Here is a 72,089-nt window from a genome sequence, read left to right as displayed (position 1 = left end):
AATATACCACTTTTGGATGCAATTAAGCAAGTTCCAAGGTATGCCAAGTTTTTAAAAGAACTTTGCACTACTAGGAAGAGAATTTCGAACAACGAGGTTGTAAAGGTAAGTGAAAATGTCTCAACCATCTTGCAACGTAAATTGCCCCCTAAATGCAAAGATCCGGGTAGTTTTACAATTCCTTGTGTTATTGGCAATAATCGTATTGAACATGCCATGCTAGACTTAGGTGCATCAATTAATGTCATGCCTTACTCAATTTATGCATCTATGAACCTAAGTGAGTTAAAAAATGATGGTGTGATTATTCAATTGGCCGATAGATCTAATGCCTATCCAAAGCGTGTTTTGGAAGATGTTTTAGTGCAGGTCAATCATTTAATCTTTCCGGCTGATTTTTATGTACTTGAAATGGAAGACTCGATTCATTCTCCACCCTTGCCACTCCTACTTGGAAGACCATTCATGAAAACAGCTCAAACAAAGATTGATGTGGCCAAGGGAGTATTAACAATGGAGTTTGGTGGTGATATAATTAAATTCAATGTTTATGACTCTATTAAGAAGCCTAATGATCTTCGTTCTTGTTTTGCCATTGATGTGCATAAGGATATAGGGCAGGAACAATCCACACCTATCAAGAAGGATGCATCAAGAACCACCATTGAAGAGGGAATTGGAGTGGTTGCCCTAAAACCACCCAATCTAGCGGAGAGTAGCCATAGTGACATTGTTGATAGGGCTGCCACTTTTGAGCCTCCATCACAATATGTTTGTAAGTCTCCAACCCCAATTCCAATTCCCATTTCAACTAATAGGTTGTTACCTTCTTTGGTGCAGGTACCCAATCGATTTCAAGATGGTGGGAGCATTTACATGGACTTTAGGAACCAAAACACCACAATCAGGGAGGATCACTATCCCCACCCATTCATGGAGCCATACTATGAGCACTTTGAGAAGCATGCCGTGGAGGACATACCCCTCCATGCCGTGAGCCTTATTGAAGATTAAACGGAGGTATCGTCTGGCTGGAAGACGTTAAAGCAAGCGCTTCGTGGGAGGCAACCCATGTAGTCGACAAGGAGAAGATGGAACTTCCACTCCAAACCCAGATTTGCGTTTCTAAACCCTTCTCCTTGCTGTTTTATTTTATGATGCTTATGGTGCGAGAATTATACGCACACAAATTAAACCCTCTTTTTATCAATTGTAGTATAAGTATAAGTAGGGATCGTTCTGGACCGGGGATTAGGAGGGATTGTTAATCACTTGGATTTGACACAAAAACGTAAGAACACAATATAAAACACTATACTAGACTCAAAGAATGCAAAACTAAACTTTAAAACACTAAAACAAACCAAAAGACTCAAAACAACACAAACACACTCAAATCTGCCTAAAAACCACTTTCTGGGCAGATTTGAGTAAAAACACAACTTTGGACGAAATTAAGTTGTAACTTGACTCAAGACTCTTAAAAACACAAACTAAATGTATTTCTAACTAATCTAACACTTTAAAATAAATGGGAGATTGGTTTTGACGAATTTAAAATTAAAACAGAAACTTGGAATTAAAACAGATTCTAAAAACGAAATTGATGAAAAAGAATGATGATAAACTAGTTAGAGGGTTCCTTATCCACACATGAACATATGCATATAATTTGATTCCCAGTTATGACTTCAACAAACGATGAATGACAATGCTCCAAGTTAATTAGGTTCGCTTAAACTAACTTTCAGATTTCCCTAGATTCATTGGATTGAATGGGATACGCATTACAACCAAATTATTCCTAATCAAAGTCCCTAACCATGGAATACGCATGATAGAGACATTCAACAAAGATCATTAAGTTCAACGGAAATCATAAACATCGACTAGGCATTCATAACTATGGAATACGCATGTTAATCCAGCCTAGGGTTTACTAAACACAATCGTGACTAGCGATCTTTACTACTCATGAATATAAGTTCATAACGATTAGGTGAAATTTCCTTATATCCTAGCATCAAGTTTAGGCATGCAAATTAAGTGTCGACCCTTAACCCACATACATAAACAAGTTCTTAATCAAAACAGAAAAGTAAACTACATTTAAAGTTCATGAATCCATAACTGGAGTAAATCAAATCATAACCAACATATGTCCATGGCTTCAAATTCGCCTCTAACTAAAAAGAAATTAGTTCCACATGTTTAACATAATTGAACAACAAGTTAAATTAAACATGAAAACAGAAACTAGAAAAGAAAGAACAAATGGATGGAATTGAATGGATGGAAAGTTAGCTACGGGGTTCATCTCCACATATGTTATACTTGCATAATAAAACGATTTCCAATTGCATTTCAACAAATCATTAATTCTCAACGCTCCAAGTTAATTAGGTCCGCTTAAATTAACCTTCAAATCTTCCTAACGTTATTGAATTGGATGATTGCATACGACAATCCAAAACATTCCCCACAAGTCCCCTACATGATTGCATAATAGAGATACAAGCAAGAATCATTACGCTCTATGAAAATTATAAGTATTGACGAGGCATTCGTTACTATGATTGCATGAAACATATGCCAAGAATTCGTTTAACGCGATTGTTTATAAGCAACCTCCACTACTTGTGAATATAAGTTCATAACGATTAGGTGAAACTCACTTATATTCTAGCGTCATATTCATGCATGAAAATTAAGCGCGCATTCTCAATAAACATACATAAAAAAGTTATCAATCAAACGGTTAAACAAATTGAATCCACAACTTATGAAACGCAATTAGAAGTAATCAAATCAAAATGCAAGCATAAACATATATTCAAATCACCCCCTAGCTAAAGGGGATTTAGTTCCTCATGGTACAAAACAAAGAGAATCAAAGAAACACCTAAACATTCCAACAACTCAAACTTGAATTGTATGAACGTTTAGGCCCTCTTCTCTTCCATTCCTCATTCGTACAAAACAAAGAGTATTGAAATTAAACATTGAAATCAAAGAAACACCTAAACATTCCAACAACTCATACTTGAATTGTATGAACGTTTAGGCACTCTTCTCTTCCTCTTCGTTGTGGCACAAGGTCTAAGGTGAGGTTTGGTGGTGTGAATGGTTTGGGGAATGGTGTTTGGATTAATAGGGAAACTCACGGCACAAAGGGGGAAGTGTTTGTGGTATGTACAATGGATGAATTTCTGAAATGGAAGAGTGAATGAGAATGAAATGTGTATGAATGAGTTGTTGCTTGAATGAATGAATGCAAGGGTATTTATAGGAGTAGTGGAGGGAACATATGGCTGTTTGTTTAAGCATACATATGCTGGAATGTGGTGGAAAATAGCTAGGAAAGCTGGAAAGCACAAGGATCCCACGGCAATGACAGTTTTTGATGTTGGATTTGCATGTGTGTGCTGGAAATGGTGTGTGTATGCATGTGTTTGGGAAGCTTTCTTGCTCATTTTCTGGATGCAATGATGAAGAGTTTAATAATTAATGCATGTAGGTGGCTGAAATGATGAAGAATGAGTGGTGGAAATGAAAGGGAAAGCTAGAAAGACATGTGAAGATGCTGGAATTGTGAGTAGGCCACGGCAATGTGTTTTCAGGATGGTTCTTTGTGGTTGTGATGCATGTGATTGCATGTGTTGATTGCTAAGGTGTGTGATGATGAGTGTAAGTGGAATAAAGAATGAATGAAGGCATGTGAATTAGGTGGAATGCTGGAATGATGAAGGGGATACACGGCACAAGGTTTGGAATGTGGAGAAAGGGGTGTGAATGATTATGGGATGCTGGAAATCTGGAAAGGCACGGCAATGATGCTTGTTGTTGGTGAAAATGTGGCTGAATGTTTGAATGATTAAATGTGCATGTGGGTTGAAATGTAAAGGGAATGCAAGGTGAATGAATAATGAATGCATGTGTTAATGAAGTTGCATTTGGAAGGGTTGGAAAGTGGAAGGGAAAGGCACGGCAAAGAAGAATGTTTGGTGCTTGAAATGCATGTGAATGCATGTGAGTGCATGTGTGTGTATGCATGTGGAATAAAGAAGAGTATGGAAGTGAATAAATCATAATATGGCTAGTTTAAAGGGCTAGGGTTTAAGTACATAGAATGGGCCTAAAATAGGTTGGTTTGCATGGCATAGAATGTTTGATTTGGGCTAGAGGTTTTCCATGGCTCAAAGGATTTGTTTGATTGGGCTAGGCACTTTGTTTTATGTCCCCAAAGAGCATACAAGGCTTCAATTTCGTCCATCCTCTTTGCTCGATAATTAAGCTATCCAATCCATGCCCAAAAGTGCCCCAAATAGCCTCAAAATGCACTTTCTTGCTCCCTAAGCCCTTAGAACCTGAAAACACACAAAAGAAGCATAAAGGACTAAAATAACTAGAGAAACATAACGTAAATGCACGAGAACAAGCCATTTAAGTCGCATGAATATGCTCCTATCAGCTTAGTTTTTTGTTATTTGGTTGCTTTGGTGTGAGTCTTTGTGTGAAACATTGAGGACAATGTTTGATTTAAGTGTGTGTGTGTGGGGGGGGGGGGGGGGTAAACAAAGTGTTTTTCTTGCAAATTCGTGGGATTTTATCACCCATCATTTCTAAAGTTGTTATTCACTGTTTTCAAGTGTTTTTAGTGTGTTTTGAAGTGTTTTTATGTGTCTTAAACAGAAAATCCGAAAATTTGAAAAAAAAAATCGAAAAAGAGTGTTTTAAAAACCCAAAAAGAGTTGTTTTTAGAGTTGTTTTTGTTTTTAGGTTTGTTTGTGTCTTAGGATACCATCCAACACAGTGATGAGGATTTGGTTTTTAATGCATGACTGTTAAAGAGAGTTACAAACAATGATGGAAGTTTGATTTGCTCCTTGGTTCATGCTTGGTTGTAGTTATAGTTTACGAATTCACATGTAATCACAAAGGATAAAATCAGTTTTTGTAACATGCTTGAAGGAAAGAACTCAAACAATCGCTACATCCCTGAGAGACTTGAGCCTAAACGTTTATTTGGAGAGTTATTAATCTGTGCATTCTTGTTTTCTAAAGTCGTTGCATGATCTCATTATTCTTTGCTTGGTTGCTACTTAGAATGCATTTCATCACTATAGTTCCAAATACTAGAACTCATACCCGTTTCATTCAAAGCATGAAATTGATTAGCATAACAAATAACAAGATGAAGTTGTGTAGTAGTCACCACCATAGCCAAATAGCCGAATCCACCCTTGACATTTGTATTGTAGGTTTAAAGCCCTTTGAGCCTTACTTAGCCCATTTTCTTGTTAACCACATCATCCTTACCTAGCCTAGAATAGGACTTTCCATACCCTTGTTCTTGAAGTATAGTGGAGCATAACTTAGAAGGAATTCCTTTTGAGTGACATTTGTGCAGAAAACAAGTGTGGGGGAAGGGATTTTGTGAGTGTGTGTGTGCCAACATCTTAAAAGAGGCACGAGAAAAAGAAAAAAAAAAGAAGAAAAAAAAATTGTGAAAAAGAAGATGAAAAGAAAGAAAAGGAGTGAAAATAAGTGAGAATGAACTCACAAGTGTTGGTTGTTTAAGAAATGGTCCAAAAAGTTTGAATATGGCCGTAAGTTTTGTGTGACTTCCCCTTGGGTGTTCAAAGTGGACTTCTGCGTTCTAAAGGGAATTCTAAGTGCCTAATTCAATACTTTGCTCACTATTGCTTTAAGAATGTTTGTTTATCCTTTACCTTTCGTTGTTAGCCAATACCCTAGCCCCGTTACAACCCTTTGACTTCTATCTTGATTGTTATGTGTTTCAATATGTGGAGTTTAAAATGCGTTCGAGCATATGGTATCCCTGGTTCTCGCGTCTAAGTAGTGGCATTCCATTCATGAGATCATATATATATACCTGGTAATAATTCCAGAAAATGCTTTCCTTGTTATAACATATGTGAGTGTTCGTCTACATGTTTACATCAATCTTCTCACATATACCTAGTGTAGGGAGTGTAGTCAGAAAATCTGTGTGAAAATTGAGAGTACATCAAGTAAGGAATTGAGAGAATTCACTAAGGCATGTTACTACATTCAAAATGTTGTTTTAATTGATTAAATGCGAGCTAGTTAATGGTGACTATGATTAAGTGTGCTCGAGGGTAAGGATTGCTTAAATCTATGTGAGTAGTGATCTTTGACATGTTATGTTTCATTGGAAATCCCTGAGGCAAACGTTGGAAGGTTTAGATTGATTGTTTTGTTACTTTTTGTTTGTTTATTTTGCTCGAGGACTAGCAAAAGATAAGTGTGGGGGAATTTGATAGGAGCATATTTAGGCGACTTAACTAGCTTATTCTCGTGCATTCGTGCTATTATTTCTTAGTTAATGTCGTATTACAACTCAATTTCGTGTGTTTGTAGGTCCTATGGGTTACAGTACCAAGGAAGTGCATTTTGGGGCAATTTGGAGCAATTTTGGACACTATGCGGATAGCTTGCATATGGGCCAACATGGATGGACGAATTTGGACTTCAAGAGGCTAGAAATGTGATAAGAAGAGGAAGGAACTAAGCTAAGGGCACAGTGGATAAGGAAGTAGCTCAAAGAGGAAACCCTATCCAAAACCTTATCTAAAACCTTATCCAACATTATCCAAAATATTATCCAAACCTTATCTCATCTTATCCTATCCACACCTTATCATGTCTTAATCCTAATTTCAAGGGAACCTAAATAGATAATTCTAGAACCTATTTCTAGAAGCATCCTATTCTAGAAGGCCCAAATCAGCCACAAAACCCATTCTTTCTAGAAACCCTACAAAAGTGGCGCACCAAACCTTTCTAGAAGGCCTTGCCTTGCCTTGCAAGCCAAGCCACCCTTTCCCTCACTTGTGCCGCACCTTCCTAGGCCTAAATCCCTTTGGATTCTGATTTCTAGGGCCTAATCCCTTTTGGATTTGGGTTACATAAGCCTATTATGAAACTAAGTGGGCCAAACCCCCTCCTAGGTGGATTTGATCACCTATGGCCGAATTCTAGGGCCCTAGTCCATAAAATCTGTTAAGCCTAACCCTAATCTACTTAACCCTAGGACTATATAAACATAAAATCAGCCAAAAATTCGTACCACCCCTTATGCTATTCAGAAATCTATTGCCGCAACACCTTAGCCTCCATTCTCAACCTCCATACACCTCCATACACCTCCATACATCTCCATACACATCTGCCGCACCCTTACCACCATAATCAGCCATCCTCCATCCCTCTAAACAAGAAAACAACATCCAAAACCCCCAATTCCACCACACACACCTTGTGCCGCAGCAAGGAAGAGGAAGAGGAGCCAAGCCGTGCATCAAATCCATCTTGGAATTGCTGAAACGTTTAGGTGTAATGTTTCTTATGATTTCAATGTTTAAATTAATAATTTTTGTTGTGTAAGCATGAGGAAATAATCCCCCTGTGGCTAGGGGGAATTTCGAAACCATGGGTATATTTGCATGATGATTTGATTACTTTCAATTGTGATTTTATGAATGATGAATTCAATTTACTTATCTGTTTTAATTAAAACTTGTTTATGTATATGAATTGGGAGTGCACACTTAATTTGCATGCATAAATATGATGCTAGGGTATAAGGGAACTTCACCTAATCGTTGGGAACTTATATTCATGAGTAGTTAAGATTGTTGGTCACAATTATGTTAAGTAAATTGTTGGCGTAAGTATCATGCGCTTTCATAGTTACAAATGCCTCGTCAACACCTATGATTTCCATAGAACCTAATGATCTTTGATTGTCTTTCTATTATGCGCTTTCATATAGAAAACTTTTAAGGAATAATTTGATTGCAATGCGCTAATTCCATTCAATTGAATGCCCTAAGGGAAATCTGAGAGTTAATTTAAGCGTACCTAATTAACTTGGGGTGTTGAGGTTCATAATTCATTGAATAAGCAACTGAAGATTGTGTTGTATGCAAGTATGCCATGTGTGGAGAAAAACCTCCTAGCCATCTCACCATCCACTTAATTCTATCAATTTCACCTAAATCTGCCTAGTTTACATTATTGTTTTGTTTGTTTGATTTTCGTCCAAAACCAAATCCCCAATTGTCTTAGAGTGTCTAATTGGTCCAAATACGTTTTAGATTGTGTTTTTAAGAGTTTTGAGTCAAGTTAGAACCAATTTTCGTCCAAGTTTGTGTTTAGGCTCAAAACTGCCTAGATTGTGTTTTTAAGGCAGTTTTGAGTGTTTTTAGCCTATTTTGAGTCTTGTGAACGTGTTTGAGTCTTTTTAAGTGAGTTTAAGTGTTTTAAAGGTCAATTTTATTTATTTGAGTCAGTTTACAGTGTTTAGCAATCCCTCCTAATCCCCGGTGTAAGAACGAACCTTACTTATTTATATGCTACAATTGTCAAAAGAGGGTTAATTTGTGTGTTAAGTTAATTTTCGCATCAATTGGGAATTACCTTTTGAGATTATGTGTGATGCAAGTGACTACGCTATTGGAGCAGTTTTCGATCAGCGAAGAGACAAGCTCCTGCATGTGATTTATTATGCTACTCGAACTCTCAATGACGCACAACTGAATTATGCCATTACCGAGAAAGAGCTTCTAGTCGTTGTCTTTGCTTTGGACAAATTCGGTTCGTATCTCATTGGTTCAAAGGTAATTGTCTACGCTGATGATTTAGCTTTGAAGTATTTATTATCCAAGAAAGATGCACAGCCTTGGCTGATTCGATAGGTGTCACATCCCGGCCCGGAGTGGATCACTTCCCGGGCCCGCTCCACCACCATAGCACGATATTGTCCGTTTTGGGCTTACCATTCCCTCACGGTTTTGTTTTTGGGAACTCACGAGCAACTTCCCAGTGGGTCACCCATCATGGGATTGCTCTAGCCCCCTTCTCGCTTAACTTCGGAGTTCCTATGGAACCCGAAGCCAGTGAGCTCCCAAAAAGCCTCGTGCTAGGTAGGGATGGGAATATACATTTAAGGATCACTCCCCTAGGCGAAGTGGGATGTCACAATCCACCACCCTTAGGGGCCCGACGTCCTCGTCGGCACACCATGACCAGGGTTAGGCTCTGATACCAAATGTCACATCCCGGCTCGAAATGGATCACTTCCCAGGCCCGCTCCACCACCGTAGCACAATATTGTCTGCTTTGAGCTTACCATTCCCTCACGGTTTTGTTTTTGGGAACTCACGAGCAACTTCCTGATAGGAGCATATTTATGCTACTTAGTTATGTTATTTCCTTGCATTTAGTGAGTTAATTACTATTTATTTCAATCTTTTAAGTTATTTTCGTATGTTTTTAGGTCCTAATGGCAAAAGGAGCAAGAAAGTGCATTTTGAGGCTATTTGGAGCATTTTTGGGCATGGATTGGATAGCTTAACCATGGAGTAAAGAGGATGGACGAAATTGAAGTCAAGAAGGGCTAGGAAAGGCTACAAATCTGGTAGAAGAAGTCCTAATGCAATGAAGATAAGGAAGAAGCAAGAAACAACGAACCTTATCCAACCTTATCTTATCCTATCCTAGAAACCTTATCCTATCCTAACTCTAACATTATCCTATTCTATCCTATCCAAATCAGGTTAGGACTTAAACCTAGCTAATTAGAGGGAATTAATTACACATTTAAACACCTAATTCAGTTTCTAGAAGCTTTATCCACTCAAATGCTGCAAGAATACCATTCCTTGTAGGTTTAGGAATTGCAATCCTTCTCCTACACAAATATCATGTATCCTTGGCCCTTTAGGTTTAGGAATCTTCCCTAAACCATCCCTTCTAGAAACCTTATCACATCCCTATAAACATGTCGCACCAAAACCTTCTAGAATCCCTAAATCCTAGCCGAACTCCCTATTCCAATTCCCATTTGATTTCTGCCTTGAATTAACCCTTTTTCAATGGGATTGTGCAATCCTTTTCCTTCACTAAGTGTGCCTAATTAAGTCTATATAAACAGCCCTATGCCGCACCATTTAATCCATCCACTCACTCATTCATTCATTCATACTTTCATCCATCAAACACCACAATCCATTCTACACCACCCTAGTGCCGCAAGCAAGGAAGCAAGGAGAGGAGGACTTGTGCAATTTGCCATCCAAGGAGGGTTCGAAATCTGCCATTGGAGTGTGGAGAGTTTCTAGGTGTATTCTATCCTTAGTCTTAGTTCAATGTTTAAATTTAATTATCTTTGTTTTGCGAACATGAGGAACTAACTTCTTTTTAGTTAGAGGAGAATTTGAAGCCATGATTATATGTTTTATATAAATTGATTACGTCCGGTTATTATTTCTTAAGGCATGAATGTGATTTGCTTATCTAAGTTATTAAAACTGGTTTATGTATGTGGGTTGGGGGTTAACACTTAATTTGCATGCATAAACTTGATGCTAGAGTATAGGGGGGTTTCACGTAATTGTTATTCACTTATATTCAAAAGTAATGGAGGTTGCTAGTCACAATCGCGTTAAGTAAATCCTTGGTATGAGTCTCATGAGTTTCATAGTGATGAATGCCTTGTCAACGCTTATAGTTTTCACAAAACTTAATGACTTTTGATATGTATCTTTGTTATGCATCTCATATAAAGAACTTGAAAAAGATAATTTGGTTGTAATGCGTTTTCATTCAATTCAATGAAATAAGGAAAATTTGAGGGTTAGTTGTGCGATGCAACTAATTTGGGGCGTTGTCATTCATAGTCTAAAGGAGTAATAACTGGACATTGGTTCGTATGCATATATCATGTGTGGAGAAGGACCCTCTAACTAGCCTTTTACCCATTTATTTTACCTAAATTCGTTTTTCAAAAGTGTTTTCTACTAAGTTTTTGTTTTGAGTCTAAAATTCGTCAAAAACAATCCCCATGTTATTTAGTCTTCATATTTGAGTCAAAACTTGTTTTCCTTGAGTCTTTTGAGTCAAGTCAAGTCCTATTTTCGTCCAAAACCTTTACTGAGTCTAAAAGTGAGTCTTTTTGAGTATTGGTTGCTGTTTTAAGTGTCTAAAGTTAGTTTTGAGTCCATAGAGTCTAGTTTAGTGTTTTTGAGTCTTATTTACATAGATTAGCATCCCTAGTTAATCCCTGGTCTAGAACGATCCCTACTTACATATCTACTACAATTGTCACAAATAGGGTTTAATTTGTGTGTCAAGTAATTTTCACATCACTTCCCAGTGGGTCACCCATCATGGGATTGCTCTAGCCCCCTTCTCGCTTAACTTCGGAGTTCCTATGGAACCCGAAGCCAGTGAGCTCCCAAAAGGCCTTGTGCTAGGTAGGGATGAGAATATACATTTAAGGATCACTCCCTTGGGCGATGTGGGATGTCACAATAGGTGTTGTTACTACATGAGTTTGATTTAGAGATACGGGATAAAAATAAAAAATAAAAAAAAAGGTCTGAAAATGTGGTGGTATATCATCTTTCTTGAACTGTACATCATGAACGTGACAACGACTTAGTTCCTATTTCCGAAACATTCCCTAATGAGCAACTCTTTACCGTTAATTTTTAGTCACTCCTTAGTATGCAGATTATGTCAATTATTTAGTTAGTGATATCATGCCTCTTGATTTGACTTGGCAACAGAAGAAAAGATTCACTTATTTAGTCAGACATTACTATTGGGATAAGCCGTATTTGTGGAAGCATTGTCCAGACCAATGTATAAGACGGTGTGTCCCGAATTACGAGATGGAGGAAATCTTGCGACATTGCCATTCTCTAGCATGTAGTGGTCATTTTGGAGCTACAAAGACTGCTGCCAAGGTACTACAATCTGGTTTTTGGTGGCCTACATTGTTTAAGGATGCCCATACTTTTGTTTCTGCAACAAATATCTCAAGTACCAACGTGTTGGAAATATCTCAAGTAGACAACAAATGCCGTTGAATAATATTCTAGAAGTCGAACTTTTTGATGTATGGGGTATTGACTTCATGGGACCATTTCCATCGTTTTATGGCAATCAATACATCTTCTTAGCTATGGATTATGTTTCAAAATAGGTTGAAGCAATCGCTTTACCCACTAATGATGCTAAGATTGTTGTTCATTTTCTCTGGAAGCATATTTTCACTCGTTTTGGCACTCCCTGCGCCATTATTAGTGATGGAGGCAAGCACTTTTGTAATCGTCACTTTAATGCTCTCTTAGCAAAATATGGAACCATGCATAAGGTTGCTACACCTTATCATCTACAAACTAGTGGGCAGGTTGAGATTTCCAATCGAGAAATCAAGTAGATTTTAGAGAAGAATGTGGGACTTTCACACAAAGATTGGGCTGCAAAGTTGGATGATGCGTTGTGGGCATATCAGACTACATTCAAGACTTCAATTGGCATGTCTCCGTATCGATTGGTGTTTGGAAAAGCGTGTCATTTACCTGTGGAATTGGAGCATAAAGCTTTATGGGTAGTGAAGAAGCTTAATTTTGAGATGGATGCAGCGAGAGAAAAGAGAGCTCTTCAATTGAACGAGATGGAAGAATTTCATAATGATGCATATGGAAATGCTAAAATCTACAAGGAACGTACCAAAAAGTGGCATAATCAACACATTCTTTGTCGTGAGTTCTATATTGGTCAGCAAGTTCTTTTGTTTAATTCTCGGTTGAAACTCTTCCCTGGGAAGTTGTGAACACGATGGTCTGGTCCTTTTATAGTTGTTCAGGTTTTTCCGTATGGAACAATTGAAATTCGTGATCATACAACGGATACTACTTTCAAAGTTAATGGACAACGGTTGAAGCCGTATCTTTCTGCCAATTTTGAGCAAAACATGAATGTTGTGACCCTTGCTTTTCACGAGTGATTGCCATGCCAAGTCGGGCCAAGGACTCAAAACTAAGTGCTTGTTAGGAGGCAACCCAACTAGGTCAGTCTTTCTTTTCCTTGTTAATTAGTTTTGCATTTTCTTCTTTCTTGCCCATACTACTCATTGTGCATCTTTTTGTTGTGATTTTACATTGAGGACAATGTTTAATTTAGGTTTAGGGGGAGAGACTAGTTTTTTTTGTTAGTTTGGTTGATTCATTTGAATTTTTGTTTTTAAGGTCAACAGTTAAGGTTTTTGTGTTCCAAGTTTAATAATATTGATTTCTTTACCCACGTGATGATTTAAATATGTTTGGTTTGTCATTTCGAATGTGTTTAGAGTGGTTTTGTTGTTATATGCCAAAGAAATTACAAAATTGCACTTTGAGTTCATATTTTTGTCATAATCAACTTAGGTACCTAAATTAATTTTGGATATTTTTCAAGTTAATTTGATGATGCCAACATGTTTAGAATATTTCATATGATGTTTTGAATTAGGTTTGGGGGAGAAATTCGACCTACATTGTGAATTGGGGTGTAACATCCGACATCGACCAACGAAGAGGGGGTGATGTGCCTTATATGTACATGCCCACCTCCATATAGCACGAGGCCTTTTGGGAACTCACTGGCTTCAGATTGCATCAAAACTCCGAAGTTAAGCGAGTTCGGGCGAGAACAATCCTAGGATGGGTGACCCACTGAGAAGTTCTCGTGTGAGTTCCCAGAAATAAAACCGTGAGGGCGTGGTCAGGGCCCAAAGCGAACAATACCGTGCTACGGTAGAGTCGAGCTCGGGATGTGACATGGGAGGTTTAGAAGGTCAAAAAGTGAAAATAAACATATTTTTATCCTATGATGAAGGCAACAATTTTGGCTCGGAATTCATTATTTTTAAAGTCATTCCTTCTTCCATGATGCCCAAAAATAGGTGTAATCTCTTCCCTTATCTCATTTTCTTCCATGCTTTTATGTACACATCTTTATGTGGTGAATTGTGTTTTAAAATTTAAAGGATGAGTAGGAATTAAAATTTTGGGATTGGGTGTTAGAATTTGTTGGAAACAATAAGAGCTTGGAAACATAAGTTGTTAAGGTTATCACTTTAATCTATTAATGGCGATGTATATGTCTTGCTAATTTTTTTCTTCCTTTGCTAAAGGGTTCCCTAGAAGGTTTTTGCATCACATTCTTTTTGCCATTCATTTTGCCATGTCTCAAGTATTTTGGTGGACAAACTATCCATATTTGGATGATGTAGATAAATAGTGGAGACTACCCATGTGAGTTGTTGAGCCTATGCTTTTCTTGAGGGTTTATTTGTTTCTACTCTCAAACACTTTTCAATTTCCTTCTTTAAATTTTATGATCTCATTAACATTATTTTGCATTGGGTACTAAAGAACTTCAATATATTGATAGGAGCATATTTATGCGACTTAGTTTGCTTGTTTTCTTGCATTTACATAGTTAGTTTCCATTTATTATAGTGTTTTAAGCTATTTTCGTGTGTTTGCAGGTTCTAATGGCAAAAGAGGCAAGAATGTGCATTTTGGAGCTATTTGGAGCAGTTTTGGGCTTGGAATGGATAGCTTGCATATGGAGCAAGGTGGATGGACGAATTTGAAGTCAAAAGAGGCTAGGAACATGCTACAAATCTAAAGAAACAAGTTTAAGACAAAGAAGATAAGGAAATAGTAAGAAACATGGAACATTATCCAAACAACCTTATCTTATCCAAACCTTATCTTATCTTATCCTAACCTAATCTTGTTCCACCTTAATTCCGGCTGCAAAGAGGACTCCTTTTCACATTAAATCACCTAAATATCTGGTCCTAGAAGCCTTATTTTCGTGCCCTAAGTTTGTGCCACATATCTTATCCCTTGTCCTTCTAGAAACCTGTCACAATACCCTATTCTAGAAGCCCTAAGGATCTGCCGCACCCACTCCTTATTCTCCTTGGTTTCTGCCATGTAACTAATCCTTTTTCCAATACAAATCTGCCATGAAACCCTAGCCCTATATATACACATATATGCCGCACCACATAAGGGGGACTTTTAGAAAGAAATCAGAAAATTCAAAGGTGTGCCGCAGCAAGGAGAAGGAAGGAGGGGAGAAGCCTTTGTGCCGTGCCTATGCCCAAGCTTTTGGGAGCATTGGAACATCTCAGGGATGTCTTCTATCCCTGTTTTAGTTTTACAATTATGTTGATTTTGTTGTTAATTTCTATAATTATGTGGAACTAATTTCTTTATAGTTGGAGGTGAATTCGAAGCCATGATTATATGTTTTATATGAATTGATTACATCCAGTTAATTGATTACAATTAGGGAGTTTCACCTAATTGTTATGAACTTATATTCACAAGTAGTGGAAGTCATTAGTCATGATTGTGTTAAGTAAATCCTTGGTATGAGTATCATGCTTTTCATAGTTACAAATGCCTCGTCAATGCTTATGGTTTTCAAAGAACTTAATGACCTTTGATATGTCTTTCTATCATGCTTTTCATAGTTAGGGAACTTGATAAGGATAATTTGGTTGTGATGCGTATCCTGTCCAATTCAATGAGTTAAGGAAAACCTGAAAGTTAATTTGTATTTTTCACAATTAAATTGGGGAATTGTCATTCATAGTCTAAAGCAATAATAACTGGAAATTGGTTTGTATGCATATATCATGTGTGGAGAAGGACCCTCTAACTAGCCTTTCACCCTTTTCAATTCACCAAATTCGTTTTTATAAAAGTGTTTTATGCAAAGTTTCTGTTTGAAGTTTTAAATTCGTCAAAAACATTCCCCTTTTCATTGAGTCTTGTTATTTGAGTCAAAATCTGTTTTCTCTTAGTCTCTTGAGTCAAGTTAATTCTTATTTTCGTCAAAATCACTTGTTAGGTCTAGAATTGAGTCTTTTTTATTGTTTGTTGTTGTTTTGAGAGTTTTGAGTCAGTTTTGAGTCTATAGAGTCTAATTTATTGTTTTTAAGTCTTATTTGTGTTGATTAGCATCCCTAGTTAATCCTCGGTCTAGAACGATCCCTACTTACATATATACTACAATTGTCAACAATAGGGTTTAATTTGTGTGTCAAATAAATTTTCACATCAAATTTTGGCGCCGCTGCCGGGGATTAATAAAATTGCTAATCCCTCTGTTTTTTTATTTTACTTTTGATATTTGATTTTGTTTTCTTTCTTTGATTTTAGGTACTAGAGAAGCAAGACATGGCAATTGCTAGTGTTCAAGCTCAAATTGTGAATCTTACTTCTCAGTTGTCATAGTATATCGAAAGGACCACAATGCAAATTGTCCCTACATTTGGTGTGTCCTATAGGGAAGGATATCAAACTAATCAACGTCCTCAATTAACTGAGAATGGAGGTGCTTGGGGTTATCAAGGCCATAATCAATCAAGGAACAACTTGTTTTCCAACACTTAATATTCAGATTGGAGAGATTGTACAAATTTTATGTGGAGGAAACCTCAACAAGTTCAACAAGAAGGATATTGGCAGCCATTTGAGGAGTTTTATTCAAGACCTATGCAGCCACCACAGCCTCCCCCACAACAATCTGCCCAACCAAAAACAGGTTCGTCCATGGATAATGATCAAATTGTTCAATTATTAACCACTTTGGCGCAGGGAGTCCAAAATCAAACCCAAGCAATGCAAAATCAAGCCAAAAAGGTGGATGAATTGGAGAAGCAAATGGGGCAGATTTCAGAGTTCCTTGGGCAGTTTCGAGAACAAGGCAAACTTCCTAGTTCAACCGTTGTGAATCCAAAGGGGGGCTTTGAAACCGCCAAGGCCATTATGTTGAGAAGTGGCAAGGAGCTTGGAAATCACCCAAAACCATCCAAACAAGGCCTTAACGAGGAGAAAAAGCTGCTGCAAGAAGAAAAACAGGAAGCAAGGGGCCACGGCAAGGGAAGACCAATCCTTGCCGCAGCCCTCTAAGGCCTTAAAACCGTCCCAAACCACCAAGGTAAGTCCAAATTCGAATTTTTCTAGTTCTATTCCACTAAATGTGCCTTTTCCTAGCAGGTTTATGCAATCTAAGAAAGAGGAGGATGAAAAAGACATTTTAGAGACCTTTAGGAAGGTGCAGGTCAATATCCCGCTCCTTGATGCTATAAAGCAAATCCCGAAGTACGCTAAGTTTTTGAAGAAGCTTTGTATAGCAAGGAAACGGATTCGGGAGAAAGAGGTGGTACATGTAAGTGAGAATGTCTCTGCAATGTTGCAAAGAAAGCTGGCACCTAAATGCAAAGATCCAAGTAGTTTCATTATCCCTTGTGTAATTGGTAATACAAGGTTTGAACATGCTATGCTAGATTTAGGTGCATCAATTAATGTCATGCCATATTCTATTTATGCATCTATGAATCTAGGAGAGCTTAAAAATGATGGTGTTATTATTCAATTAGCCGATCGATCTAATGCATACCCGAGAGGAGTTTTGGAAGATGTTTTGGTGTAAGTAGACCACTTGATTTTTCCTGCAGATTTCTATGTGCTTGACATGGAGGATTTAGCCGACTCTCCACTATCACAAATCTTACTTGGATGACCTTTCATGAAAGCAGCCCACACCACCAAGATTGACGTGGCCAAGGGAGCCTTAACTATGGAGTTTGGTGGCGATATGATTAACTTTAAAGTTTCTGAATCTATTGAGAATCCTAGTGATGTTCGTTCTTGTTTTGCCATTGGTGTAATTAAAAATATAGGGCATGAACGTTCAACACCAATCAAGAAGGATGCATCTAGAACCACCATCGAAGAAGGAATTGGAGTGGTTGCCCTAAACACACCCAATTTGGCCGAAAGCAGCCATAGTAAAATTGTTGACAGTGCTGCCACTTTTGAGCCTCCATCACAATATGTTTGTAATTCTCTGATGTGAAAATTAACTTGACACACAAATTAAACCCTATTTGTGACAATTGTAGTATATATGCAAGTAGGGATCGTTCTAACCGGGGATTAACTAGGAATACTAATCTACTCTAAACTGACTTAAAGACACAAAACTAAACTGAAAAACACTTAACTAGACCTATATGATTCAAAACAAATTAAAAAGACTCAAAACAGCACAAAACAATCAAATAGACTCAAATTAGACTCTAAAGGGTGATTTGGACGAAATTTAACTAATTTAGACTCAAAACATTAATTTGGACAGATTCAAACACTTTTCTAACTAATCTAACACACTTAATAAAATGGGGAATTGATTTGGACGAAATTAATTAAATTGGGCAGATTGTAAACTAAACAGATTAGGCAATAAATTAGGTGAATTGAATGGGAAAAACACTAGTTAGTGATGTGGTAAATAATAGCACTCAAATTAAACCCTCTTTTTGACAATTGTTGTATAGATATAAGTAGGGATCGTTCTAGGCCGGGGATTAGGAGGGATTGCTAATCTAATGAAAACTGACTAAAAGATAGAAAAATATGCTTAAAAACGCTGAAACAAACTCAAAGACTCTTAACTAAACTTATATGACTCAAAACAAACTTAAAAGACTCAAAACAATGCAAAACAATCAAAAAGACTCAATTTAGACTCTAAGACTTAATTTGGACGAAAATAGAATTGGTTTTGACTCAAAAGAGTCAAAAACACTCTTTAGGACAGATTTGAAACAAGTAAGTAAAACAAGTAACTAAAAGACTTGGAAGAGATTTGGACGAATTTGGGAAAACCAACGGATGATTAGATAGCTAGAGGATACTTTTCCACACATGATACAATCAAACACAAGTTGATTTCCAGTTGCTTTTCCGATAAACCATGAACCTCAACACCCCAGATTAACCGTGACATCGCTAATTAATCCTCAGATTTTCCTTAAGTTATTGGATTGGATGACATCATACGACAACCCAAAGCATTCCTCAAAAGTTCCCTACATGACATCATAATAGAGATACAATCAAAGATCATTACGTTCAATGAAAATCATAAGTATTGACAAAGCACTTGTAACTATGACATCATGATACTCATGCTAGGAATTTACTTAACATGATTATGAAAGCAACCTTAACTACTTGGGAATATAAGTTTGTGACGATTATGTGAAACTCCCTTATATTCTAGCACCAAATTCAAGCATGCAAATTAAGTAGGCCTCCCTAATCAACATACAAGAATAAGTTATCCATCAAACGGTTAAGTAAATTGCATTCACACTTTATGAAATCACAATTGGAATTAATCAACTCATATCGTAAACGTAATCCTCCCCTAGCTAAAACGAGTTTAGCCTCTCATGTTCACAACAAAACAAAGGAAAATTGAATTAAACATTGAAAACAAAAGATAGATTACACCTAAAAACACTTTAACACTCCAAATTGAATGCACAAACGTCCAAGGCTTCTTCTTCTTCTACTCTTCCTTGCAAGGTTGCGGCACAAGAGTTCTAGGGTGGTTGTTGGATGGATTTTTGGGTTGTGAATGGATTTACGTTGGTAGAGTGGTGCAACAAAGGTTGGGGACGGTGTATGGATGTTTGGGTGGAGGTATGGAAGTGTATGAATGGTAGAAGAAGGGTTGAAGGCTGCGGCAAAGCTTAGGAAGAAAGGATGAAGCATGACAGATTGTGTGGGTTAGTGATTAAGGTTGAATGAGGGGTGCGGCTTTGGTATTTATTTGAGAGCAAGAATCCTAAGGTTTATTACATAGTTTAGGAAAGGATTTCACCCCAAATCCATAAGGAAAATGAGATATGAAATCAGAAATCAAAGGGAAGAAAGGAAAGGTTATTTGCGGCAAAGGTTTGAATGAAAAGGAATGTGATTTAATGCTGAATTTAGGCAAGGATTCAGGATGGAAAAGGTATGTAAGGTGCGGCTGAGATTGGGGTGAAAAGGAATGTGGTTTTATGACATAGAATAGGAAACAAGGACCTCCCTTGCACGGCAAGGAAGAGAAAGTTTATGGGGTGCACATCAAGGATTGTTAAGTTGCAAGGAGATACAAAGAAGATAAGGAAAGAGCAAGAAATAAGTTCAAATACAAAGAAGATAAGGAAAGAGCAAGAAATAAGGAACATCCTATCCTAACCAACCTTATCCTTTCCTAAATCTAGCATGATCCTACCTTATCTTATCCAAATCAGTTTGTGCCTTAATTCTAGCTATTTAGAAGGGATTAGTTATACATTTAAACACATAACTCATATTCTAGAAGCCTAATCCCTTATGTGCAGCATATACGCCATTCCTCGGAGGTTTAGGAGTTGTAATCCCTCTCCTACACCTATGTCGTGTGTCCTTGCCCCTTTAGGTCCAGAAATCTGCCCTAAATACTCTTTCTAGAACACCCTATCTGTTCCTAAATAGGTGCCGCACCTTTTATCCCTTCTAGAAGTCCAATTTCTGCCACAAAACACATTGTTTCTAGAATCCCTAGAAAAGTGGCGTCTCTCCCTCTTCTAGAAGCTCTAGAACCTGCAATCCTTTTCCCTTTCTTCCTTGGTCTTTGCCGTGAAACCTTAACCTTTTTCCGCTAGGACTGTGTAAACCTTTTCCCACCTGATTTTTACCACACCCTAATCTGATTTCCCTAGGGTTTAAGCCGTGTAACACATATATATATATATATACACATGCTTATGCTGCAACTTTTATACCATCCATTCACTCATTCATACATTCAACCATCAAACACCATAATTCACACCACATCACCCTAGTGCTGCAAGCCAGGAAGAAAGGAGAAGAAGACTTATGCAATCTGCCATCCAAGGGAGTGCCGTGCATGCCATTGGAGTGTGGAGCGTTTCTTGGTTCTTTCTATCCTTAGTTTTAGTTCAATGTTTATGTTAATTTGGTTTTCAATTATGATGAACATGTGGAACTAATTTCTTTTAGTTAGAGTTGAATTCGAAGCTATGATTATATGTTTTATATGAATTGATTACATCCAGTTATTGTTTCTTAAGCCTTGAATGTGATTTGCTTATCTGAGTTATCAAAACTTGTTTATGTATGTTGATTGGGGGTCGACACTTAATTTGCATGCATGAATTTGGTTGGGCTTGGAATGGATTACACATGCATGGAGTAAGGTGGATGGACGAATTAGAAAATCAACAGAGGCTAGGAATGTGCTTAATATCTGGAGAAACAAATTTGGAAGCATTGAAGATAAGGAATCAGCTACAAAGAAGGAACATTATCCAAACAACCTTATCTTATCCAAACCTTATCTAATCTTATTTTATCCTATCCTAATCTTTTGCTACCTTAATTCCTGCTGCAAGGAGGACATCCAAATGACATTAGAGCACCTAAATATCAGATTTCTAGAAGCCCTATCCTTCTCCTACATTGATGCCGCATCTTTCATCCCTTTCCTTCTAGAAATCTGCCACAATACCCTTTTTAGAAGGCGTATTCCCTGCAATAGGTTTTGAAACCCTTTCCTCCTTGGTCTCTACCGTGTAACCCTAGTCATTTTCCCCTAGGATTGTGCAATCCTTTTCGCTTCAGAAATTGTGCAAAACCCTAACCTATAAATACATGTCTTTGCCGCATATATCAGACCACCACACCCCATCTTTATCACAATTTCACAACACACATCCATCATACACACAAATCCCCATTGTGCCGCAACAAGGAAGGAAAAAGGAGCCACCTCGAGCCGTGCTTGCCATTCAAGACGTTGGATTGTTGGAGTGTTTCTAGGTCTATTCTATTCTTTGTTTTCAATGTTTAAATTTAATTATCTTTGTTTTGCGAACATGAGGAACTAATTTCTTTTTAGTTAGAGGTGAATTCAAAGCCATGAACATATATGTGATATGAATTGATTTCCTCCAGTTATTGTTTCGTAAAACATGAATGCGATTTACTTATCTGTTTGATTTTTAACTTATTCTTGTATGTTGATCAAGGGTGCACACTTAGTTTGCATACATGAATTTGATGCTAAAATATAAGGGAATTTCACCTAATCATTATGAACTCATATTTATAAGTAGTGGAGGTTGCTAGTCACAATCATGTTAAGTAAATTCATGGTAGGAGTATCATGCAGTTCATAGTTACGAATGTCATGTCAATGCTTATGATTTTCACAAAGCTTAATGATCTTTGATTGTATCTCTATTATGTTGTTCATGTAGGGAACTATTGAGGAATAATTTGGTTGTCGATGCGTATTCCATCCAATTCAATGAAATTAGGAAAATCTGAAAGTTAATTTGTTCTTTTTATGATTAATTTGGGGCATTGTCATTCATGGTTTAAAGGAATAATAACTGGAAATCGATTTACATGCATATGTGTCATGTGTGGAGAAGGACCCTCTAGCTAGCCATTCACCTATTTAAACACCCAATTTCGTTCAAATTGTTTAGAGTCTTTAAATCTGTTTGTTTTTACTTTAATTTTGTCAAAATCAATCTCCCCTTTAATTAAGTGTGTTAGATTAGTTAGAAACGTGTTCAAATTTGTCCCTATTTAGTATTTTGAGTCTTTTTAGTTCAATTTTCGTCCAAATCACCTTCTGGTACCTGTTTTGAGTCAATTTAACTTAGTTTGTGTGTTTTGAGTCTATTTAGCTTGTTTTGAGTTGTTAGAGTCTAGTTTTCTATTTTTGAGTCTAGTATAGTGTTTTAGAGTTTAAATTGTGTAGATTAGCATCCCTTTTAATCCCCGGCCTAGAACGATCCCTACTTACATATACTACAATTATAGGGTTTAATTTGTGTGGTATTATATATCACACCAAATGTGCAAAATGTTCTCATTCACCTTAAAGAGGCCAGTTATGAGATGGTACCCAGAATTGCCAGTTGGTTCATTGGCTATTTCGAGAGTTTGGTTGACATCTTCATGAACACCTATTCGGTGTACCGTGAAGTTCGCAATCATCATGAAGCCTTGTTTAGGATGACCTTTCAATTTGAAGACAAAAGTCTCAAGACCTATCTAAAGCGCTTCCGGGCAGAGCTGGCAAAAGTGGAAAAACCTGATGATAGGTTGGCCACTATGGCATTCAAGCAGAGCTTGTACGTCAATTCACCCTTTTCCCCAGAAGCTGAACAAGAGAAAGCATAACTACGCCACTTTGGTCGAATGCTTTGATATCACTGGCGATTTGACTGACTGGATGAAGCGACTAGAAGAACGACACCTAAGCTAGATTACCTAGGAGAACTGACAAAAGAAAGGTTGACAAGGGCACCTCTTATCCTTTTCCATGACAAACTGCTAAAGGAGGACATCGGGACAGGAAGTCCTTGCCAAATCCAAAACAGTATACTGTATCGGGATCATTGAATTTGTCCCTTATCGTGTGACTAATAAGCTGGATGGTGACTTGCAGATAACGGTCTTTGAACAAAACCAAATCACACTGGTGGCAAACTTTAACTTTCGCAATCCTAAACTTGTCACTACCATTCTGGTACGCAAAAATCCACCAAGGGCAACAGACATCCTTACACTTGACAACTAGACGCCTCTTTGAAGATGCATCGACCGTGTACTAAAAATTCCTTTTAGTTGTTTTCAATTGAACCCTTCTTGAGAGATCTTTCTTGTCAACAAAAAGGTCGCCCCTTCTGAAATATGGCTGCAAATTCGTGTTTCTGTCGACAACATAATTAAGCCTTTTCACATAACCATCATAATTGCCGGTAGATTCACTGGGGTCTTCTGCACATGTACTTGTCTTCCGCTTCAAGTTTTGGATACGTACACCTCCATTTCGTTGTACCTTATAATTGTGAGGCATTGGCATAACATGTTCGCTTGTATAGATTTTCACGCGTTGAATCAAATTCGTACTACCAGGAATCAAAGTCCATCATGGTAACCCAATCTATGTCATCCTTGTTGGAAATGTGCCCTAAAGCCAAGCATATGATGATACTTTACGGACATTTCACATGTTAAACTAATCTAGTTTAATATAAAGGGCAAAGATTATTGTTTAAAGCCATCTCATATAAATGTTATATGCTTAAACGATAAATCCAAGGAATATGTAATTAGGAGAATGTGATCTAAAGAAGTTAGGTTCATAAGGCCATTCTCTTTCGTATACATATCCTAAACGTTTTTGATCATATGATTGCCAATTGGGCATTGACAGTCCGTTAAGATCAATACGTGTTATGTCTTCTCTTAGAGAGAATGGCTGGTCTCGAGTCATTGGTATGACTGACACCAAGACAAGCATGTAGGTGCTCAAGAGAGAATGAGTCCACTGAACGCGATCAATAAGGAGTTCTCATACTCATGTCACATGAAAACTCATGGTTAGGATAATGCAAAGTAGTCATTTGACCTGAAGCATCATAGTTGTCCTATGGTTAAGTCCTTGATCTTTGACTATGTCAAAGTCACTCCGTCAAAGGGTGTCCACGACATAGTTAGGGTTAAGCCACTTAGCCATGGAGGCAAGTGAATGTACAACAAGGGATCTCTAACCTTCAAATCGTTTGAGGGAGAATACTCTATGATATAATTAAGAATCTCTAGCCAGAGTATAAATGAGATTTAGGAATTCGTTCCAAATCACATTCAAGGTAATCATTTAAGTAAGAGAATCACATTGGATAGTAAACATGAATAAACTATCAAATCAAACAATGTGGTCAAGAGTATTGTATTAGAGAAAGATCGTATTGCATTGTAATCCCAAACTAAATAGGTTCTCTACATCTTCTTATTAGCTTGGGTAGCCATGACATACTGCTAGGTGTCACTCATGGTTTGTGGAAGCCCTAAAGGTGTATAATCACTTAAGGGAGAATTGAAAAGTAAGTTTCAATTCACAATCGATTTGAAGAGTTCTAATCGCCCACTACCTCGCTAAAAGGAACTTAATGGATCATACACCATGTAAGGTAGAGATTGAAGAAACAACGAAGATGAGTAAGGATAATTAAATGGTTTAATTATTTATGGCCAGGATTAATTAATATGTTAAATAATAATCAAACGAATAAGTTCGTTTTAGACCTCGGGTTAGTTTTAGGCCTCAAGACCCAATGGGTTTCGAATGTCAAGTCCAATAACTCAAGTTGTATAACAACTTGAAAACATAAGGGGCATGAAAGCCTAATGAACCCAGATGGGCGGGCATAGAGAGTGTGAGGGAGAATTGACTTTAATTTCAATTAGGCCACTCAATGTAAGTGGCTATAGAAAGGAAATTATAACTCATTCCCTTATAAGGGTATTCTAGAGAGAAAAGAGAAAAACACAAAAAGCTCTCTCTTGTTTTAAGAGGCCGGCCACCCTGGGAAGAATGGACTAGCATCCATCTTTTCCTAGGTCACTTATCTCTTCCTCAATGCTTTCCTTGGTGTGGAAACTTAGAGGTTCCCTTTCTTGGGAACTTGGAGAATCCATTCTTTCATCCATATCTAAGAAGTCATGGAGCAAAGAAGCAAAGTTCCTCCATCCACATCCATGGAGACAAGGAGCAAGGAGACTAAGGAAAGAAGGCCCTCACATGGGTGAATATCCTTTGCTAAGCAAAAAGGTGCTTCAAAGGTATAAAAGTTTCTCAACTCTTTTCTTTAAGATTTGAGTTGAGTCTTGGTTCACCACAACTACTAGACCTTGAATTTCATGGGTAAAGTTTTGTTTTTGAGTGCGTACAAGCATGATTCCGCCTTTAATTTTTAATTGCATGCATAGATGTTGCTCAAATGAACTTGTTTTTCATAATTTTTCCTTCAATCCCCGTCCTTAAACAGCACCTCCGTAGTACCCAAAACCCTTACTTTTGATGCAAAAGTAGTCATTACTTCAAGCGCTGCATCAGTGCATAGTGGGAGGAGTATTGATACATACATAGGTGTCACCTTCATAGCAATAACTGCCTTGCTATACTCCAAAAAATACTGCATGTCTCTATTGTCTCGAATCATCAAATGCTTGTTTGCATGCAACCCTCATTGGAAATGAGTAGGCAAGAGTTACCATATCAATACCACTAGATGCGATATTAGAACCAATCTCCACAAACTCCCTGAATTTTATGGGATTAGACACAACAACTCCTTTTTCTTCACTGCTTACATACTCCTTTTCATTATTCGATGTAACCCACCTCCTAATATGACAAACCATTACAGGCACTTCCCTATGTTATGTTGCACAAACATGAAATTACATATAACATACATGCAATCAAAACTAGTGAACATTCATGCTTATTATATTAAGTTATAGCCATGCACACCATATGCACATAACATATAAAGTTTTCCAAGTTTCTGCAATTGAACACTTGAAACAGAAATTGGAACATATGTATTATTTAGCACATAAAAAATCAAGTTTTTCCACAACCCATAGCCCCAACATGAAACACAAACTCTAATTGAACTTCTGAATCATTGATATAGGAACTTGGAATTAAACACGCTAACTTAGGGCCTCCAAAACCAAGCAGATGCCTAGGGTGCCAAATATGCCTGCCAAAGCTTCAATTGCTGGAAAAAATGAAACTTTTTAGCAAAAACCAGAAAATATGGTACAAAAGTGTTATCTTTAAGGATGGAAGACCCCGACCTTGATCTTCTGAGTTCTCTCTCAACATCACTATGTATGAAATTAGAGCTCCCTCAACCCAAAACCCCTGACCTCTCTTTGAAACCTCTCTTCCAAGCTTTCTCTCAACTTCCCTCTCTTCGAAATCAGAGCTTAGAGATCAGAGTTCAACCAAAAAGCCCAAAGCTCACAACTCTCTCTCTACATCCCTTTCTCAACCCAAAAAATTAGAGCTCACAATTATGACACAATGAGTTGTGAGGTTTTACAATTTATATATTGGTGTTTTCGTCATTTTGCTTTTGTGCATGGTGATCATGGAGTGTGCATGGCCAATTTATCATGGAGTGTGCATGGCCAATTTATCTTATTTTGATCCCAAGAATAAGAAAATAATCTATTTCGATCAATTTCTCTCAAAGAAATGGCTCATTTCTATCAATTTCTCTTTTATTTGAATGACGAAAAAATTAATAAATTGGTAAGCTTCGATAATGAGTGGCATATATTCAGAATGCAGTTGTTATCCATTTTCTAATATTTTAATGAAAAAATCCTCAAAAGGAAAATTAATAATAATAGAGTCCCTGCACCTGCAGCAAAATAATTGATGTGATACAATTACCGAGTAAGAAGAAAGAGAGAGATGGCTATAAATTGGTTTAGAGCAGTGCCCAAATTACGACATTCAGAGCCCGAATTCATCAGGTCACACGCATTCTCGCTCTCTTTCTCACCTACCAAAAGGGCCTTCTCTGGAAGTGGAAGAATAGCAACAGCTTTATCATCTTCTTCTTCTTCAATGTCCTACGCAAAGGAGCTCGCTGCTGCCAAAAAAGCTGCCTCGCTCGCTGCTCTCCTCTGCCAGGCAATACTCTCTCTCTCTCTCTGATTTCATCACTTTTTGTTTGAGAGTTGACTTTAAGAATGGAAACCCAGAACATAAATTGTCGATTGAGTCCGCTTCGAATTCGGAGATGATAATGTAATTTGCGACCAACTCAGAATGCAAAACATTTGTTTGAGCAAACCCCATGTCTAGAATTTGCCGATTCTTTAGCCATTTAAGCATTTATTGGACAATGAATTCGCGGTTGTATTTGTTTACCATCTCCAAGAAACAGAAAGCTTGTCTTTCAACCCAGATTGTTCATTAAGTAGACCCATGGCCAATGTATGAATGTGTATACAAGTGAGTCTGTGACTCGTGTCTGTACAACTCTGAGGAATAAAAGAGTATCTTTGATGTGAACACCACTATAATTCAAGTGTGATATACTATATGATTTTATAAGGAGCTCCAGGCGAGAAATATTCCTTTTCTAAAGTCATATGAAGGGCACATTGAGAAATATATAATCCCGTCTTATAGCCGTATAATGTCTGTTGTCGTATGAAAATTGTTTCCCTTTGGCTTACGATTTGTGAGTTAGCACTGAGCACTGAAATTATCATTGTTATTTTCATTTCTACTACTCTTGTAGCAATATAATCTGTCATCCCAAGTTGACTTCTGTTATTGGTTTCCTCTGCTTCAGAAGGTGCAAAAGGCCCTATTGCAGTCAGACGTTCATTCAAAATCAGATAAAAGTCCAGTTACAGTGGCGGATTACGGTATGTTTACAAACTCTTTTGTTGATGATTGTCTTTTACAGTTAATCTGTTTACATATATATATATATATTGTTTTTTCTTTTTCTTTTGGGGGTGTTTTATAATGAATCAATCATCTGCAGTTTGCTTTGAACCTATCTTGTAGCTCCACACTATGTTTTTTGTATTGCACAACTTTCTACTAATTCTCTTTTTGAAGAAAAGAAGTTTAATTATTTTGTATTACTAAATTGTCACTGCTGGCAAGATTCAAATCCATCGACTACTCATGCTCCCCCGCCCTCCACCACTTGAACTAATATGTCAGGGAATTCGGTTTTCATTGGATGTTTATTGAAAAAAGGAAAAGAAAAATTCTGCTCATATTTTCTTGCATCTAGATAATATCCTAGGTTAAGCAGTTGATATTCCCTCCTTAGGAAGTGGCAAGGTTTTCCTGAATTATTTGATACTAGGTTTTCTTGCCTGGCGTATAAATCTGTCAGGCCGTATTTCTTTGACCAACATTTTAATGTGAAATATATATCTGGTCCCGAACCATTAATTGAAAACAAAGATAAATTGTTCATCACATTGTTATAATATTTTAAGAAGAAAGTAATTACTTGTGAATAATGAAATGAAATATGTGTCATCTGGTTAATATGCATTGAGAAAGTTTGGAAGTAAAACATTGCAATACTACTTGGCTGGAAGTAAAGTTTCGCTGGCAAACAAGTCTTTACATAATGGAATTTTTGTTCATGATGGAAGACCATAAATTCTGCACAATTATCCACAATGTTGGTTAACCAATCATTGACATTTAAGATGATGTTGAGTCTAGAGACTCCAATGAGTCTCTCTTACCAAAAGAACTGAAAAGTTACTTTCTTGTTACTTAGACAGATTTTATTGTGGAAAATATTTGAAACAGCAGATTTCTTACAATTAACTGTATGTAAATATAATAGGTTGGACACAGTATGCATTTAGAAAATTTTCTTTAATATGTTGGCCTCAAGAATGCTTTTAAGTCACTGTAGAAATTTTACAGGATGACAATAAGGCCAGCAATGCTTTATGGAATGAAATGTCGGGTGGTCAAGCACAAACACGCACAAAAAATGAGTGTAGCGGAGATGAGAATGCCTCGTTAGATGTGTGGGCACATGAGAAAGGACAGGATTAAGAATCAGGATACGATGTAAAGTAGGAGTGGCTGTAGTTGAAGATAAAACGAGAGAAAATCGGTTAAGGTGGTTTGGACATGTGAAACGAAGACCTACAAATGCTTCGGTTAGAAAATGCGATTTGAGCATTAGGGAACAAGGGGTAGAAGAAGACCTAGGAAGGCTTAGAAATAGACTTTAGGAAAAGATGTGAAGTGCTTGGAGCTAACTGAATACTTGACACAAAACCGAGCTCAGTAGCATTCTAGGATTCATATAGCCAACCCCACTGAGTGGAATAAAGCTTTGTTGTACGGATTATGGATTGTGGGTTCAATACTTGCATCATGAGGATTCACCTTGCTCTTTGTATGGTGACCATTGAAGTCTGGATGTGCTTTGTGGCCAAGAGTTTCAAATGTCTAGATATATGAATAGATGACGAGAATAATTTAATGCTTGTCAAACTTACATCACCTCAAACTTTCTACTGTCTCATTAAATGTTTCCCAAAAGTAGTTTTCATTCCATTAGCTGGTATGAAAGGAAGTCAAAATTATTTGCTATACTAGACAGACATGTCTGTATAGAACGGTAGAGAAGTAAATGCAACATCTGTACACATGTCCATTTAATTCCTTATCCTTTAATGCACTGCAAGAAATTCTATATACTTTTAAGTTTTCCTCATCTGCCTCACCATGGTTAGTGTGCTGATGGAAGGTTGATATGATGCCCTAGGAAAGACAATTTTTTGTCACACCCAGATTTTAATTGTCAGGTTGTCTGGGCCTGTCCATAAATTTTCTCTTGCACACGTGAATGGTTATTATTACTTTAAATCGGCCACGATTATATCATAATTCGTAGTATAGACACTCCATTTCATTTTTCCATGTTCCACGGTAAGCTTTTATTGTTTCTGCCCCATTTTTATTTGGTTTTACATTCAATCTATGCTACCCTTGAATGTTCTGAAAGTGGAGCATGTTACGTGTCTATCAAAAGGACTAGGTCCCTTAATTGGATTGCCCATAAGCCCCAATGTTTTTGTCTCCACCTAATACCAAAAGCAGATGCTTGGAATGTTTTATAATTTTATTCCTAGAAAAGTAGAAACAGTTGTTTGACATATAATTGAAACTCTCATTGCAATTGTCATATTTCTTATTGTTTCACTGTCAACAATCATTAGTTTCTATTTATAGTTTTATATTCATGATATCTGATAATGCTTTTTAGTCTGGATGCTGAACCCATGATTCAGTCTTGAGAGAAAAATCACTTACACTAACTCAGAAATTAGGCTGAACATGAAAGCAACTGTAATTTTTCTTTTTTTTTGTCAATATGAAAGCAACTGTGATTGACTGCCTCTTTCTTTTTATTTTATGAACCTGTGATTCCCAGGTTCACAGGCTATTGTGAGTTTGGTACTGGAAAGGGAAATTCCTTGTGAATCGTTCTCACTTGTGGCCGAGGAGGTGAGCATGTACTGTTTTGCTGATAATTTGACATTCAGATTCTGGGTTTTTTCTCCCTTGAATTGTTAATCCTACTTCTAACTTTTAAATCTCTTTAGGACTCGGGAGATCTTCGGAAGGAAAGTGGGCAGGAAACACTAGAGCGCATAACAAAACTTGTTAATGATACTCTTGCCAATAGTGACTTTTCCAGTGTTTCTAATTTAACCACTGAAGATGTGCTCAGAGCTATTGACAGTGGGAAATCTGAAGGTGGTTCTAGCGGCCAGCACTGGGTTCTAGATCCCATAGATGGAACCAAAGGGTAAGCTTCTGAACATATTTTAAGAGCTTTTGTCATCGGTAAGATGGATGTCTCTTAAGTCATTAGTTAAGAAGAATGCTTTCTAAAGGTCCATTCCATTTAAAGTTGTAATTTTTGATGATTTGGAGATGATGTGACCATTTTGTTCTGTACCCATTTCATTTCAAATTATGTGATTATCCTTCTGTCATGTCTTGCATGTATGAGGGATGCATGTAACATGAATTGATGAGTCTATATATTGTACTTCAATATATAAGGATGCATAGTTTTTTTACTTTTGTTTTTGCATATTATATATACGGAATTATCTCAAAGCTATTAATCATTTTCATCAACATGCCGAAGTGTCAGGCTCCTGGTGTACGACCATGCATTGATTGCATTCTTTTAAACTAAGCTGTAATCTTTCCATTTGGAGTGCAAAAGAAGCCTTTCCTTGGCTATTCCTTTATAGAACATGGTATCTTTTCCGTTAACTAATCATTTCTCATCTCCGTTTTACTTTTTCTTTTTTAATGTTTCTCAAGCACCTTTTCTTTTTAATACGGCTATTTTCATTTTCACTGTGTTCAGTTTTGAATTTGAAATTTAGGATGTGAAGCAAACTGTCTATTTCAGATGTTATTTGGTTTCCATCACTAAGAAGCAAGTCACCATGCAGAAAAGTTTGATACATAGTAAAATTTGAAATGTGAGAGATAATAAGCATTGTGATCAAGTTGGTTGTTAAGGAAGCCCCACATACTCTCACACACACATGGGTCCAATGGTCTGAACTGTCTAAATTTAGATCCTTTTAAGAACAATAAATGCAAAACAGAGAAAAAAAAATAGTAAAATGTTAAATCGTTTGACCATTTAATTGTTGTGTGGTTATAGCTTGTTTGTTTGACTACTCTTCCCCTCCTATGTGATACATGGGCGTCAACACTAGACGTTATTCCGACATTCCTTTGTATTTCTCATCAAACAAATAGCATCTTATTATCCAACACTTCAGTTTCATCTGATTTATTTGATCAAGTTTAGGTGACTAAATGATTTCAGATGTAGTTGATTTTATGTAATATGATCCTTGAATAAAGGATTAAGAAGTGGATGGTTTGGATCATTAAATCCACTGTGGGTTGGCAGTTATTATAATTTGCTGAAATTTTATTTGGTAGGGTGCAGCTTGTTTTAGTATTAGTTTATAGTTTTCTTCTTTGATTCATTTTTATTTTTTGTCAAACATTTTCTTTGATTCACTTGCTAACCTGTTTTCTGTAATGATTTAATATGCTTATGAACCTGCCATGATAAATAGCTGATTCTGCTGTAGGTTTGTTAGAGGAGATCAATATGCCATAGCATTGGGATTGCTGGATGAAGGAAAAGTTGTGTTGGGTGTCCTGGCCTGTCCGAATCTTCCTCTCGCATCCATTAGTGGCAATAATCAGCATTCTTCATATGATAAAGTTGGTTGTCTTTTCTTTGCTACAGTTGGTACCGGAACATATATGCAGCCATTGGATGGTTCTTCCCTGATAAAAGTTAGCACTTATAGATAACTCGTTGCATTCTTTATTTGAACTGGTTTCACAGAACTAATGTTATTGCTGTCCTTCAGGTGCATGTCAGCGCTACTGAAAATCCTGAAGAAGCTTCGTTTTTCGAATCTTTTGAAGCAGCACACTCCTTGCATGACTTGTCTAGCAGCATTGCTCAGGTACTGTGTTTGTCTTTTCCTCTTAAACGATTTCTGTTGTGTGTATTTTCTATTGAATATTGGTAGTCAAACATTATTTTGTGAATAGAAACTTGGTGTCAAAGCCCCGCCAGTAAGAATTGACAGCCAGGCAAAGTATGGAGCACTTTCCAGAGGAGATGGAGCAATATATCTTCGTTTCCCCCATAAAGGATATCGTGAAAAAATATGGGATCATGCTGCTGGGTGCATTGTCGTGACTGGTAAACTGTTATTTCTTCTGTTATTGTATATCAACATAGCTCTTGGACCATGCTTTATAGAATAGACTGTAGGCTGCGACCTCCGAGCCCTCTCAGGAGGATGAATTTGTAAGTGTTAGGGATGTTAAGGTGTGGACCTTTGGATGCAATGCAATCGTGCAAATGATATTTGGATCACACATTCCTAGAGGCTGCTATGTTTAGACATGTCATTTGAAGCTCATAGTTGTGGATATATATTGTTAGGAATTTAGATAGAAACCTTAATCCTAAGGCCTAAACCCAATATATATATCCCCACATCAGTTATGAGCAATGTATTAAAAGCATGAGGTGTGGGTGAGGCATCCGAGGGATAGCCCAGCTTAGGTGTGAGGCGAAGTCTCATGGGACCTAAATTTTTTAATATATATATATTGAGCGTACACATTATATTAAAAAAAGAAGAAGATTATTAATCAATAATCACCTTGAGCACACACATATATTATAAATATATACACACGCATATATATACATATTTTATATATATACATATATGTATAATAGAGGATGAAAAGCACAATGAGCACACATATAACAATGCACACATACAGCGCACACATCCATTATATAAAAAAAATAAAAATCAGCAAAAAAAGGCAGAGAGACGATAGTGCAAGGAAGAGGTATGAGGCAGTTAAAACCCTACCCAAAATTTAGGTTTGGGAGTCAAACAGACGCTTGGATGCCCGGAGGCATGCCTCTGCTGCGCGGCTCCGGCGACGCCTTCCGCCCTCTCCCTCAAAACAGAGGCGGCAACCCTCATGCCCAGCCTCAGAGGGCGCCTAGGCGCGCTCTGAGGCGAGCCTTCTAAAACATTGGTTACGAGCTGAACAAAAGGGGCATTTCTCTGTTTTCAAAAGGGGATTCCTGTTGATTTTAATGCCCTTTAGTTGATCTTGTTTATCGATAGTCTCCGGTGTTATGCAAACATACAAGATGATGCTATGTGAAACATATGAACAATAAAGTAAACATGCAATACACAAACACGAAAAATTTAGCGAGGTTTGGCAAACTTTGCCTACTCCTCGTGTAATCTCTCTTGAGAAATCACCTGCACTATGCATCATTTATATAGTTAATGAGGAAACGAATGTGAAGCCTGGCCTATATAAAGGGCTTTAGGGGAGTTTTCTGTTGTTTAAAATGTGGTGTATCAATAAAAAGAAAAGAAATAGGAGATTAGAGAAAAGGTTTTTTTTCCCTTTTCTGTCATGAGTAAGACCGCTGCTACCCTGGGTAGATTGGTACTGGAAGTCTCTATGGATAGAAGATTAACAATTCTTCCATGGTACATTACCACTGAGTTCTGTCATAAAAAATAAACGGTTAAATCTTGCATATAAGGATCTAATGGGTCTTGTGACCATCTGATCTTTGCATAAAACCCGTACCATTGAGTGGGACATAACACTGTAGCCGGACCCGAAGATTAAACCATACATAACTTACCTTATGTTGGATTCAGTTAGGTTCATTCTGTATTTGGGTCAGGAAAGAACAGATGTTTCATGAAATTACTTCACTGATTGTATATTTATCCAGTCACTTCAAAATTGCATGAGCAATCTTCTGAAAGTATTCCTCTCTTAGGAATCGTTGAGGAAAACTCTATTTTTATCCTTGTAATAGAAAAAGCTACTAATTCAAGAACAAGTTGATATTTTTCTTGTTTTCAGGATGCAGTCTTAGGGTTTATATTTGGAAAACATTTTCTGCAATTCTGACACTGGTTTTTGAATGAAAATTTTCAGAAGCTGGGGGTGTGGTCGCAGATGCTGCGGGGAACCCGTTGGATTTCTCAAAGGGGAAGTATCTTGATCTTGATACGGGCATAATCGTCACAAATCAGAAACTAATGCCATTACTATTGAAGGCAGTTAAAGAATCCCTGGACGAAAAAGTTTCATCTCTCTGATTTTTTTTATCAGGGGAGGATCTTCAAGGCAACGTTCCTAACAAATGTTTTCAGAAGCAATAACGTTCAGCGTTTGTATTGTGATACAGTGTTTTCTGTGTAGGATATTTGTCCTTTCACTTGCCTCATTGCTGTCCCGTATGTTTTTACATAATACTATATACGGAATTGGTTTATGCTTTAAAGTTTAAACCGTGTTGTTGCTTAATTTTACTTGTGAATTTGACTTGATATCGGCCATTATCGGTATGCGTGCAATATCCTTGTGTACCCTGCCGCTTGATGGCCTGGGTCCTTGTTACAATTTCTTGGCCATCTCACAATGTTGGTATATAGCGTGATGTTGGGGTAATCGTATGCCACTAGTTTTAACTCATCCATCGAGCATTGCTCGTGATTTATGATTTGTGATTTGGAGTAAAATTCTTCGGGTGACCCCGAGGGGGGCAATGTCGTACGTGTAACTCATCCATACCACTGCATGTTTTTCTATGCAAGTAATCCCAAGGAGATGGTGTGCTAGATGATGTGGCAGTGGGGATAGAGAAATGTATTTAGTGATTTTAGTATCTCTAATTTTTTGTGTCTTTAACTGACATTAAATAAGATCGTATTTTGATTTATTTCGGCCTACCAAATTATTTACGCTTCCGCAATGTTTTTTACGTTCTCTCGCTAACATGTGTTATAATGTTGCGTTTGACGTCATAGTATTGCGTGGTTGATAGGACGTGGCATTGTCACGTGTGCCCATTTTCGAGTCGTGACATGCACACCCAACCCAGCCCCCAAATTTATCAGGATACCCAAACTGCCACTAAGTCGAGGGCAACCCAAATCACTTAGATAATTCTAGCTTCCTCCTGCCCAACAATATATTTACCTTTAATACAATATATTTAACTTCAATACACTTGCCAAACAAAAATATGGTTCCAGTAAAATTGTTGGTCTAGTGACTAGGGGTGGGTTCGGTTTCATTCAGCTCGGTTTTTTGCCAAAATCAAAACTGGTCCGGTTCGATTTTCTTTCGTTTTTTTTCGGTCCATTTTTTTTTTTCCGTTTGGTTTTGTTCGGTTCGGTTTTGGTTTTTTTTCATTTTATACAACTTGATCTTTTTTTAATATGAAATTTAGAAAAGAGGCTTGCATTGGTAGACTAATAATAAGAAAATGGGAAAAGTGGGAAGGTATTTGTACATATACAAGATCATAGAAACCAATCCTATTCTATCAACAATCTCAATTGCAAGGAAAAATGATCACAATAACCATTCCAAAAGCAAACAAATAAAGAAGCTCTTCCAAGTTCCATAGCCGTCCAAAACTTTCTTCTATAATCAATGGAATATCCTCCCTGAATGAACCAAGTATGCTCTAAACTTGGCAACAAAGTTTCACAAAAGAAACATCATGAGCAAACATTCATAAAATGTAAAGGGATTGGGTTTGGTTAGGTTCGGCTTAGTTTTTGAACCTCCAAAATCAAAACGAAACCAATTAAGTTCTGTTTGGTTGGGTTTATCCCTTTTCAGTTTGGTCTTTTTTTGATTTTGAATTTTTCGATTTCGGCTCTGTGTTCGGTCCCCTTTTTTTACTTCAGTTTTCGGTTTTTTGAACCCACCCCTACTAGTGAGCAATTTGTCGGGTCCCATTAGTATTTTCCTGCACTTCTGACACACCTCAACCCCAATAACACAAGTTACAAGGCCATGATGTGTTGACCATCACTAAATTTACCATGTGATCCCACCTAGAGATGACATCACAAGCCAACTCAATGATGTAAGGCATAGAAAGATATTTATGATGTGCAAAAATTTGAACAAAGTGTTCATTATTTATAAAATCCAAAACTGCTATAGAGTTCACTTATCAACCTCTCACTTAGGGACACAAAATCTTGGGATTAAATCTTGTTATTATCACATCACATTAAAGCAGCTAGAAGTTTCACACAACAATAAACACATAAAAGTCCAGTGTTGTGCATAATCAAAAGTATGACCATGCAATTATTACAATAAAGATAAAACTGCAGTAAATGAACCATCACCATAAGTCCAGAGGATGAAAGCCTAATTGCCAAGCCCATTCATCACCACCAGTGTTTTCGTTATTCTCGCTACGTCTTGAGGGGTCGACAAAACAAAATTTAAGTGGACCAGTTTTATCTCATCAAGATCATTCCAATATAATAATCTTGGTTTTGAAATCACATGTATAGTAAAAACTACATACATTATAATACTATAATAATAAGAGTCAAGATCAATTCAATCTTGCTCATCATATCAAAGAAAGTAAATCAATAATAATAAAATATATATATATATATATATATTGGAAGTAGGTGGAATGGCATCTACCTGGTCGATATCTACTGTCTACTAGAAAATTCTAGCCTCTTCTAGGATAGGATATGTACCTGCAATAAACCCACGCGCATACCTAGCTATACGATATGTACGGTAATCATGTGGTGAAAATGAATCACCAATGATCTCAAGATATCATTTAAGTTAAATAAGTTAGTAAGCCTCGTTGAAGACGAACGATAGTAATATGCATCAACCTATAAATAAATAACGTAAAACATTTAGTTTTTTCGAAAAGGTCCACTCACAGGTAAGAAGAGCATTTATTGTCAACATGCTCCTTGTTATAATCTTTTTAGGGGTAGGCATGGGACAGGTCGGGCCCAAATTTGGAGGAATTGGACGCTACCCTATTTAAATTGTAACGCGGCGGGCTAGAGTAGGTAAGTGGATTTTGAGTTTTGGAGCAAGACCTAACTCGGCCCATTTAAAATAGGTTGGTTCCAACCCTTATTTTTTAATTTGTTTTTTCAAAAAACATAATTCTCATGAACTGCACTACAATGCATTGCAGCAATACAAATCTTCCTTAACAACCCAGATCCTCCTCGACAAGCCATCTTCGTCAATCTCGAGCCCACCGTCATCGACAAGGTCTACTGCCATCGTCACGCCATAGTCATCTATCTTCAATCTTTGCTATCTCTCAAGTTTCTCACGACATCTCCTGCATGAGCTTCTCGAAGATGGTGGTTGTATACGATTTTGATTTTGATGTAGACGAGACATTATCTGGCTGTCCTTTTTGCTTCCACAAGGATATTTCCCAAATAACAACCATCTAAATTCAAAAAGAAAACAACAAATTATTTTCTCTTAAACAATCAAATAAATTTCCTAAAGAAAATCCCAATTGAATTCGACGAAATGACTGTACGAGATTGGGAAGAAGAAGAAGACTAAGATAGGGAGTCTAGGATTTGGGAAAAAGAATGTATGGGTGGAAGAAATGAGAAAGTGGGGAGAGGACTGGGAAGCTTAACACTTATGTTACACTAAAGTTTTGGACTCGTCCCGCCTTGTAAATATCAACACCCCGTCCTGCCTCGCCCCGTTTCTTCTTTATTAAATTCGGATCCACCTCGTACCTGTCCCGAATCAGTTGTAACCACCCTGCCTCACCGATTCTAGATCCGTTTGCCCACCCCTAAATATTTTAATCCTTAAGTAAGCCTGTGAATTAAGTATAAAGCTAAGTTAAGCTTTAATCGACATTTTATGGAAAATTATCCAAAACTACCATTTAGGTGGAGAATTTGAACAAATAGAGGGTGCCACGTAATTCAGAACACCAAAAAACCTAGGGGTAGGCCTCGGGTCCTGCACGCGCCGCCACACCCCTCCGTGCTCTAGCCACGTGTCGCTGCGGTGGTGTCACACATTGGGAAAGACGCACCACCATGGGTCATCGTCGCTAGCAAACACGTAGTCGTACTCACCACCGTGGTTCAACAATTAGATGTTGCACTCGCCATTGCCAGTGCCATGCACCGATCATCGGGAAGAGTGTATCAAATATGGTCTTGGGAACTCACCATCAAATCAGTCCAAAACTCATGATTTCACCATCAAAATCCTAGAAAATATCAAATAAGGTCTTGGGAACTCACCTAAAATCAATTTAGAATGAGGAGAGGTCGAATCCACCTCGAATTCGATGAGGTTGGCTTGGTTTTGAAAATGAGATACAAGGTGCATGTATGTTAAATCTTAGTAATTTCCAACTAAAATCCATATGCAAAAAGGTAGTTAATTACGTGGGACTTGTTCAAGTTGAGCTCGAGCTCCAAAAACCCCGAACTCACCGGAATTTGCTCGGAGAAGATGACAGGAAACTGGCAAGGTTTTAGAGAGAATGTAGGGGTTAAACCCATCAATTTCGAAGTAAAATTTCTCACAAATCACTTCCCAAGCAAGGAGAAAGTACATATAAGCAAGAATCAAGCCAAACCTCGCATGGGTTTAGAGTTTCGAAGCTTGAAGCTTAAAGCTTCAATGGCAGAGCATTATGAAGGAAGATTTGTGAAAAACAAGTTCATTTGAGCAACATCAACAACATGCAATTAACAATTAAAAGGCGGAATCATGTTTATATGCACTCAAAAACAAAACTTAACCCATGAACTTCAAAGCCTAGTAGATAGGTGAACCAAGACTCAACTCAAAACAAAGTGAGTTGAGAAATCAATACCTTTGTAGATTCCTCTTTGCATAAGCAAAGGCTAATCACCCAAAGAGAGGGCCTTCATTCCTTGCATCTTAGATCCATGGATTTGGATGGATGAAAAGGTTTCTCCAAGTTCCCAAAATTGAGAACCTCTAAGTCTCCACACCAAGGTAAGATTGGAGAAGAAATGAGTGACCTTGAGGAAGTAAGATTGCTAGATGTTTTCCTCAAGGGTGGCCGGCCATTTCTAGAGAGAAAAGAGAGTTTGTGTTTTTCCAATTTCCCCAAAAACAACCCTTAATGAATTTTGGCTATAAAGTCACACTTATACCTTAATTCATTTGAGTGGCAAACCTGTAAATAAGTCTAAAGCCCACTCTTTCTCTAAATGGCCGGCCTTAGGGTATTCATTGGGCTATTTGGGCCTTTGTGAATCATTATTCATTAAGTTGTCACACAACTTAAGTCAATGGACTTGACGTTCGAAGCCCATTGGGCCTTAAGGTCCAAAACTATCCTGAGGTCTTTAACGAACTTATTCGTTTGATTAATTAACATATTAATTAATCCTTGCCATAAATAATTAAGCCATTTAATTATTCTTACTCATCTCCGTTGAATCTTCAATCTTTACCTTACACGGTGTACGATCCATTTGGTTCCTTTTAGCGAGGCAGTGGGCGATTCAAACTCTTTCAAATCGATTGTGAATTGAAACTTACTTTCAATTCTCCCGTTAGTGATAATACACTTTTAGGGCTTCCACAAACCATGGTTGACGCCTAGCAGCATGTCATGGTTACCCAAGCTAATCAGAAGAGGTGGAGAACCTATTCAGTTTTAGGATTACAAATGCAATACGGTCTTTCTCTAATACAATACTCTTGACCACATTGTTTGGTTTGATAGTTTATTCATGTCTACTATCCAATGTGAGTCTTGTGCTTATATGATTACCTTGAATGTGATTTGGAACGCATTCCAACATCTCATTCATACTCTGGCCAGAGATTCTAAATCATATCATAGAGTATTCTCCCTCAAACAGTTTGAAGGTTAGAGATCCCTTGTTGCGCATTCACTTGCCTCCATGGCTAAGTGGCTTAACCCCGACGATGTCGTGGACACCCTCCTGATGGAGTGACTTTGACATAATCAAAGATTAAGGACCTAACCACAAGACAAATGTGATGCCTCAGGTCAAAGGACTACTTTGCATTATCCCAACCATGAGTTCTCATGTGACATGAATATGAGAACTCTTCGTTGATCGTGTTCAGTGAACTCATTCTCTATTGAGCACCTACGTACTTGTCTTGATGTCACACACACCAATGACTCGAGACTAGTCACTCTCCCTGAGAGAAGACATAGCACGTACTGATCTTAACGGACTGTCAATGCCCAATTGACAATCCTATGATCAGGAACGTTTAGGATGTGTCAACGAAAGAATGGTCTCATGAATCTAACTTCTTTAGATCGCATTCTTCCAATCACATATTCCTTGGACTTATCGTTTAAGCATATAACATTTATATGAGACGGCTCAAACAATAATCTTTGCCCTTAATATTAAACTAGATTAGTTTAACATGTGAAATGTCTATAAAGTATCATCAGATGATTGGTTTTAGGGCACATTTCCAACTCATTACCCATGCTTCGATCCCACATGCAATGGTACCGCTAAGTTCCTCAAGTCCTAGGGATCCCAAATATGTGGTTTTGGGTCTCGATTTGTGATGGTAAGTGGGAGAGTGAAAGCTCTCTTCTCTGGGTGCTAGAAAGAGTGAGTTTGAGATGAAAGAGAGTTTAGAGAGAGAGAGAGTGGGTGATCTGAAAGTTAGGGAAGAGAGGAACTGAGAGAGAGTGTAAGCCCACCTAACCAAAGTTAAGTGAAATTACGTTTTTGCCCTCCGTAATTATAAAAACTACAATTATGCCCTTGAGACTTCGATTTGAATTTTGTTTCCATTTTCACATTCACATCCATTAGTATATTTAGAAAAAAAGTAAGAAAGTATAAGAAATTAGACTTAAAGTCAAGGCTTGAAAATTACTCAAGACACCCACTCAGGGGCAAAATGGTCTTTTCACATGTATTGAGAATAAAATATAATATTTTAAGGAATAGGTTGTAACAACTTCCTTGTACTTTAAATATTGTCTAACATTCCCCACTACTTTGATTATGTATTTAGCTTGTATATTTGGATTATGATACAAATTAAGGGCTTGGCCTCGTTTGGTCTTTAGGCTTGGATTGGAATGAAAAATTCATTATATTTAAGGCTTGTTGAACGAATAAATGATAAAATTTCCAACTTAGATGTAGAACATAGATTGTATCGATGCAAATTTCCGTTGTCCTTTTCTTTGACAAAAATGCATATGCAAAACAATCAACACCTTTGATCAAAGACTGAAGCCTTATACGCTCAAGAGGTTTGGTGGGGAGGGGGGTGTTAGGCCAATTGATCTCTGATGCCTAAATTAGTTTCTTTGAAAAGAGTATGTATTTAGGGCTTTTAGAGGTAGCAAAAGCTTACCAAATTTTGGTATAGATGAAGGTATTTATAAGGGAGTGGCCGGCCACTGTGTTAGGGTTTTTACCTTACCCGTGGCGGCATCTTATTAGCCAAGGTGTATAGAAAGATTATTCTTAAGATATTAAATAGGAAATAATATCTTAAGATAATGGTGGAAGTATCTCTAGTTCATTAAAATAAGGATTACTTACTTGAATGCCTTTGACTTTTCCTTATCTTTAATGCCTTTGACTTATCCTTACCATGGGCAGGTGAGTTGTGAGCAGTCGTATTCAGCTGCTTGGACCTTCAGGGGTGTTGAGCTACATGTGAGAGTATTTGAGAAGCTTGCCCATTTAATGAAGACAATCTTGTCTTTCTTGAGCAAAAGTCCACGTGTCGCCTCTAAGATTTTTGGGATTATTTAGGCTCCACAAGTACCCCAGTACACCTGTTGGGCTGCATGTAGGAAAAAAGGTAATAAGTGTAGAAGCCCCTGCCTAGGTGTGTAGAGAGTTATTTCCCAATTTGATGTAGATCTCATTCTCTAACTTGGAGATAGACTCTTCTAGGAAAAGGAAACCAATTGCCCCAAATGCATATTTAATTGTTCCTTAATCAGGGGATTAAATGAATTTGGAGAACAATTTTCATCCCCACAAGGAAGAGAGAAATCATAGGAAATTTGTTCCCCTTTCTTTAGATCTTTTCTCCTCTTGCCCTTGCAAAGAGTTGTTTCGCATTGTTGTTCTTCTTCTCTGTACTACACCAAGGTAAGAAAATATTTAACTTTCTTTCTTCTTAATTTTTTGAAGCCTTGGGGCTTGAAAAAATGGCTCAGTAGCGCTGAGGGTGGTGACTTAACAGCGATGAAGCTGTTGCGTAAATCAAGCAGCTCGGAGAACTTGTACAGTGCGACACGGCTGGCTGGCAAAGGCTAAGAATCGGCTGGGCTAGGCTGAGGAGCTAACGGCGTAAGCTTGGCTCAGCGCGTAGTTGGCGCAGGCCAAGAATTAGGTGGCTGGGGTTTCGGCTTGGGCGCAAAGAGCTGGCGGCCTAAGCTTGGGTCAACGCACAACTGGTGTGGGCCAAGAATTGCATGGCTGGGGCCACAACTTGGGCGCACAGAGGTGGTGGCGTGAGCTTGGGTTGGCGCACGACTGACGTAGGCTAAGAATTGTGTGGTTGGGGCCACGGCTTGGGCACAAGGCCCTATGCTTGGTAGTCTGGGCACGGCCTCATGCTACTAAGGAAAGAGAGATGTGAGGCTTATATGGGCTAGGTGTCACCTTGAGAGAAGAAGGGTGGTGTGGCCTTCCTTCTGAGTAAGGCCTTGAAGCATGTTAGGTTAGATCTTTGCAGGCTGCGCGCTAGAGGAGAAAATGGGGCTAGGGTATGGGGTTTGACGTATGGTATTGAAAAACTTGTCATTGATCTGACTTCTCCCAAGGGGAAGAAAAAAACTATTAAGTTTGAGCCTGCAAAGCATGCTGCTCTGAAGGTGGGCACGACTATTGCTGTGACAATTGTTTATCGTAAAAGTTCTGTACTACCTTAGTGTCTAGATTTGTACCAAATGGTGCCTCTGGAGCTAAGCCCAGTTTGGCTTCTGAGATGTTCACTGTTATGAAGAGCGAGAATGTGGATTTTGTTGCTAAAGTGGCACTGGGGCCTGTTTCTACTACTACTACAACTGATTCTTCTGTTGAGAAGGGGAAGTTTGCTCGCATGAGCAGTTGTGAAAAGTCCATTGAATCTGTTTTTGAGGAATTTTCTGATATTTGTGTGCTACTGAATGCTACTTGCTTGAGGATGTCGATGCGTGCACCAAGTTTGTTGATAGTGCTGGGAAGATTATTCACTCAGACTCTTTTACGTAGTGTCCTGCCTACTTGAGAAAGTCCTCCTTGCTTGCTACTATGTAGAAGACTTTGATCTTGGTAGCTGGGTCCATATGGGTGGATTAAGATGCTACTAAAAGTGCTAATGAGGTCGAGGTGGTGTTGACGGCTCAGCTTTGCTCGACTGCTGAAAAGATTGAGAAACTCGAATTTAAACTCGTCATTTTGAAGGGTTTGATATCTCTATCCCTACTTTTGTGCAGCTAGAAACTGTTCATTGGGAGGTCATTGATGCGAGAATTATACGCACACAAATTAAACCCTCTTTTTGACAATTGTAGTATAAGTATAAGTAGGGATCGTTCTGGACCGGGGATTAGGAGGGATTGTTAATCACTTGGATTTGACTCAAAAACGTAAAATAAAGTTTAAAACACTAAACTAAACTCAAGGAATGCGAAGCTAAACGCTTAAAACACTAAAACAAACCAAAAGACTCAAACATCACCCAAAACACTCAAAACTGCCTTAAAAACACTTTCTGGGCAGTTTTGAGCACTTTGGTGAATTTGGACGAAATTGGGAAATAACTTTAATCAAAACACTTATGAACACAAACTAAATTGATTTCTAACTAATTTGACATTAAAGTAAAGGGGGATTAAGGTTTTGACGAAACTAAATTAAATGGACAGATTGCAATTAAAACAGAATGTAAATATGAAATTGATGAAATGGAATGAATGGATGCTAGCCAAGGGGTTCATCTCCACACATGTTACACTTGCATAATAAAACGATTTCCAATTGCATTTCAATAAACCATGAATTCTCAATGCTCCAAGTTAATTAGGTCCGCTTAAATTAACTTTCAAATTTCCCTAGATTCATTGGATTGAATGGGATACGCATTACAACCAAATTATTCCTAATCAAAGTCCCTAACTATGGAATACGCATGAAACTTATGCCAAGAATTCGTTTAACGCGATTGTTTATAAGCAACCTCCACTACTTGTGAATATAAGTTCATAACTATTAGGTGAAACTCACTTATATTCTAGCGTCAAATTCATGCATGAAAATTAAGCGTGCACTCTCAATAAACATACATAAATAAGTTATCAATCAAACGGTTAAACAAATTGAATCCACAACTTATGAAACGCAATTAGAAGTAATCAAATCAAAATGCAAGCATAAACATATATTTCGAATCCCCCCCTAGCCAAGGGGGGTTTAGTTCCTCATACGTACAAAACAAAGAGAATTGAAATTAAACATTGAATTCAAATGAAAAGAAACACCTAAACATTCCAACAACTCAAACTTGAATTGTATGAACGTTTAGGCCCTCTTCTCTTCCTCTTTGTTGCTACACAAGGTCTAAGGTGAGTTTTGGGGATTATGGATGATGTAGAATGATAGGTTTTGTGTATGAATGGATGGGGAGTGGTTGGAGTGGCTGCAATGGAGGAGAAAAGTGTTTTGGTGGCTGCTGCAAGGGTGTGGAGAGGTTTTGACGAATTTCTGGAATATGGAAGAGTGAATGAATTTCTGAATGAATGAATCCCCCTTTGTGGCTGCAATGGATGCTTATTTATAGGTGGATGAATGATTAAAAGAGGGAATATGATAGCTAGGTTATGATGATGAATGCATGTGGCTGATTTATGAAGAGTGAATGCATGTGGCTGATTTGTGGTGCAATGATGAAAGCCAAAGTGCATGTGGCTGATTTGTGGTGAGTGGGAATGCAGTCTGAAATGGGAGAGCATGTGGATTAAAGGGGGAATGCATGTGGGTGAATGTGTGGCTGCATGGTTGAATGATTAAAGGGTGCATGTGGGTTGGAAATGCATGTGGAATGGCTGGAATGAAGGGTGAATGTGCATGTGCTTTGACAGCTAGGTTGAATTAATTAAAGGGAGTGCATGTGGCTGCAATGGATTAAAGAGTGGGAGAAGGAATGGGATGCACGGCAATGATGGTGTTTGGTGCTGAAAATGAATGCGTTTGCATGTGAATTAAAGCTAGGGTGAATGATGATGAATGCATGTGGATTAAAGAGTGAACGGTGGCTGCAAAGTGAATGAATAATGAAATGGGAAAGCATGTGCAAGGTTTTGGTGTGAATGATTGAATGTGCATGTGGCTGCAATGGATTAGGAATCCTTCAATTTCGTCCATTCCTTTTGCTGCAAACATAAGCTATCCATTCCAAGTCCAATTTTGCTCCAAAATGCTCCAAAATTCATCTTTTTGCTTCCTTAGCCATATGAACCTAAAAACACACGAAAATGGCTTAAACTACTAAAACAACTATGAATTAACAATATAAATGCACGAAAACAAGCTAAGTAAGTCGCCTAAATATGCTCCTATCAAATTCCCCCACACTTAGCTTTTGCTCGTCCTCGAGCAAAACAGAAAAACAAAACAAACAAAACGACACTAAACAAGTAAAACACAACCTAAACCTTCCAACAATCGTCTCAGGGATTTCCAATGCACATGACATGTTAAAAATCATTATTCCCACAGATTTTAGCCATCTTTACACTTAAGTACATTCTTACTCATAGTCACCACATACTAGTTCGCATTTAATCAATTAAAACACATTTCGAATGTAGTAACATGCCTTAGAGAATTTCCTCAATTCCTTACTAGAGTGCACTCTATTTTCACACAGATTTTCTGACTACACACCCTACACTAGTTATATGTGAGAGATTGATGTAAACATGAAAGACTAGTATCTCACATATGTTATAACAAGGTAAGCATTTTCTGGATTTACGATAATGGCCTCCACGTGTGATAGGAGCATATTTAGGCAACTTACTTAGCTTGTTTTCGTGCATTTATATTGTTAATTCATAGTTATTTTAGTAGTTTAAGCCTTTTTCGTGTGTTTTTAGGTTCATATGGCTAAGGAAGCAAAAAGATGCATTTTGGAGCATTTTGGAGCAAAATTGGACTTGGAATGGATAACTTATGTTTGGAGCAAAAGGAATGGACGAAATTGAAGGATTCCTAATCCATTGCAGCCACATGCACCCATAATCATTCACACCTTGCAGCCACATGCATTCACTCTTCATAAATCAGCCACATGCACATTCAATCATTCACACCAAAACCTTGCACATGCTTTCCCATTTCATTATTCATTCACTTTGCACCACCAATTCAGCCACATGCACTTATTCCTTCATTATTTCACCCACATGCTCTCCCATTTCAGATTGCATTCCATTCATTCCAGCCAAGCCACATGCACTCCCTTTAATTAATTCAACCTAGCTGTCAAAGCACATGCACATTCACCCTTCATTCCAGCCATTCCACATGCATTTCCAACCCACATGCACCCTTTAATCATTCAACCATGCAGCCACACATTCACCCACATGCATTCCCCTTACAATTTCAGCCATCCCACTTCATCATTGCACATGCATTCACCCTTTAATCCATTGCAGCCACATGCACTCCCATTTTCTCCCAAAACATTGCACATGCATTTTCAGATTTCCACCAAGTTCCTAGCTGTCATATTCCCTCTTCTTCACCTATAAATAAGCATCCATTGCAGCCACAATTCATTCATTCCTCCATATTCAGAAATTCACCAAAAACACCAATCCTTGGCCGTGAGTTTCCCTACTAATCCAAACACCGCCCCCTTCCATTTTCACCACTCCCCAAACCATTCACACCATCAAACTATCCTTAGACCTTGTGCTACAACGAAGAGGAAGATAAGAGGGCCTAAACGTTCATACAATTCAAGTTTGAGTTGTTGGAATGTTTAGGTGTTTCTTTGATTTCAATGTTTAATTTCAATACTCTTTGTTTTGTACGAATGAGGAATGGAAGAGAAGAGGGCCTAAACGTTCATACAATTCAAGTTTTGAGTTGTTGGAATGTTTAGGTGTTTCTTTGATTCTCTTTGTTTTGTACGTATGAGGAACTAAACCCCCCCTTGGCTAGGGGGGGGGATTCGAAATATATGTTTATGCTTGCATTTTGATTTGATTACTTCTAATTGCGTTTCATAAGTTGTGGATTCAATTTGTTTAACTGTTTGATTGATAACTTATTTATGTATGTTTATTGAGAGTGCACGCTTAATTTTCATGCATGAATATGACGCTAGAATATAAGTGAGTTTCACCTAATAGTTACGAACTTATATTCACAAGTAGTGGAGGTTGCTTATAAACAATCGCGTTAAATGAATTCTTGGCATAAGTTTCATGCGTATTCCATAGTAACGAATGCCTCGTCGATGTTTATGATTTCCGTTGAACTTAATGATCTTTGTTGAATGTCTCTATCATGCGTATTCCGTAGTTAGGGACTTTGATTAGGAATAATTTGGTTGTAATGCGTATTCCATTCAATCCAATGAATCTAGGTAAATCTGAAAGTTAATTTAAGTGGATCTAATTAACTTGGAGCGTTGAGAAGTCATGGTTTATTGAAATGCAATTGGAAATCATTTTATTATGCAAGTGTAACATGTATGGAGATGAACCCCTTAGCTATTCTATCATCCATTCATTCCATTTCATCAATTTCATATTTACATTCTGTTTTAATTGCAATTTGTTCATTTAATTTAATTTCGTATAAACCTAAATCCCCCTTTACTTTAATGTCAAATTAGTTAGAAATCAATTTAGTTTGTGTTTTTAAGAGTCTTGAGTCAAGTTACAACTTAATTTCGTCCAAATTTGTGTTTATACTCAAAACTGCCCAGAAAGTGGTTTTTAGGCAGATTTGAGTGTATTTGTGCTGTTTTGAGTCTTTAAGTTTGTTTGAGTGTTTTAAAGTTTAGTTTTGCATTCTTTGAGTCTAGTGTAGTGTTTTATATTGTGTTTTTACGTTTTTGAGTCAAATCCAAGTGATTAACAATCCCTCCTAATCCCCGGTCCAGAACGATCCCTACTTATACTTATACTACAATTGTCAAAAAGAGGGTTTAATTTGTGTGCGTATAATTCTCGCATCAACGTGTTTTCAGCTTTGTCAGAGATCTTTTGACAAAGTTGAACGCGTTTTCTGAAAAGCCGAGAGATCGTCGCCGAACTTTACGCAGGAAATTCCGGCTTTTTGAATCGGTGGACGCGTCGCCTTGGCTTTTTATAGAGCTATCGATCACCCTAACATACACACTCTGAAGATTGCCCATTCTTGAAAATCGTCTCCGGCCCTTTGAAAATTTACTCCATCCAACCCTTCTCTTTGAACACCTTTGGAAAATGACTAACCCATCGAACCTTTGCTTAGATTTGAGTCTCAGCAGCGATCCGGTTGCGCCCCGTCAAGGTAATGTATGGCGCCCTCTTTTCTTATCTTCTAATGGTCCTCTTTCAGGTGAAGACTCCATGATGACGGATGCAACAACAGCTACGATAGTAGCTAGGAACCTCCTCACACCTAAGGATAGCAGGCTGCTTTCAGGATGGTCCGATGAGTTGGCCGTTCAAGAGTCCCTCGCTCTCAGTGTTCAGTGTGCAGGCTCTGTGTCCAACATGGGCCAACGCCTGCTTGCCAGCTCCCGTCAGGTGGAATCATTGATGGCAGAGGTGGAAAGTCTTAAGCAAGAGATCCAGCAGCTTAAGTACGAGAATAGAAGTTTGCATGTGCTTGCAAATAACTATTCGTCGGGCATGAAGAGGAAGCTTGATGAGCTGCAAGAATCTGAGGGTCGAATTCAAAGTGACCGTCAAAGGCTTGCGGCTTATCTCCAGAGGCACCTTTTTCATGGGTCATCCAGCGTTTGGCCAAGTATTGAGGCCTGGAATGCTCTAGCTCCGATGCCTCCTGCTCCGATGCCTTCCGCTTCGATGCCTTCCACTCCTATGTCTTCTGCTCCGATGCCTCCTGCTTCGATGCCTCCTACTCCGAGAGTTTTGCCAAGTAGTGGGGCTTCAAGCAAACAACCTTTGTGAAAGTTACATTCTTTTATTTTTCTTTTATTTTTCTTTTTTTTTTTTTTTTTTTTTTTTTTAATCAAATCAAAATGCATGGAATTGGTCCTTGAATGGAAGGTGATACTTGAATTCTAGTGTAGGTGCCTGATTCATAAAAAACAACAAGTTAGTATAAAATGTAATGGAATTTGGAAAAGATGACTTACTTGTTTTGTCCGACAAGAACTCAATGACAAACACCACTCCTTTGAAAGTTTCAGGGATATTGGACTTGGCCAGATTGCATGTGATGGTTATGACTTGTCCAATGTCATCAAATTCAACTTCTTTGGGTTTTGTGGTTTCAAGAACGTTCTCTTTGATGAATTCATGACATTCCCTACTTTTCACCTTTGGAAGGGCTTCCAAGATGTCTTTTTCACCTTCTTCTTCCTTGGAAGTCATGAATCTGCAAGGAATAGGGATACTTGTTGGAACGGGGTTAAAAATAATGAAATTTGGAACAACCATACCTGAATTAGATGGCATAGGAGCAATAGGTGCCTCCGGTAAAGGTGTTTCCACCCTTGCCGTGGGTTGGATGTATTCCTCTTCCTTGTGATTTGATTTTGATGGTTGAGGGTCCGTTCCAACCTCCTTGTCACTTCTCAACATGATTTCCTTGGTAGTTTCAAATTCTCCCTTCGAATTTCCAATGGTTGAACTAGGGAGTTCGCCTTGGTCTCGAAACTGTCCTACGAACTCCGCGATCTGCCCAATTTGCTTTTCCAAGTGGTCCAACCTTTTGTCTTGATTTTGGCCCTCCTTGACTTGATTTTGTGAGCCCTGCACCAAACAAATTAATTCATTAAGCTTTTGATTATAATCTATTGACGAACTTGAGTTTGGTTGGGCATATTGAATATGAAGTGGCTGCCAATATCCTTCTTGTTGAACATTTTGAGGTTCCCACCACATAGAAGTTGAATGATCACTCCAATCCGAATTGTAAGTATTGGAAAACACGTTATTCCTTGATTGAAGATCAAATGTACCAACGCTTTGGATTTGGGACCTTTCCATGAGCTGTGACAAAAGAGAAGCATTATCAAGTGCCATGTTGTGCTTCTCTAGTACTTGAAATCAACAAACAAAACACAAATCAAAAACTAAAACTAAAATGCATAACAGAAACGAACAATCCAAGAGATTACCAAATTTACTAATCCCCGGCAACGGTGCCAAAATTTGATGCGAGATTTATACGCACACAAATTAAACCCTCTTTTTGACAATTGTAGTATAAGTATAAGTAGGGATCGTTCTGGACCGGGGATTAGGAGGGATTGTTAATCACTTGGATTTGACTCAAAAACGTAAAAACACAATATAAAACACTATACTAGACTCAAACAAACTAAAAGACTCAAACATCACCCAAAACACTCAAAACTGCCTTAAAAACACTTTCTGGGCAGTTTTGAGCACTTTGGTGAATTTGGACGAATTTGTGTAACAAATTGAATCAAAACACTTATGAACACAAACTAAATTGATTTCTAACTAATTTGACATTAAAGTAAAGGGGGATTAAGGTTTTGACAAAACTAAATTAAATGGACAGATTGCAATTAAAACAGAATGTAAATATGAAATTGATGAAATGGAATGAATGGATGCTAGCCAAGGGGTTCATCTCCACACATGTTACACTTGCATAATAAAACGATTTCCAATTGCATTTCAATAAACCATGAATTCTCAATGCTCCAAGTTAATTAGGTCCGCTTAAATTAACTTTCAGATTTCCCTAGATTTATTGGATTGAATGGGATACGCATTACAACCAAATTATTCCTAATCAAAGTCCCTAACTATGGAATACGCATGAAACTTATGCCAAGAATTCGTTTAACGCAATTGTTTATAAGCAACCTCCACTACTTGTGAATATAAGTTCATAACTATTAGGTGAAACTCACTTATATTCTAGCGTCAAATTCATGCATGAAAATTAAGCGTGCACTCTCAATAAACATACATAAATAAGTTATCAATCAAACGGTTAAACAAATTGAATCCACAACTTATGAAACGCAATTAGAAGTAATCAAATCAAAATGCAAGCATAAACATATATTTCGAATCCCCCCCTAGCCAAGGGGGGTTTAGTTCCTCATACGTACAAAACAAAGAGAATTGAAATTAAACATTGAATTCAAAGGAAAAGAAACACCTAAACATTCCAACAACTCAAACTTGAATTGTATGAACGTTTAGGCCCTTTTCTCTTCCTCTTTGTTGCTGCACAAGGTCTAAGGTGAGTTTTGGGGATTATGGATGATGTAGAATGATAGGTTTTGTGTATGAATGGATGGGGAGTGGTTGGAGTGGCTGCAATGGAGGAGAAAAGTGTTTTGGTGGCTGCTGCAAGGGTGTGGAGAGGTTTTGACGAATTTCTGGAATATGGAAGAGTGAATGAATTTCTGAATGAATGAATCCCCCTTTGTGGCTGCAATGGATGCTTATTTATAGGTGGATGAATGATTAAAAGAGGGAATATGACAGCTAGGTTATGATGATGAATGCATGTGGCTGATTTATGAAGAGTGAATGCATGTGGCTGATTTGTGGTGCAATGATGAAAGGCAAAGTGCATGTGGCTGATTTGTGGTGAGTGGGAATGCAATCTGAAATGGGAGAGCATGTGGATTAAAGGGGGAATGCATGTGGGTGAATGTGTGGCTGCATGGTTGAATGATTAAAGGGTGCATGTGGGTTGGAAATGCATGTGGAATGGCTGGAATGAAAGGTGAATGTGCATGTGCTTTGACAGCTAGGTTGAATTAATTAAAGGGAGTGCATGTGGCTGCAATGGATTAAAGAGTGGGAGATGGAATGGGATGCACGGCAATGATGGTGTTTGGTGCTGAAAATGAATGCATTTGCATGTGAATTAAAGCTAGGGTGAATGATGATGAATGCATGTGGATTAAAGAGTGAATGGTGGCTGCAAAGTGAATGAATAATGAAATGGGAAAGCATGTGCAAGGTTTTGGTGTGAATGATTGAATGTGCATGTGGCTGCAATGGATTAGGAATCCTTCAATTTCGTCCATTCCTTTTGCTCCAAACATAAGCTATCCATTCCAAGTCCAATTTTGCTCCAAAATGCTCCAAAATGCATCTTTTTGCTTCCTTAGCCATATGAACCTAAAAACACACGAAAATGGCTTACACTACTAAAACAACTATGAATTAACAATATAAATGCACGAAAACAAGCTAAGTAAGTCGCCTAAATATGCTCCTATCAGTCATCGATTTGAAAGCTAAACTTGGTGCAACTCCAGCAATGTTGGAAGCTATAGAGAAGAAAGTCAGTCGTTTTGCACCGTGGTCCAAGACCTTGAGTGTGTTAATTCGGAGCTACAATCTGCTTATTTTAACAAGGACGGGGAGCTTATATTCTTGCATGGTGAAGTGTTTCATCTTAAGGATGTTACCAGTAAGCTTGAGTCCAAGGAAGTGGATGTACAAGGTGTACTGTCTGCTAGCGAGAACCTGAAGAAAGAACTGAATATATTGCAAGATGCTCACACTGGGTTAGATGAGGAAAATATATAGTTGAAGAATGAGAGGGTCGATTATGTAGTGGCACTTGCTTCTTGTTAGGTCAATTTCTACATGCTTGGCTATGTAGACCATTTCCAGGGTAGGCCGTCAAATTATGAGTTTTTCGAGAAAGACTTCGAGACTTACTCCATTTCTGTAGTTGTTCTACTTAACTTCTCATTTAAGGTTGCCTTTGGTGGAGCTGCTGATGGTCAGATTATCTAAGCAAGGGCAACTGAGGATAAGTTGATGGAAGCTTTGGTTATTGAGAGCGGTGTGGCTACTGAAGGCATGGTAGTCGAGGAACCAGTGGTTGCATAAGCTGCTGATGAGTAGTCTTTTTGCTTAGACTTAGGAATTTTATTCTTTTCCTTTTGTTCTTCTTTGTTTGAACTTTATTAACCTTCAAGCCAGTTTATCAATTTGCTAGAAATTTAATGAATTGCTTTCTTTTATTTGTTTCATCCTCACAATTTCGCTATGTCTTTTGCAAACTTTACTGTAAGACGGGCGGCTGGGTAAGTTCCTTCAATGAAGCAGTAGATCCCACGTTGTGCTTTAGGTTCTAGTTTTAGCTTAAGGGTTTCGGAAGTCTTGCCTGCTTGAGGTGATTTGCAAGACTTTACCGTAGGATGGGCAGCTAGGTGAGCTACTTCATTGAAGCGATCGATCCCACGTCATGACTTTAGGCTATAGTCTTAGCTTTAATGCCCAAGGAACTTTGCCTCTACGAGGTGTTTTTCGAAATTTTTCTAACTTATAGAGCTGGTAACCAGAAGTGTGGCTTCTGTAGAAAGTAGACGAGTCCATATTACTACTATAGTTATGAACTTCAACTACAGTGGCTTCACAAGCCTTGCCCTCCCGAGGGCAAATTGCGAAATTTTTAACTTATTGAGTCGGCAACTGGATGTGTGACTTTCACAGAAAGTAGAAGAGTCCACGTAGCTACTATAGTTATGCATCTCAGATTTGATGCCTTCACGAGCATTGCCCTCCCAAGGCAAATTGCAAAATTTTAACATTTTTAACTTATAGAACCAGCAACCGGACCCATGGCTTTCATAGAAAACAAATGAGTTTGCATAGCTACTACAGTTGTATATTTTGGCATTGGATTTTGCAAACTTTTAGCCATAGGATGTCGACCGGATGCACTACTTTTGAATAAGCAGACGATTTTGGGTAGTCATAGAAGGCGTAAGTCTCAGTTTACAAATTGCCTAGGGTTGCTAGCCATTGGATCGTCGGCTGAATCTTTTACTTACATAAGCAAATCACCCGCGTGATGACTTTAGGCATTACCTTTATCTCTTAGAGGCAATTTAGGGTTAAGTTGTGTGAAAGATTTAGACTCAGTGCCCTAGCCTTCCGGAGTGCTAGTTCACTAATCATCTAAGCTACGTTCAGCTCGTTATGAATCTCATGGGTAGCAATGTAACTGATTCCGCAAGTCGCTTGACTAATATTGCAACACTTTAAAGTTGAGTTACGTTCATGAAGATTGCACACCATAGGTAGGCCATTCTGTCATGTGAATCTTTCATGGGTAGGGATCTTGCACTTAGTGTCTCTTCTAGTTAGAAACCTGGGCTTCCACGAAATTGAATTCTTCAATCGACTAAGACCTTGATAAAAGATCCTACACTTAGTGTCTATTCCAGAGTAGTTTACCCTCTCCACGTAGAAGTGAAGACCCAAATAGGTGTCAGAGAATTAGTTTACCCCCTCATATTAGAAAGCTTACCTAGATGGGTATCAAGGAATTAGTATACCCTCTCACACTGGAGAGCATACCCAGATAGGTGTTGGGGGATTTGTTTACCCTTTCGCACTAGAGAGCATGAAAGAGCATACCCAGATAGGTGTTGGGGTATTTGTTTACCCTCTCACACTAGAGAGCATACCCTGGTGGGTGTTGAGGAATTAGTTTTCTTTCTAGCAATAGAAAGCTTACCTAGATGGGTGTCAGGAAATTAGTTTACCCTCTCGCATTGGAAAACATACCCAGATAGGTGTTAGGGAATTAGTTTACCCTCTCATATTGGAGTGCATGGAAGTCACTGTTGTAAGCTTAGTTGAGAAAAGCTAGACTGTTGGACACCTAAAATAATCCTCATCCTATGAGGTCATCATCGGCGATATGCTTGAGATTTTGATCTGCTTATGGAACCCACGTGAGGGTGTGAGTGGGGAGCGTTGTGAACTCTCCTAAACTTGATCCAAGTGTTGCACCGTCCTTGAATGTTTCGCCACGTGCTCCCCAGAGGCTTGATTGGTGATCAGCTATAAATCTGAATGGATTGCCAGCTTCTTCACCTTTAAGTCTTTCACTAGCTAGAAGCTAATGGTAAAGCCTTGTATTCTATTTTGTCATTGGATGCTTTGAAGTTAGGAATGTCCCTGGCCTGATCGGCACAGTGAGGAGTCGCATAGCATGGGTCAGCTGTACTGGAGCCGTATGACAAGTTTGGCATGGCTGGATTCTGTTATGCATGATAGGTGCAATAGGGAGCCGCAGAGCTGAGGCAACCTAGGCTTAGCAAATTTTGACACAGCTTGTTAACCCAACACGAAACGACACGAAATTAATAAGTTATCAGGTCGACACAATAACGAATTGGGTCGTTATCGAGTAACCTGATAAGCACCTATTAAGATAACGGGTTGGTCCGGATATACACGTGGGTAACCTGATACACAAAAAGTGAAATATTAATTTAATAATTTTATACCCCTAAAAATACCATAATAATTATATATATCATATATATATATATAAATTATACATTATATATATTAAATTAAATTTAGAAAATTTGGAAAAAAAATTAGGTAATATATTTTTATATGGTATAATACTATTGATTTATTTCTTTTCATAATTATTTTGGTAAACTTCTCATAATTTGAATCCTTTTGTAATGCTTGGTTTTTCTATACTTAGTTTATGCGGAAGAGAGTTCTGATGTGGAAAAACATCATCAACATAACTCTTGATGGCAATAGATCAAGTCAAAGTTCCAATACAATTTCCTAATGATAATCGATAAAAATTGAAGGATTTTGTAAAAGGAATAACATGTAAGCTTTCAGTTTCATTGGCAATGTTTTAACTTCTGAGAAAGGCTTCACAACCTTGAAAAGAAAAACTCATTCATTTTGCATATCCTTGCACATTTGATATTTTGTAGTAGACTAGTAGTGTATTGGTGCTTTTTTATTAGGCTCTTATTTTGGAGTGTAGATGTAGTACTTAATGACAAATGTGTTTTCACATTTTGAAGTAATATTTATGTGGCTTGTGGTACGTGCAAATTTAAGGAAAAAAAAATATTTTTCTTAACGGGTCGAGTCATTTTACCTGTTAGGTAAAGTGACCCAACCTGTTAAGGATCCGTTAAGATAACTGGTTTGACACGACATGACCTGTTAAGATAATAGATGTTAAATGAAAATGACATGAAACTCGACAAACACGACCCATTTGCCAGGCCTAATCGGTGCTACATGTAGTCGGAGGCAGTGCTCAACTGTCGGTATTGGGCTATTCTAGGGCTGAGTTACACTCAGTTGAAGGCAGTGCTCAACTACTGGTGCTGGGCTACTCCATGTATGTAACCATCTAGGTAATAAGGACAAGGCATGCTTCCGATCCCTGGTAGTTGGAGGAACTCTCCTACAGGTTGGGCTAATGTGTTCTTCCAGTGCTCGTCTGCGCTCAGCGTGCCTTTAGGCTAAGTTGCTACATTCTTCAGAATGTCCGCTAATGTCTGTGCCTTTATCGTTTTACGTCTGGATTGTGCGAGATACTGTGTCATTACAATGACTGAATGCTTTTGAAGGTACATTATGAGCTTTTGGGTTGCAACAACTAGCTATAAAATCTAAATTTTAATTTTCAGGTATTTGGTTTCCGCATCGAAGAGAGCTTTTAAACTATGGAATACAGGAGGTCAAGCCCCAACTCTTCTCGTATGAGGATAGAGCTCATTGTTACTTTAGATATTGCCAGATAAATGAATAAGTCTCCACTGCTTTCGGGTTAGATAGTAGAGGAGGTCATGTCAGGTACTTCTTCAAGTCCTGGAATGTTTTCTCACGCTTCGTCGTTACATATATCTCATTGCACCTTCCTGATCACTTTCAAACAGAGCTTACTGAAGTAATATTTGTGAAAAACAAGTTCATTTGAGCAACATCAACAACATGCAATTAACAATTAAAAGGCGGAATCATGTTTATATGCACTCAAAAACAAAACTTAACCCATGAACTTCAAAGCCTAGTAGATAGGTGAACCAAGACTCAACTCAAAATAAAGTGAGTTGAGAAATCAATACCTTTGTAGATTCCTCTTTGCATAAGCAAAGGCTAATCACCCAAAGAGAGGGCCTTCATTCCTTGCATCTTAGATCCATGGATTTGGATGAATGAAAAGGTTTCTCCAAGTTCCCAAAATTGAGAACCTCTAAGTCTCCACACCAAGGTAAGATTGGAGAAGAAATGAGTGACCTTGAGGAAGTAAGATTGCTAGATGTTTTTCCTCAAGGTGGCCGGCCATTTTAGAGAGAAAGGAGAGTTTGTTTTCATCTTTACTCCTTAGAAAAACCCTAAGGATGAAATGGCTATAAAGATGTCTTTATACCACCTCACAATGGAGTGGCAAACTTGCAATTAAGCCAAGTTCACTACCCTCCTCTAAATGGCCGAATTTAAGGGGATTTATTGGGCTATTTGGGCCTTTGTGAATCATTATTCATTAAGTTGTCATACAACTTAAGTCAATGGACTTGACGTTCGAAGCCCATTGGGCCTTAAGGTCCAAAACTATCCCGAGGTCTTTAACGAACTTATTCGTTTGGTTAATTAACATATTAATTAATCCTTGCCATAAATAATTAAACCATTTAATTATTCTTACTCATCTCCGTTGAATCTTCAATCTTTACCTTACACGGTGTACGATCCATTAGGTTCCTTTTAGCGAGGCAGTGGGCGATTCAAACTCTTTCAAATCGATTGTGAATTGAAACTTACTTTCAATTCTCCCGTTAGTGATAATACACTTTTAGGGCTTCCACAAACCATGGTTGACGCCTAGCAGCATGTCATGGTTACCCAAGCTAATCAGAAGAGGTGGAGAACCTATTCAGTTTTAGGATTACAAATGCAATACGGTCTTTCTCTAATACAATACTCTTGACCACATTGTTTGGTTTGATAGTTTATTCATGTCTACTATCCAATGTGAGTCTTGTGCTTATATGATTACCTTGAATGTGATCTGGAACGCATTCCAACATCTCATTCATACTCTGGCCAGAGATTCTAAATCATATCATAGAGTATTCTCCCTCAAACAGTTTGAAGGTTAGAGATCCCTTGTTGCGCATTCACTTGCCTCCATGGCTAAGTGGCTTAACCCCAACGATGCCGTGGACACCCTCCTGATGGAGTGACTTTGACATAATCAAAGATTAAGGACCTAACCACAAGACAACTGTGATGCCTCAGGTCAAAGGACTAATTTGCATTATCCCAACCATGAGTTCTCATGTGACATGAATATGAGAACTCTTCGTTGATCGTGTTCAGTGAACTCATTCTCTATTGAGCACCTACGTACTTGTCTTGATGTCACACACACCAATGACTCGAGACTAGTCACTCTCCCTGAGAGAAGACATAGCACGTACTGATCTTAACGGACTGTCAATGCCCAATTGACAATCCTATGATCAGGAACGTTTAGGATGTGTCAACGAAAGAATGGTCTCATGAATCTAGCTTCTTTAGATCGCATTCTTCCAATCACATATTCCTTGGACTTATCGTTTAAGCATATAACATTTATATGAGACGGCTCAAACAATAATCTTTGCCCTTTACATTAAACTACATTAGTTTGAAATGTCCGTAAAGTATCATCATATGATTGGTTTTAGGGCACATTTCCAACACTTACAACAATCAGTAAATCGCGAGAGGAAATGGTGAAGTGTAGTTGCTCGCCTGGTCAAACCTTATATCTTTTTCAGAGTAGTAGGGGACTTCATATCCAAGATCGCTCAAATCTGCTTTGGATGTGCGTCTGGCGGGCTGTTTGATGCGAGATTTATACGCACACAAATTAAACCCTATTTGTGACAATTGTAGTAATGATGTAAGTAGGGATCGTTCTAACCGGGGATTAACTAGGGGTGCTAAACACTTGACTCAAATAAATAAAACTAACTTTTATAACACTTAACTCACTTAACAAGAACTCAAAACAAGTCCACAAGACTCCAAATACTTAAAAACACAAAATAAGATAGATTGTAATGACTAAGACTAAACAAAATATGGGGGGGGGGGGGGGGGGGGGAATTGAGGTTTTGACGAAATTAAACTAAATGCACAGATTGTAATTTAAAGGCAGAATGTAAATATGAATGTGATGAAAATATGGATGAAAGCTAGCTAAGGGGTTCTTCTCCACACATGTTACACTTGCATACAAGATTGATTTTCAGTTGGTCTTTCGATAAATTATTAAACTCAACACCCCGGGTTAATTAGGTCCGCTTAAATTAACCGTCAAGTTCTCCTTAAGTTAATGAATTGGATGGGTTTGCGCAACGCAATTCACAACATTCTCCAAAAGTCCTTTATGTGAAAAGCACAATAAAGATACAATCAAAGATCATTAAGTATCATGAAAACTATAAGTGTTGACGAGGCCTTCGTTACTATGATGAGCATGAAACTAGTGCCAAGAATTCATTTAACGCGATTGTTTATAAGCAACCTCCACTACTTGTGAATATAAGTTCATAACGATTAGGTGAAACTCACTTATATTCTAGCGTCATATTCATGCATGAAAATTAAGCGTGCACTCTCAATAAACATACATAAATAAGTTATCAATCAAACGGTTAAACAAATTGAATCCACAACTTATGAAATTCCAACCAAAGGTAATCAATTCATATTGCAAGCATAAACATGGTTCCGAATCACCCCCTAGCTAAAGGGGGTTTAGTTCCTCATACGTACAAGACAAAGAGAATTGAAATTAAACATTGAAATCAAAGAAACACCTAAACATTCCAACAACTCAAACTTGAATTGTATGAACGTTTAGGCCCTCTTCTCTTCCTCTTTGTTGAGGCACAAGGTCTAAGGAAATGTTTAAGGCTTTAGGTGTATGTGGAATGGAGTGGGGAGTGGTTGGAGATGGAAGCAATGGAGGAGAAAATATGCAGAAAATGGAAGGGATATGCACGGCAAGAATGGGGGATTTTGTGTTGGTGTGTTGTGTGATTGTTTTGTGGTGAATGGAATGAATGCACGGGTTGATGAATGGGAAAAATTGCTGAATGATGAAGGGTGTCACGGCTTGGGGAGTGCATGATGATGGGTGCATGTGATTGAATTATTTGTTGGGAAAGAATGGGAGTGACACTAGGTTGAATGATGATGAGTGCATGTGATTTGGTGGGTACGGCTCAAAGGATTGATATGGCTTGGGTGATTAATCAAAGGGAGAGACAGCTAGGGGGGTGGAAAAATATGCATGATGGTGGCTGAATTATATAATGAAAAGTGAATGATTAATGCTCTAGTGTTAGGACAAAGGTGCGGCTAGGATATAGGAAAGGTTTAAATGTCCTAAAGGGAACAAGGTTCCAACACTTTGGTCTTCAATTAGGTCTTCAATTTCGTCCAACACTTTGGCTCCAAGCGTAAGCTATCCATCCTTAGCCCAAAAGTGCTCCAAAAGTCTCCAAAATGCATCCTTTTGCAAACTTTGCCTTTAAATCCTGAAAATACATAAAACTAGCTTAAAAGACTACTTTACTAAAGAAACACAACGTAAATGCACGAGAACAAGTCAATTAAGTCGCATAAATATGCTCCTATCAAATTCCCCCACACTTAGCTTTTGCTAGTCCTCGAGCAAAACAGAAAAAAAACAAAACAAAACCTAAACCTTCCAACAATGGTCTCAGGGATTTTCAATGCACATGACATGTAAAAAAAAAATCATTATCTCCACAGATTTTAGTCATCTTTACACTTAAGTACATTCTTAATCATAGTCACCACATACTAGTTCACAATTAAGCATTTAAAACCATGTTTTGAATGTAGTAACATGCCTTTAGAGAATTTGCTCAATTCCTTACAATATATGCACTCAATTTTCACTCACATTTTCTAACTACGCACCCTAATCTAGTTACATGTGAGAAGATTGATGTAAACATGAAAACGAACACTCACATATATGTATCTCAAAGGAAGCAATTTCTGGAGTTAATAAGCATGTTTAGGTATGATCTCATGAATGGAATGCTACTACTTAGATGCGAGAACCAGTGACACCATAAGCTCATACCAAGTTCAAACTCCACAAATTGAAACACATAACACTCAAGATTGAAGTCACGGGTTGTAATGGGGCTTGGGGTGTTTGGCTAACAAAGAAGTGATATGGAAAACAAAGGTTCTTAAAGAAATAGTGGGCAAAGCACTTGAATCAACTTAGAATTCACTTTTGAATGAAAACTCAACTTTTGAACAAAAAGGGGGAACAAGCTCTTTTTCCTTTCTTTCTTTCTTTTCTTTTCTGTTTTTCTTTTTCATATGTTTTTCACAATTTTTTTCTTTTCTTTTGAATCTCAAAACATACATAAACATTTAAGAACAATCTTTCCCTCCCCCACACTCATTTTCTTGCATAATGTAACTCAAAAGGAATTCATTTAAGTCATGCTCACTATCTTTTAAGAACAAGGGTGTGGATTGTCCTAAACTAGGCTAGGTGAGGATAATGTGGGTTAACAAACAATAAAGGCTAAACAAAGCTCAACGGGGTTAAAACTTACAACATATACGAAATATGGGAAGTAAGGCTATTTGGCTATGGTGGCAACTACACAACTTCATCTTGATATATGTTATGCAATTCAATGTCATGCTTTGAATGAAACGGATATAAGTTCTAGCATTTAGTTCTATCATGATACAATTGTATTCTAAGTAGCAACCAAGCAAGGAATAATGAGATCATGCAACAACTTTAGAAAACAAAGAATCACAGATTATAACTCTCCAAAGAAGGTAATGGCTCAAGTCTCACAGGGTTGTAGCGTTTGTTTGAGTTCCTTCCTTCAAGCATGTTACAAAAACGAATTTTTCTTTTATGATTGCATGTGAAGTCATACATTATAACCATAACCAAGCATATACCAAGAGTAAATCAAACTTTTCTCTATGTTTATAACTCTTTTTAACAGTCATGCGATTACAAACCAAATCCTTATCATTGTGTTGGAAGGTACCCTAAGACACAAACACACAAAAACGACTCAAAACACTCTTTTTAGGCTTTTCAAAACATGTTTTTCAAATTTTTATGTGATTTTCGGAGTTATAAAAACAAAACATACTAAAACACTCTAAAACATCTTAAAAACACCTTAAAACAGCAAGGAACAACATTTGAAGTTATGGGTGATACAATCCCACGAATTTGCATCAAATATACTTAGTTACCCCCCCACACTTAAATCAAACATTGTCCTCAATGTTTTTAAGCATAGATTCACACAAAACATAAGTAAACACACAAACAACATTTAGACATACTAAACATGGCAGAATGTAACTAATAAAGAGTAGAGTTTAGGGACGCAAATCTGGAATTGGAGTGCTTTCTCGGTCTTCCTTTGTTGAATGCATGGGTTGATCTTGGTGATTCCACAGGCTTAATCTTGAACTGGTTTCCTCCCATCGTTGATTTTCCACAGGCTACTCTTGAACTGGGCTGCAGGATTCTTTTGGTCTCCCCCGAAGGTCTGAGCATACTCCTTTTATCTGTTTCTTTGTTCAATCTCTCCAATTCGTATTGAAGAGGGTTAGAGGATAGCTCAGCATATGCAGTTGTTGCTTGTCTCCACATGCTTCAATGTATCATTTTCACTTGCCTTACTTGCTCCCATTTGCAGAAGTGGTCCCTTCTCTGGAAGTGTATCAACCGTTGAAGATGACTACTCGAGAGCAACGCTAGGTAAGCAACCAGGGAATAGATTCCAGGCAGTCGGTTCCAGATCAGAAGACTGACTCCAAGTGCCGGCTGATTGCTTCTTTCACTTTGCCATGCGAGTAAGAACAAGGACAAAGAAAAAGACAGGGAAAGAGCATGATATGAGATACTTTTGCTTTTGACCTTGATGATATGAGATACCTTTGCTTTTGAAGAAGCGGCGAATGAATCAGCACATGTATTTGTTGTGCTTGTCTCCACATGCTTCGATCTACCGTTTCCTCCTGGGTCATCTGTACTCCAGGCATCTGGTATCTTCTTTGGGGAAGAAGAAAAAAATGAGTATTTCGAGAGGCTTTGCTGGGAGTGCGCCCTCAGAGGTGAGAAAGAGTTGGGCATTTTCTTTAGGTCTGCCTTACCATAAAAGATGAAGGTCGACATATATAGGGATTTCCCAATAGCAAGTGGTGGTACTGTTCTTTTACCATTGTCGACAAAAATTTTGATCTAGCAAATCCGGCTTTATGAAAAAAAAATGCTGACTCTTCGATCTCTGAGCTGGCGCCTCTTCGATTTCTGAACAAACGCCTCTTCGATCTCTGAGCTGGCGCCTCTTCGATCTCTGAACTAGCGCCTCTTCGATCTCTGAACGACAAGTAGTAGTGCGGATGCGGCTCTGTCAGAGATCTTTTGACAAAGTTGCACGCGTTTTCTGAAAAGCAGAGAAAGCGTCGCCGAACTTTACGCTTGTCGGCAAAAGTGTGTAGTTGCGATGATGACCTCCATGTGTTTTCAATTTTGTCAGAGATCTTTTGACAAAGTTGAACGCATTTTCTGGAAAGCCGAGAGAGCGTCGCCGAACTTTACGCAGGAAAATCCGGCTCTTTGAATCGGTGGTCGTGTCGCCTTGGCTTTTTATAGAGGTATCGATCACCTCCAACATGCACACTTTGAAGATTGCCCATTCTTGAAAATCGTCTCCGGCTCTTTGAGATTTTACTTCATCCAACCCTTCTCTTTGAACACCTTTGAAAAATGGCTAACCCATCTAACCTTTGCTTAGATTTGAGTCTCAGCAGCGATCCGGTTGCGCCGCGTCAAGGTAATGTATGACGCCCTTCTTTCTTATCTTCTAATGGTCCTCTTTCAGGTGAAGACTCCATGATGACGGATGCAACAACAGCTACGATAGTAGCTAGGAACCTCCTCACTCCTAAGGATAGTAGGCTGCTTTCAGGACGGTCCGATGAGTTGGCCGTTCAAGAGTCCCTCGTTCTCAGTGTTCAGTGTGCAGGCTCTGTGTCCAACATGGGCCAACGCCTACTTGCTCGCTCCCGTCAAGTTGAATTGTTGATGGCAGAGGTGGAAAATCTCAAGCAAGAGATCAAACAGCTTAAGCACGAGAATAGAAGTTTGCACGTGCTTGCCAACAATTATTCGACGGGCATGAAGAGGAAGCTTGATGAGCTGCAAGAATCTGAAGGTCAGATTCAAAGTGACCATCAAAGGCTTGCTGCTTATCTCCAGAGGCACCTTTTTCCTGGGTCATCTAGCATTCCACCAAGTATTGAGGCCTCAAATGATCCATCTCCGATGCCTCCTGCTCCGATGCCTCTCGCTCCGATGCCTCCTGCTTTGATAGTTTTGCCACGTAGTGGGGCTTCACGTAAACAACCTTTGTGAAGGCTACATCTGCTTTATTATTATTATTATTATTATTATTATTATTTTTTTATTTATTTTATTTTTTTTTATTATTTTTTTTTTTAGTGAAACGGCATGGAATTAATCTTTGAATGGAAGGTGATACTTGAAATGATCCGGTAATAGTTTAAATTCAAGATTGGGTGCCTGAATCATCAACAACATGTTAGTATAAAAGAAAATTGAAATTCGGGGAGGCGGCTTACCTTTGTACTCTGACATGAACTCAAGGATAAACACATCTTCTTTGAACATTTGAGGAACTTTTCCCTTGGACAGATTATGTGTGAGGATTGTTCCTTGTCCTTTGTCATAAAATTCAACTTCTTTGGGGTTGTTTATCTCAAGAACGTTCTCTTTGATGAATTCATGATATTCCCAACTTTTCACCTTTGGAAGGGCTTCCAAGATGTCTTTTTCACTTTCTTCTTCCTTGGAATTCATGAACCTGCAAGGAATAGGGACATTAGGTGGAATGGGGTTAGAACTAATTAAATTTGGAACAACCTTACTTGAATTAGATGGCGTAGGAGCAATAGGTGCCTCCGGCAAAGGTGTTTCTACCCTTGCCGTGGGTTGGGTGTATTCCTCTTCCTCAAATTGCAATCTTTCATCTTCCTTGTGATTTGATTTTGATGGTTGAGGGTCCGTTCCAACCTCCTTGTCACTTCTTAACATGATAGCATTGGCGGTTTCAAATCCTCCCTTCGAATTTGCAATGGTTGAACTAGGGAGTTCGCCTTGGTCTCGAAACTGTCCTACGAACTCCGCGATCTGCCCAATTTGCTATTCCAAGTGGTCCAACCTTTTGTCTTGATTTTGGCTCTCTTTGTTTTGAGTTTGGACTCCCTGCGTCAAAGTAGTAAGTAATTGAAAAATCTTATCATTATCACTTGAATTACCTACATTGCTTTGGGCAGGTTGTGGTGGCTGCATAGGCGTTGAATAGAACTCCTCATATGGCGGCCAATATCCTGCTTGTTGAGCCTCATAGTCTTGATTTTGTGAGCCCTGCACCAAACAAATTAATTCATTAAGCTTTTGATTATAATCTATTGACGAACTTGAGTTTGGTTGGGCATATTGAATATGAGGTTGTGGTGGGTGCATAGGTCTTGAATAAAACTCCTCATATGGCTGCCAATATCCTTCTTGTTGAACATTTTGAGGTTCCCACCACATAGAGTTTGAATGATCACTCCAATCCGAATTGTAAGTATTGGAAAACACATTATTCCTTGATTGAAGATCAAATGTACCAACGCTTTGCATTTGGGACCTTTCCATGAGCTGTGACAAAAGAGAAGCATTATCAAGTGCCATGTTGTGCTTCTCTAGTACTTAAAATCAACAAACAAAACACAAATCAAAAACTAAAACTAAAATACATAATAGAAACGAACAATCCAAGGGATTAGCAAATTTGCTAATCCCCGGCAACGGCGCCAAAATTTGATGCGAGATTTATACGCACACAAATTAAACCCTATTTGTGACAATTGTAGTAATGATGTAAGTAGGGATCGTTCTAACCGGGGATTAACTAGGGGTGCTAAACACTTGACTCAAATAAATAAAACTAACTTTTATAACACTTAACTCACTTAACAAGAACTCAAAACAAGTCCACAAGACTCCAAATACTTAAAAACACAAAATAAGATAGATTGTAATGACTAAGACTAAACAAAATATGGGGGGGGGGAATTGAGGTTTTGACGAAATTAAACTAAATGCACAGATTGTAATTTAAAGGCAGAATGTAAATATGAATGTGATGAAAATATGGATGAAAGCTAGCTAAGGGGTTCTTCTCCACACATGTTACACTTGCATACAAGATTGATTTTCAGTTGGTCTTTCGATAAATTATTAAACTCAACACCCCGGGTTAATTAGGTCCGCTTAAATTAACCGCCAAGTTCTCCTTAAGTTAATGAATTGGATGGGTTTGCGCAACGCAATTCACAACATTCTCCAAAAGTCCTTTATGTGAAAAGCACAATAAAGATACAATCAAAGATCATTAAGTATCATGAAAACTGTAAGTGTTGACGAGGCCTTCGTTACTATGATGAGCATGAAACTAGTGCCAAGAATTCATTTAACGCGATTGTTTATAAGCAACCTCCACTACTTGTGAATATAAGTTCATAACGATTAGGTGAAACTCACATATATTCTAGCGTCATATTCATGCATGAAAATTAAGCGTGCACTCTCAATAAACATACATAAATACGTTATCAATCAAACGGTTAAACAAATTGAATCCACAACTTATGAAATTCCAACCAAAGGTAATCAATTCATATTGCAAGCATAAACATGGTTTCGAATCACCCCCTAGCTAAAGGGGGTTTAGTTCCTCATACGTACAAGACAAAGAGAATTGAAATTAAACATTGAAATCAAAGAAACACCTAAACATTCCAACAACTCAAACTTGAATTGTATGAACGTTTAGGCCCTCTTCTCTTCCTCTTTGTTGAGGCACAAGGTCTAAGGAAATGTTTAGGGCTGAAGGAAGATTTGTGAAAAACAAGTTCATTTGAGCAACATCAACAACATGCAATTAACAATTTAAAAGGCGGAATCATGTTTATATGCACTCAAAAACAAAACTTAACCCATGAACTTCAAAGCCTAGTAGATAGGTGAACCAAGACTCAACTCAAAACAAAGTGAGTTGAGAAATCAATACCTTTGTAGATTCCTCTTTGCATAAGCAAAGGCTAATCACCCAAAGAGAGGGCCTTCATTCCTTGCATCTTAGATCCATGGATTTGGATGGATGAAAAGGTTTCTCCAAGTTCCCAAAATTGAGAGCCTCTAAGTCTCCACACCAAGGTAAGATTGAAGAATAAATGAGTGACCTTGAGGAAGTAAGATTGCTAGATGTTTTCCTCAAGGGTGGCCGGCCATTTCTAGAGAGAAAGGAGAGTTTGTATTTCTCCAATTTCCCCTAAAACAACCCTTAATGAATTTTAGGCTATAAAGTCCTTTATATAGTCCCTTCAAATAAGTGACCTAATGGACCAAAAGCCCTATTCTTCTAACATGGCTGGCCTATAGGGTTTATTGGGCTTTCAAGCCCTTTGTTTATTCAAGTTGTCATACAACTTGAGTTAATGGGCTTGACATTCAAATCCCATTGGGCCTTGCGGCCCAAAACTAACCCGAGGTCTTTAACGAACTTATTCGTTTGATTAATTAACATATTAATTAATCCTAGCCTTAGATAAATAATTAAACCATTTAATTATTCTTACTCATCTCCGTTGTTTCTTCAAACTCTACCTTACTCGGTGAACGATCCATTAGGTTCCTTTTAGCGAGGCAGTGGGCGATTAAAACTCTTTCTAATCGATTGTGAATTGAAACTTACTTTCAATTCTCCCGTTAGTGATAATACACTTTTAGGGCTTCCACAAACCATGGTTGACGCCTAGCAGCATGTCATGGTTACCCAAGCTAATCAGAAGAGGTGGAGAACCTATTCAGTTTTAGGATTACAAATGCAATACGGTCTTTCTCTAATACAATACTCTTGACCACATTGTTTGGTTTGATAGTTTATTCATGTCTACTGTCCAATGTGAGTCTTGTGCTCATATGATTACCTTGAATGTGATTTGGAACACATTCCTAAATCTCATTCATACTTTGGCCAAAGATTCTTAATCATATCATAGAGTATTCTCCCTCAAACAGTTTAAAGGTTAGAGATCCCTTGTTGCGCATTCACTTGCCTCCATGGCTAAGTGGCTTAACCCCAACGATGCCGTGGACACCCTCCTGATGGAGTGACTTTGACATAATCAAAGATTAAGGACCTAACCACAAGACAACTGTGATGCCTGAGGTCAAAAGACTAATTTGCATTATCCCAACCATGAGTTCTCATGTGACATGAATATGAGAACTCTTCGTTGACCGTGTTCAGTGAACTCATTCTCTATTGAGCACCTACGTACTTGTCTTAATGTCACACACACCAATGACTCGAGACTAGTCACTCTCCCTGAGAGAAGACATAGCACGTACTGATCTTAACGGACTGTCAATGCCCAATTGACAATCCTATGATCAGGAACGTTTAGGATGTGTCAACGAAAGAATGGTCTCATGAATCTAACTTCTTTAGATCGCATTCTTCCAATCACATATTCCTTGGACTTATCGTTTAAGCATATAACATTTATATGAGACGGCTCAAACAATAATCTTTGCCCTTTACATTTAAACTACATTAGTTTAACTTTGTGAAATGTTCGTAAAGTATCATCATATGATTGGTTTTAGGGCATATTTCCAACAAGGGCTTTAGGTGTATGTGGAATGGAGTGGGGAGTGGTTGGAGATGGAAGCAATGGAGGAGAAAATATGCAGAAAATGGAAGGGATATGCACGGCAAGAATGGAGGATTTTGTGTTGGTGTGTTGTGTGATTGTTTTGTGGTGAATGGAATGAATGCACGGGTTGATGAATGGGAAAAATTGCTGAATGATGAAGGGTGTCACGGCTTGGGGAGTGCATGATGATGGGTGCATGTGATTGAATTATTTGTTGGGAAAGAATGGGAGTGACACTAGGTTGAATGATGATGAGTGCATGTGATTGGTGGGTACGGCTCAAAGGATTGATATGGCTTGGGTGATTAATCAAAGGGAGAGACAGCTAGGGGGGGGTGGAAAAATATGCATGATGGTGGCTGAATTATATAATGAAAAGTGAATGATTAATGCTCTAGTGTTAGGACAAAGGTGCGGCTAGGATATAGGAAAGGTTTAAATGTCCTAAAGGGAACAAGGTTCCAACACTTTGGTCTTCAATTAGGTCTTCAATTTCGTCCAACACTTTGGCTCTAAGCGTAAGCTATCCATCCTTAGCCCAAAAGTGCTCCAAAAGTCTCCAAAATGCATCCTTTTGCAAACTTTGCCTTTAAATCCTGAAAATACATTAAACTAGCTTAAAAGACTACTTTACTAAAGAAACACAACGTAAATGCACGAGAACAAGTCAATTAAGTCGCATAAATATGCTCCTATCACTGTTGAGCTTCGTCGATGGTTTCAATGTGCTGGAATTTGCACAGCTGCTCTACTACGAGACTTTGTACTTCATTTTGGATTTACCTCTGTTGGGACAAAGGAGCCTCCAGTTACCCAATGCTAACCTATTGGCTTGTGTTGCTCTTCTGCATGTCTTGCTCGTCTGTTTCACGGCTGTGATGCATGTGGTTTGTTTCTAACTGGTGAGCAAGTTGCTAGCTATCATGCTTCCCAGAGCCTGCTAGTTGAACTCAAGTTGGACTACTCTCGTACTTCCCTAGTTCCATCATGCAGCAGCCTACTCTAGTGTCTCGTAGAATGATCTCCTTGTGGGTCTATCCTCGTGTGAACGCTGGGCTTGGAATTTCTAGAATGCTCGTTGAAGTGTGGACCTAACCTCGAATGCACAATCATTCGTGGGCTGAGTTAGGAATGAACGATTTTCTTTGCATTAAGGCAAGAGAAGACGTTTTCTCTAGGGCCAAGCCGAAAGTGTACACTACCTGAAAGCATAGTTCGTAGCAAGCTGAGCGGCTACTTGCCGAGACATCTCTGGAAATAGTCACGATCATCTACCCTTGTCCTACTTTTCGACACCTCGTATGAGGCGTCTCGATGCGCTCAATGAGCTGATTCATCAAGGTCGATGGCACGAGTTAGGTCGACGACCTACTAGGATAGGTGATGTTCGCCATTTGGAGTGGAAAAGTCTGATGATAGGCGTCTCTATATGTGGTGGAAGTGTAATGAGCTGTTGGTAAGAAACTTAGGCTCGGAATAGGCATACCTGCGAAAAATAGGGTGAAAATATCTTTTAGTCGATTTTCGATCTGGTCGTTAGGATCTGGATCGCCTAAATTGGTGTTGGATTGATGTGAGCCGCAAGACAAGTTGCTGGAGCGGGTCGTGGGGTAGGGCAACATGCCTAATTGGCTGGGCCATGTGCTGGGGTGTGCTGGGCTCACTCATGGGTCGCTTGTCGTTGGGCCTATGCTGCTTGCGCCATCTATTGGGCTTGTGTTGCATTTGCATTGAGTTGGGCTTGGGTTGGGCTGCCTGGCTGGCAGCTCCAGTTGCTATGGCTTGGGCCTCCTGGGCTGGGCCTGCACCTTGGAGGGCTTAAGTCTCCTGCCTTTGGCTCGCAATTAGGCATTATTAGTAGGCATGTCGAAATATGTCTTGATATATGCAACTTGTCTATTCCTTGTGAAGGCATATTGAATTAGTATTTATTTTTTATGGCTTAGACATCTTAGATAGTTTAGATGTACCTGACTCGTTGATGTCATGATACTAAAACAATTTTTGTTTCCGTCACACCACTAGGAAGTCTTGTAGTTTCTTGTGATCTCTTTTTAAATTGTATGGTTTTTTACTTTGTAAGGTTTTCACACAATCGGAAAAAGGTTTTTGAATTCTGGAGTAAGTTTTCCTTGTAGGTGTGAGCTATTTAACACAACTCTTGACCAGTACGTCAGGAGCATTTCATAGAAGTGATGTGGTATAAACTAGGACACAAATTAAACCCTATAATTTAGACGATTGTAGTATGATCGTTCTACGTCGGGGATTAGGAGGGATGCTCCTCAACACAAATTAAACTTAAAAACTGAAAACTAAGCTAGACTAACACAAAATAAGAACTGAGGGGGATTTTTGGATGAATTTTAACAAAAATAAAGTACATTGCAGCAAACTAATTAGGTCTTATATGAGATATATGTGAGAGGCTAGCTAGAGGATTGTTCTCCACACATGAAACATATGCATACAAATCGATTTCCAGTTATTATTTCTATAAACCATGAATGACAATGCCCCAAATTAATGGTGAACTACACAAATTAACTCTCTGATTTTCCTAGGTTCATTGAATTGGACTCAGCGATGCAATCAAATTATTCTTCTCAAGTTCCCTAACTATGAAAACCATGATAGAGATACATCTCAAAGATCATTAAGTTCT

At 38.2% G+C, this 72,089-nt stretch overlaps 1 protein-coding gene across 1 annotated transcript; it reads left to right on the top strand.

The window, feature by feature from the left end:
• The first annotated feature begins 26,993 nt into the window (after positions 1-26,993).
• SAL1 (SAL1 phosphatase-like protein) lies at positions 26,994-35,060 on the top strand. Its single transcript, XM_068460395.2, has 8 exons — positions 26,994-27,267; positions 27,938-28,013; positions 30,575-30,648; positions 30,747-30,952; positions 32,277-32,487; positions 32,565-32,663; positions 32,752-32,905; positions 34,705-35,060. Exons 1-8 carry the CDS (start codon positions 27,046-27,048, stop codon positions 34,866-34,868), a joined length of 1,206 nt encoding a protein of 401 aa, XP_068316496.1. The 5' UTR covers positions 26,994-27,045; the 3' UTR covers positions 34,869-35,060.
• The last annotated feature ends 37,029 nt before the right edge of the window (positions 35,061-72,089 follow it).

This window comes from Pyrus communis, chromosome 1 (genome assembly GCF_041283825.1).
Source record: "Pyrus communis isolate YQ-2024b chromosome 1, ASM4128382v1, whole genome shotgun sequence".
NCBI lineage: Eukaryota > Viridiplantae > Streptophyta > Magnoliopsida > Rosales > Rosaceae > Pyrus > Pyrus communis.
This window is presented reverse-complemented; position numbering and strand designations above follow the sequence as displayed.

Bases quoted from the DNA above. Each gene is read 5' to 3' on its own strand.
- SAL1 (XM_068460395.2), top strand. From the start codon at position 27,046: ATGGCTATAAATTGGTTTAGAGCAGTGCCCAAATTACGACATTCAGAG. The intron at 30,649-30,746 runs GTGAGCATGTAC...AAATCTCTTTAG, and splicing joins TCTCACTTGTGGCCGAGGAG to GACTCGGGAGATCTTCGGAA. The intron at 32,906-34,704 runs GTAAACTGTTAT...GAAAATTTTCAG, and splicing joins TGGGTGCATTGTCGTGACTG to AAGCTGGGGGTGTGGTCGCA.